Source organism: Gymnodraco acuticeps, unplaced genomic scaffold (genome assembly GCF_902827175.1).
Source record: "Gymnodraco acuticeps unplaced genomic scaffold, fGymAcu1.1, whole genome shotgun sequence".
Lineage (NCBI taxonomy): Eukaryota > Metazoa > Chordata > Actinopteri > Perciformes > Bathydraconidae > Gymnodraco > Gymnodraco acuticeps.
The window spans coordinates 190,794-262,882 of NW_022989927.1; the positions used below are offsets into that span (position 1 = coordinate 190,794).

General features: G+C 40.1%; 1 protein-coding gene across 1 annotated transcript; it reads left to right on the forward strand.

The window, feature by feature from the left end:
* The first annotated feature begins 13,728 nt into the window (after window positions 1–13,728).
* Window positions 13,729–20,367, forward strand: LOC117542315. The gene is made up of 5 exons (XM_034209908.1): window positions 13,729–13,834; window positions 17,316–18,342; window positions 18,439–18,594; window positions 19,307–19,396; window positions 20,059–20,367. The coding sequence occupies exons 2-5, from the start codon at window positions 17,890–17,892 to the stop codon at window positions 20,365–20,367; spliced, it is 1,008 nt and encodes a 335-aa protein (XP_034065799.1). The 5' UTR covers window positions 13,729–13,834; window positions 17,316–17,889.
* Window positions 20,368–72,089: the final 51,722 nt, after the last annotated feature.

The following is a 72,089-nucleotide window of genomic DNA, read 5'->3' on the forward strand; positions in this document are numbered from 1 at the left end:
TGTAACATATTAAAATGTCTCCGGGAGGGAGAGATGAAAGACTCGGGGGGAGAAAAATAGTTAAACACTTTAAAGTCATGAGCCCATCCCTCATCAAACATTTTTACACTCTCACTTATAAGTTTTGCTTTTTTTAAAGGAAAAGAACAGAAGGCTTCATGAGGATATATGAAATCCCACTCTTCACTAAATGTTATTCCTTGGCTGGAAATGCTCTACCAACATATGGAAGTGCAGTAGATGGGCCAGTGATTGTTGAGGAGTTATACTTTTTTATTGAAGTTAAGACTGTGACATGCTGGGAATTTCTTTAGAGAAATTATGGCGGGTTACACGGCATGTTTGTTACAGGAGATGTGAGGGACAGTTATCAGTTGGGATTGGTTCCTACTACTTTATTAAAGGGGACCTATCATGCAAAATGCACTTTTGTACGTCTTTTATATATGAATGTGTCCCCGGTGTGTCAGGGAACTCACCAAGTGTCAGAAAACCCTCTCTCTTTTCCTCCATACCCAAATCTCTAAAAACGGGGCTGCAACGGATCTGATACAGACTGATACAGATTTGAAAGTTCTCTGACGTCAGAAACGAGGAGCTCCGCCTATATGGGCAACTCTCCACCTATCAGGAGGAGACAGCCACGGCCATTGCCGTTCGAAAGCGCTGGAGACGCTGTAGTACATATGCCAGGCCTGTAGGTGGCGCAGTAGCCTGCCACAAAAGCAGCGAAGAAGACTTCTCAGATCCCTTGCAAAAACAGGGATAAAAAATAGCAAATAGAGCGAAATGAGGCATGGCTAAAATGCATGATCTGTTTGGTATTTTGAAAAAAAAAAACTTCGCAGACTTGTTTTATACAGGTATTGCCCTACAATATATTATTAAAATATAGCATGATAGGTCCACTTTAAGTCTAAAAAATAAACCTATGTAAAAGCTTGGCTGGTGTTTCTTTAGTTAATGTGATGTCATCATTTTTGCACACACATTAGTGTCAACTTATTGCAGTGGTAAGGATTGTTTCAGGTTGTTATGGTTAGACAGATCTCTGTGAATGTTTTCAGGCCATGAACAATCTTTTGTGGATACTGTTTGTGTCTATGTTTTTCATTATTTTACAAACAAATGCAATCATGTGTATTCTCTGACTTCCCTTGAACACATTTTACAGAACAACATATTGTTTATTTTGAATATGTTGGCATACATGATTACATTACAATTATATTAGAATGTATGAAGAAAATTACTGTACTTTTCTTCTTTTCTTTTTTTTACAAAGAAGGTGATTATATCTCTCATTAAATTAGGACATTAACTTCTCTATCACTGAGAGAATCTCAATATCAAGACATTTGAGAGAGATTGTTCTAACCTAGAAAAACGTATTGGTTGTTTTTTTACTTCTTACTTTTAATAGTCACTGTAAAATAAAGTATGATTACGTATACCTACCAAGAAACCTCTTGTGGCCGTGCAAATAAATAGCAATGACAAAGGTGGTGTGATGTAGTTATACTGCCACAAAAACCTCCAATGAAAGACTTTGCGGTGGATCTTTGACATACAAAACATGTAGCATGTGAATATGTGCACCATCCCTGCCCTGACCGTGTTCTTAGTCTTGTTTGAACAGAGCAGTTTAAGTATCTGGAATAAACCAGACCTTAACTACGGTGGAGGCTGATGAACAAATACTCATACATATATCCTTTTTGAAAAAATGAAATAATATATGGACATTTCATTTTTTGTTTCCTTCTTTTGTTTCCTGTTGCCAGGATGCTTTGCCCACCTACATGGCTCATAAATGCGGCTCTGTCAGTACCAGCCTTTAATGTGTGTTATCAGACTTCAGGGGAAAACGAGATGCCTTGAAAGCTGTAGCTTGAAAACCATGTACAAACAAACACTGTTGTCGCTTTCCTTATCTGGCCTGAGAGAACGCTCCAATCAAAGACAGATATTTGACTTGGTGGCAGCATGTGGCTTTAAAACTAGTTGTAGCCTGCTTTTATTTCTCTATGTCCTGTCTTGTGTCTTTCCTAAACATTGTGTCTCCCTTTTTCAGTTTTTCACACACACACACACACACACACACACACACACACACACACACACACACACACACACACACACACACACACACACACACACACACACAGAAACCTCCTCTCTCTTCTGAGAGGAACACTCTCAAAACAGACATGTCATACTACAGAACAGCCTTATCTTGATCTGTGTTTTGCTGTTTTGATTAATGTTCGGATGTTTTTCCTACAGCACCCAGTGAGGTAAGTAGACCACACACTCACACACATGCACCACAACACCCACACACACCCACACCGACAGCAGAGGGAGTATTGGACAGGTTTGCATTTCACATATAATATATAAACAAATCAAGGCAATGAGATGACACAGGGATGTCAGTGCGTCAAAGTATTTTGCGACAATAGCATTTAAGTCATTTTGGTAAAATTCATAATGAGTAATTAAGCTACCCCATGACTGCAGAGACTCAAGGAATTGTCCTGCATAAAACCCTGTGACAAACATAATGTATGGTGTCAATTATTGAGCTTTGAAGCACAAAGACTCAAGTACACATTTCATCATAGGACATATTGACTTAGCCTCATTGACATAACTGTCAGTAAAAATAGCTCAACTTTTTGTTTCACATGAGAGAAAGTCCTGTTTCTTTGACTCATCCACCAACACCCTCTCTCCCTCCCTTTAATGCTTGGCAGTATTCTCGCTCTTGCTTCTATGTCACCTTCTCTGAGTTTCTAATGCTGAAACATATGGTTTTACAGTGTAATAAGATGAAGTCAAGACACCCAATGCACATGTGTTGTTATTGGATGCCCTTGTAGTGAGTCCATGTGGCCACTCTGCAGTATATGAACCTAGGGCATGCTAAATGAGCTAAATACATAATTCTGTAGTTTGTCTATCTGTGATGTTGAACAGAAGGGCAGAAGGGACTCTAGAACCACTTTCTTGCTAAAGTAAATGTAGTTTCACCTAATTGATCTTATCTTGACTTAACCAGGCAGAGTGAAAGATTAAAGACTATCTACCTGTGTCTCTCTCACACACACACACCTGCTGCCCGGCCAACTGTGCGCTCCATCATCACATGTGTCTTTCTCTGCAGTGCTAGTAGACATTATGTCAGCCAGCCTGTTGGAGTGATGAATAGGCTGAGGACAGCTAAGAGCACCTTGTCAGGGAAATAGTGTGTACGTAGGTACATGTAGATGGTGGAAAGTTGCCTCAGAATAGAAAGGAAAAACCCATTACAACCTTTTCAAATCAACATTCTTCAGTGGTTATGTTCAAGGTAGAGAAGTGCATGGCTGAATGTTACGTCATAAAGGAACTCAGAAATGTCTGCTTAATATTCTTATTCGACCTTCAGTTCTGTCTGGTGCAAAAAATAAACAATTTAAGACAGGTTTCCAGGAAGCAGATGCATTTATGGTTGGTTGCTACCCCAGTTCAAAAGCTACCATGACATTTGTGTTGGTTTCCTTACTTTCCCAATCACAGAATGGACTAGGTTAAGGACAGGAGTTGGCCTTCAAAGTCTTTGCTTAGATGCCGTGAAATGTGAAAACAGTGCTGCATATAATGCCACAAATTGTAATTGTGACTTACTGTAACTTGTCCGATATATATTAATTGGATACACAACACGTTTTTTCTGTCAATGATTTCAAGTTGTGGCAGATGTTATCGATATCGCCAACGCATACTCTTAGTCCAAGCTACTGATTGAAGAAAAAACTCTTTAATGCAGGATAATTAAAAGAAAAAAACAACACTTGCTGCTTGGTTTAATGAGACACATTGGTGAAAACATGTTAACGATAAGGAAAAAAGTCCCACCTGCAGATCTACTGTATAAAATAGTTATTGGGCGTGTGTTGCTTTAATTAAAAAACACCAATATTAACTTGAATACAGTGTGTGTGTGTGTGTGTGTGTGTGTGTGTGTGTGTGTGTGTGTGTGTGTGTGTGTGTGTGTGTGTGTGTGTGTGTGTGTGTGTGTGTGTGTGTGTGTGTGTGTGTGTGTGTGTGTGTGTGTGTGTGTGTGTGGCCATGCATAACCTGTAACTGTCCGGATGAGTGTAAAATGCGGCTGTTAAATGGACAAAAAAAAGTTTTCAGTGCGCCTCGCTCTGGTTTTAGTTCTGTCCCAGAGCACAGAGTAATGAAGCATGACAGCTCCCTGGTTCCCTGACGACCTTTGACCCCAATCACAGTGGTGTGGGACCCTGGCCTACCTTACCCTTCTCACACAGACTCACACACACACCTCAGCACATTGTTTCAACAGATTATAGGAGATTGCCGGAAAATTCTGTCAGACGTGTGTGCACAGCAGAAAGAGTTAGAGACGACTGGGGAGAAAAGTTCCCACATCCTGTCTGTCTCTTATTTTCTCATTTCTCATGTTGAACTGTAATTGTAACGGAGCTGGTTCAGTTTTTTTGTTCTAAGTGATGATAAAATAAATGCAAGTTTATTTCGAAAAACTGGGTTTGAATGAGAACCAAAAGCCACCGTCGCTTCCAACCAACACGTATTCCTAGCCTTTATTTAATGTAAATCTAATACTTTTACAGTAAGTCACATCTGCTGCCAGTGCCTATTTGCAATTTATTTTTTCAATTTTGGTCCTGACATCAGATTTTTAAGCCTCAATATTGACTTGAAACAAATCCTAATATTCATTACCACTTTCAGCTGACAAACACTGTCATTCATATTTAATACATAACAAGAAGGGAGGGAAAGTAACCCTAACCCTTAACTACATTTATATTCAAATGTTTTAAGTCAATGACATTCACTTTAAATTAAATCTCACATCATCAATATACTTCTTTAATTCTGTTTCACCTTTCCTTGTTTTCTCTTGTGCAGGTTGAGTCTTAAATATGAGGCTGATCACATCCAAACCATGGCTACAACCAAATGGTTGTCATGGACCCAACAACAGTATATCTACTAATGGTGAGGTCAACATTTAAAAATACTATACGAACACATCAATTGCACATAGAAATCTAACTAGGGAGATAAACAAGGTGTGGAGCCTGGATGTGTGCAACTGCAGTACAAAGATTGTGTCTTTAAGAGGTACTTTAAATCTGATGTAATGATTGCAAAATGTATCGTAATGAGTCATTTTTCGATACTTACTGACACAGTTCAGTCAGACCTCAAAGACATTTTTATTTTTATGTATTTTATTATGTTATGAGGATTTTTACACTTACAGTAGCTGTGCGTTTGCATGCATGTGTCTGCAAGAGGTCATGGGCCGCGATTTCGGCGGCACCGGAGTAACACGACTCTCATCGTTAACATCAGCAACACACACAAACGGACACACACACACACTTACATCTGTCTATCCATCTCCTGTGGTTAGTGTCAGTGATTGTCAGTGTGTGTGGCTGTGAGACGCTTCAAATACTTGTGACAGGATCCCAACCAAGCAGAAAAGAGGCCACCACACTCGTATGTACACGCACTGGCACACTAACTTGTGTGTGTGTGTGATGCAGATGTCCAGTGACAGCTCGCTGCTGGGGGTCATCTGGAAGCAGCTGCCTAGGGGACAGGGGGCAACACACACACACACACACACACACACACACACACACACACACACACACACACACACACACACACACACACACACACACACACATACACAGAAATGCACTCATAAGTATGTCATATCATTTTATAAGTTGTCACTAAAATTGTTATAGACACATTTGCTGCAAACATGTTTTTTCACAATGACCGGGGAAAAATAGAGATCCTTTTAACACTTTCAATTGAGCTCAAAATGTACAATAACCAATAATCAAACGCGGATTTTAAAATGTAATCAAATAACTGTACAAGCACAGTGATTATTGACTGCACACCCTCTCCCAATACAATTATAGAAGTGCAAATATTCTACGTCATATAATGCATTACATTTAACAGTAACACAAATGTTGTAAATATAAAGAAATAACAGTAATGCAAGCAGAAATTAAATAGTATTATATAAACAAACACATTAAAAACTTGGTACGTTGCATATTACGATCTTACTTTTGGAAATAGTCATAATAGAATCATCTTTTTTTCACATTATACTCATAACATCGATTTAATGTTTTCTGAAGCTATAATATAATGAAACTACACCTATACAACAGTCATCCTATGCATCATCCTCATCTCTGTCACTTTTCTGTCACTGTGTCCCCCTCCCTGTGCACCCACCCACTTGTCCCTTGCTTACCCCCACCCACAGCGCCCCTCCTGCAGCTGTATCCAAAAGAGAGGAGGAGGTGAAAAGGGGGATGAGGTAAGTGGAGTGGGGTAGGGGGGCAGGAGAAACCTCCCACCCCTGTGGAGAGCACTGCTCCATTCCCACACCACAGGTGACTGCCCTCCATCCCTCCATCCCTCTCACCACTGCTCCTCGCTATCTTCTTAAAGGAACAGTTGAGTTCAAAATGTAAAAGTCACTTTCTTTTGCAAGTGTCTATCCATCGCCAAAGCAACAACAAAGTATATTAATCGAATTGTATGAAGAGACATTTCTAAAAATAAAATGACAGGGATATCGTAGAAACATAGTCAACTGAAACTTATGACAAATTATATCAGAATGAAAAAATAAAATTGAAAAACTGATTAAAAAAAGACTTGGCATTGGATACTAAATTATTGGGAATATTCAACATAAACAATTGCAGCCTTGACTATACAGTTCTCCATCTGTGTGTTCAGTTAATGTACCCACATTTTGCCTGGCCTTAACCAAAACAAAGTAAAACAACTGTAAAACTGAATGAAATAAAAACTATAAACCTTTTTGAAACTGAAACAGAAACTGAAACTAAACTAACAAAACCTCAAATGAAATCAGGAGGTCAAATCCACAAACATTCCCAACGAATATCCCTATTCAAAATGTTGCACTTGTTACATACAAGCACGGTTGAAGTAATAGTTTGAATTATTATATAGGAGAAAGATTGAGGTTAATTAAATCAAACAAAAAAAAGTTAAATCATTAGTGATTGCTCTATGATAAGGTACACACTTCTATACGTAGCTCTTCTCTTCATATTTAGCTACGACATACTATTATTACTTTACCAGTTACAGGACTGTTGGTCACTGAAGGAAGAAGTGAAGGAGGAGAAGTCTGTTTTTTCCAGTCCACCACTCTAATTAGAGCCCCCCCCCCCCTCTGCCACTGCCACCTCCGCGCCCACCTGTTTACAGCCTAAGGTCAGAGGGCAAGGGTTGGTGGGGAACGTGAGAGGCTTTGGGGGCTTACTGGGGTCACAGAGTGTCTGTGTGTGTGTGGTTGTAACCATTATGCAAGATAACGTGACTGGGCTTTTATTTGCGACGTATCACCAGATGCTTTCACCCCATAATGTTCGCTTTGTTTCATAAACTAGCTCTGTTTTTCACTACAGAGTTAGATAATGAAATGCAGGTAAATGATTCATTCCTCATCTCAGAACTCCAATAATAGTCAATAAAAGTGGAAAGAATTTCTGCTTGTTATGATGAATAATACACATTACATACTGTATGTGTGATAGTTGCTTTTCTTGTTGCCTGTTTAACTGCTCTGTGCAGCCATACAGGTGTTCCTGGCTCTTATGGCCCTTTCTTTGAATTATTTGAATCATCTAAAACTTAATCAGCAGATTAATAGCTATACAAAATTATGGTTAGTTGCAGTCTCTCAACCATTTATATATTTTTGTTATAACTTATTAACTGACAGAAAGTAATGAGCCTACCAAAAGTGTATAAACAACAGCAAGTCTAGATATGAGTTTACAGTAAGGTGTCTTAATTCCTTGCCTGCAGCTCTCTCTCTCTCCCCCCCCCCCTCTCTCTCTCATGAGATCACCTGGCAGTGAGACGTGAGGGTTTAAGTTCCACAATGGCCCTGCATCTCCTGTCATATTCTCTGTGTGTGTCTGTGTGTGTGCATTATCACACTCCATCTCTTGTTTGGGTTTCAGTAGGCTACACCCGGCTGCCGAGAGGGGGCCATGATTGCCATTCATAGTGCTACAATGAGCTCATCTGATTTCATACACACACACACACACACACACACACACACACACACACACACACACACACACACACACACACACACACACACACACACACACACACACACACACACACACACACGGATGTGCAGATAAATCTACATCCAAACATTTCCATGCACTTAATTATACGTAGACACAGGAAATGCATGTACACACACACTTATATAAACACAGATGCACAAACCACAAAGCTGCTGTAATAACACAAATACTGTGAGCCCAATCATACTTTTGTTGTTGTTTATGTACAAGGTTTTCCATGACCTCAGTTTAAGTTGATCTAATGACTGTTTTCAGTGCATGCTCTGTTGAACGTTCTGAAATAACAGTAACACTGGCTGAATATCCGGAAGTTATCTCAGGTTTCACTTAAATCTTAAGGGCTTCCTATTTTTTCGAGTGTTTATATGTTGATGTTACAATATGTTTAGCTTTTCCTAGAGTCCATTTCAGTTCAAACAAGCCATATTTGTGTTTACGACATGATTAGATGAAAACAGGTACTGCTTATGTTGACTTTTTTTCTCTCATTTCCAAATGATGATGATAAACACAAAAAGAAGATCTAATTCAAAAACGTATTGTCCTGTAACTACTCTGCTGTACTGTCAGTAATTGTAATGGCAGTGTGGTTTAACTGCTGCACTGAACCAATAAGGATTAGAGCATTAGCTTATTGCCTAAATGTAAAAATGTAAATTCACTGACAAAAAAATATGGTCAATAATTGCTGCTATAATTAACTTGCAAATCAATTTCATTTTAATTAATCTTAATATAACATTATTCAAATTTAATAACATCAATTTTCAGGTACATTTAACTGCATGTTTCAAACTCATTTGAATATTAAAGGGCACCTCCACAGATGTAGTCATGAGCAGTGGTTCCCTTCTGTGGCTCTGGAGTAATCTGAGAAAATATAAAGGGTTATTTTGGCTTGGGTGTGGAGACTGCATCTTTTTTTAAACAGAAAACCTGTGTTTCAAACTAGGAGAAAGTATCCTGATGTGGGTCAAACGAAATGTTCCATGGCAGTATTTTACGTCCAAAGCTTTCCTGACATGTGTGTGTGTTGGAAAAGGAATGGAGTGTTGCAAAATCGTAAGATTAGTTCATAGGTGTAATTTGAACCTAGTTGGCCTAAAGTCCTTCTGCACACTGTCTGTCAAAGTAAAGGTGAGGTCGACAGGAGGCGGGGCACCTTCAGCATGCTCTACATATTATGTTACCACGGCAACTACAGGATACTTACTGCATGTTTTCATCAGCCAACCACAAAACCTGTGTGACCTGATAATAACCACACATGAGAAACACAAAGGCGATAACCAGATAAACAGAAGTTAGGTTGGAAGGATGGCAGGTAGTTAAGGGAGTGGCACAGCTAGGGAAGACAGCTGACAGTAGAGCCGCGAAGATTATTGGATTAGATGTCAACTTTCTAATTAATTACCAAGGCAAGACAGATCAGAGAGCCAGGTACAGTGAGGGACAGATACAGGGACAGCACAGATAAAGAGAGGTAGCTTAGCCAGACATATACAAAGTCAACAGGTACAAAGACAGATACTGTAGGTTAAAAAAGATGGACGGGTGGGCTGGTCAGACAAGGGCCTCTGGATTGTTTCATTTACACCACTGGCACACAACAGGAGATTTTACATTTCAGAAGCGATCTTACTAAATGAAAAAAACTCGGTTTTAGGCAAGTCCGCAACCAAGTCTCATGCTGTACCTTGAATTTGTCTGTTGATTTCATTGATACATGCGGAAGTTTCCATTATGTCGTCCCTCAAGTTGGACATTTCTGTTCCATGATAAAAACGTCATCTGCATGCCCACTTTCTTGCTATTCATTATATATTCACACATGGGCTCATTTTGACATTACACAGACTTTGAACCATGGGAGCTGGTGGGGTAAAGTTTGTCTAACATCCAGTTTGAATGATTCAAATACTTGCTTTCTGGCGTTCAAGCTGTGGCGGCACTAGGGGGTGGCTACTTGGGCTCAAGCCCCGGATGTTTTCTGAAAAGCCCCGGATGTTTCACTTTTTTTTGGTTGAAAATGTCTCGGGAGTAATGTGCAGTACCGGAGTCCACCAGAGAGGCAGCCGCTGCGGGACATTAGCCTGCGTACTGCGTAGCCTTCCCTGCCCTGAAGAAGAAGTGATCCTTCCTAGTGCCTGACGAGTTTTAAGCTAATAGCCTCTAAAGTTATGGATTTTAGAAAGTTATTGTCATCGAAGCAGGCGCCACAAGCTGCAGCAGCAGTATCAGCAGCTGACAACAATGTCATCACCAGCAGTGAAGAAATGGATGATGTTTCAGGTTTGTGAATCTAATGGTGATATCTGCACTCTGGCTGACTGAGTAAGAAGTGAAAAAGAGTGATGTAACGTTAATGTTATAACTAGTAAACATGGAGTAACCACACTCATGCCCCTTTCACACCAACGCGTTTTCAGCTCCGGCTCGGAGCTGGAGCCTGAAAAGTGCCAGTTTTTCCTGTTCACACCGCATGGCGCCGCCTCTTAGCTCCGGAATCCGGTTCACTTCCAGCTCCAAAAAATTGTCGGTCCGTCTAGAGCAGGGGTGCCCAACCTTTTTTTAACCGAGAGCTACTTTTAAAGTTGCCAGTCTGCCGAGAACTACCAGTCCAATTAGAGAGGCGTAGCCATTACTGACAGCCTACTACCAGGTAAATACACACTTCTACTTGTATAAAACTGACCTTTGTACAATTAATACTTCATAAAATACTGCAGATCCTTTATCTTACCTCTTTCTAATCTACACACACATACAAGTATTTAACTGAAGTTACACAACAGTGTTGTTGATACAGAGTTGGAGTGTATTCACACGTCACATACTACAGTGGGTAATGTTTTCAAGAAACATTGAACAGTGCTGCCACATATGACACAGGAAAAAAATAAAAGACTCTGAACCCTTTCTTTGCCATTATATAAAAATAGTGTTGCTACAAAAGTATACATTAGGCTTACTAATAAGACAACTCAGATCTGAAGCTACACAGGAATCTGCTGCAACAGTGCAATACAATCTTTTTTTTTTAATAGAATCAAACCCTTTTTTTGTTGCATTTTAGTAGAGTATACAAATAAATGCCTTTAAAATAGGATGCAAGCAACACTAGTTTCTTAACCTGAATTGATAATAGACTATAATCAATTTAAGTTTGCATTCTTATACCATTTTGTACAATAATTATAATGAATAAGTTCAAACAAACTAAAACTTACAGCAGATTAATAACGGTATCTAACTTGAGTTTTTATTATATAAAAAACCTGTTGAAATGCTTCTGTTATTTTTATTACGCATCGGCAGCCTCCAGGAATGCTTCTTTCACAACTTGTGTTTCGCAAGAACGTGACTGACACGATAATATGCTATGATAGCAGCCTTGCTCTTGTTGTTGGGCCTGGTGAAAATGGACTGCTGTGCATTTAGCTGTCCTTTCAGGCCCCTCCCCTTTTGGGAGCGTAGGGCAGAATTAGGAGGGAATTCCGTCTCGTAGCGTTTGTGCACTGTTTTGAAATGCCGCTCCTAAATTACCCTTCTTCGATAAAGCCACGCTCGCATTGCAGATGAGACAGATGGACTTTGAATTGGAATAGATACAAAAATAATCATCCTCCCACTCGGAGTGAAAATTATATATGTTTTGCTTCTGCCATAATTGCGGTCTTGTGTGTGTGCGGACTGTCACTCCTGTTGACACGGACAACGTAAGCGAACTAGTGCACACTGCCCACTGCTCACCAGCCACGCCCCAACACATGGGGTCACGCCGGCCAATCACAAAGCTTTGATGCGTTCAATTGCATTATTCTGGCACAAGAAGATTATGTTACAGGACATTAACGATAAAACAGAATATTGTTGTTCTATTTTTAGACACATCTCGCGATCGACTGGGAATCTCCCCGCGATCGATCGCGATCGACTGGTTGGGCACCCTGGTCTAGAGGCAAGAGCTTCGGAGCTAAGAGGTGGCGTCGCTTACGTCTCTCCAACCCGGTATCACGGCAAGATGTGAACATGTGACGATTTACCATGCTGGGAGACGTGAAGATGTCACGATTTCGTCCCCTTCAAACGTGACAGCTACACGGTATTGTTAACCCATGTTAACCAGTGGAGAAATAACCGGAAATACCAAGCAAATGCTACCCCGACGTAATGATTTATTTTGTAATAGTCACACTCGATTACGGCGATTTTCTTGTTGCCCCAGCTGTCGACACCTCTTTTAGCAGAAACAAAGGCTACATTAATGTATTAAATCGATGTTAATCCGTGCGTGTGGATGTGGAATTAACGGACGTGACGTTGTGCGATTGAGTTGCCAAGCAACAGCTTCGGTTCATGTTAATTTACAAACTATTCAACTACAACCGTAGTTATATTTAAAAACATGTTAGAAGGCCTCACAAAATACTTGAATGCACATTAAAATGTAAATGTGAAGGAATGTGTGTATAGTCATTAAACGAAACCGGAAACAGACGTAGGCAAGATCCTCAGCTCGATGATTGGATGGTTATCCGCAATGCATGCTGGGATTTGGTGTTTATGTGATGTGAAATCTGAAAACGTTTTTAAAAAATACAATAATACTTTATTCCGAGTGTGCTTGCTTTTCTCTTTGAAAGTCATCACATACCGGCTCTCGTTTTAGTACACATAACAACGGAACCATAGCAACGGAACTGACAGGCAACGGAACTGACAGGCAACTTGTAAAAAATAGCACCCCCCCCCCCCAACAACTCCTGGGCTAAGCCCCGGATCTCCTACAATCTTAAATCCGCCACTGGCGTTCAGGTGCTTTGGGTAATGTCTAGAACATTTAAGGGAAGTAGTGCATTACGTACAGTGGTCAATCAGAGCAACGAAACGTTGGGTCTGCGTCATGCCTTACTGATTGAGATCAGTCGGAACTAGTGTTGCACGGTGTACCGATACTTGAAAGGTACCGTGATACCCTGCCGTTAAAAACGTTACGATTCCTCCGTTTCATTAGTATCGGTACTTTAAGAATGACGGGGGAAAGTACTCTGGTGAGAAAGCGCTGTTTTAATAAGAGCCGTGTGTGTTCAGCGCTCTGCTTCCACTCCCTGCACTGCAGCCGTGCCTGCAGTCCCTCCCCTCTCAAGCACGCTCTAAGTCCCTCCCCTCTCTCGTGCACGCGCTAGTTGCCAGAATATGTGAGAAAGCGAGAGGCATGGCTGCAAGTGGGAGTGCAACTGCCGCTGCGCCTCGGCTTGTTGACAAAAAAGACACCAGAAGCAAAAAACTAAAAAGTTGTTTATAGATTATGCTTAATTGTATTCAACACTGAAACAACTGAGAAGTTGGCCTCTTGGATATCATTTAACTGATTATATGTGCTCAACATAAACAATTCATGTTTGACCAAAAAACGTGATTATATTGTGTTGAGATAACATTAAGCTTAACATCATCCTCTGAAATAGATTCAATCACATTGCCCTGAAGCGTTTCAATTGCACCGGAAGATCAGAGGGGGCGCTATTAAGCGCGGATGGAAGTTCTCCTCTCCCTCTTCTACCAGTGTTACTTGTTGATGGAAGCATTCTCTCAGACACACGGTAAGAATATAAATCCTCAATCCATCCATCAAAACGTTATAAGGTTTAATTTCCATATCAGTAGGCCTAATGTGTTTGTCATCGTTCAAAAGACGAACTTGTTAGGGAATGTTAACAGCGTTGCTGTTTGCTTAGCTAAGCTAGTGCTAGCGCTGGTTAGCACTAGCTAGCGCTGCTAGCCTGGTCATATTATAAGTAAAAACCTTGATTCTGTCCATCACACAACGGTGTTGCTTCCCAACATGTCGCCAGGTGTGTAAAGTAAAGGTACATCAGTTGAAAGCAGAAGTTCAATAAACATCCCAATCCCCTATGCTGAAGTTGCAAAAACATCACGATCTTATGATCCAATTCTATCAGTTTCCCAGTTACACAGGGACGCGGGAAGTCAGTCAGAGTTGGGTGTGCGTGCAACGTCTCGCAGCGGAGTAACCGGCTGTTACTGTGTGTTAACTGTGGTGGGGGGGGGGGGGGGGGCTGCGAGTGGAGCCTCGCAGTTTTTCAGGTTGATATGTGAAGCTCATTAGCTAGCCAACATGTATCTAGCAAATGTTTAGCAAAATATTAGAAGTGAGGCTACTAGACTAACGTTAGGTCTACTGTAATAGCCTCACTTTTAATATTTTGCAAAACATTAGCTAGCACTAGTGTTTTGCAGTTGCTAGCAGCTTATTGGGATTTTATGCTAGATAGACAGGCATTGTTTTGATATAATGAATTAAGCATTATTGTTAGTTAAGGCTGCAGCCTGCAGCCCCACTTCTTCTCTCTCTCTAACTCATTGCAGATGGCTGCACTAAAGAAAAGGGCACAGAGAGGAAACCAGTTGTAAGATGTTTAAAAGTTCATTAAACATAATATATGCTTAAATGCATGTCAAAGAAGTTGTATTGGAGTTTGTGTTATTCTACATTTTGACATCAAGATTTTCTGATTTAAGAGCTTCACCGCATAACTAGCTCTCTGTATATTCCGATTACCGATAATGTTTTGGGTCAAGTTTTTCAGAAGCACAATCTCCAAGTTGACCGATCTATCATAAAGGAAATAGCCAGTACTTTGTGCACAGTTAACCCTATAACTAAAGCTATACAGAAAGGTGGCACTCTGTGTTCTGCATATCAACGTAAGCAATACTATAAGGCTAACTTCAAAGTTGTTGAGCCAATTGAATATTTTCTGGATATTAGAAAAAAGAAAACCTTTCAGTATGTTCCCATTCTGGAATCCCTGCAAGTGCTCTTGAATAGGAAATATGTTTTGGACCTTGTAGTTGGTAATCACAGACCACAAGCAGAGGCAGAAAATCAGAATCTGTATAGGTCTTTCAGGGATGGCCAACATTTTAAGAAAAATGATTTCTTCTCAGGTGACGAGTTAAGAATATCTATTGGATTGTATGCGGATGACTTTGAAGTCTGTAATCCTCTGGGCACCTCCCGTAAGAAACACAAATTTTGTGGTGTATACTGGGGGCTCAGTAACATACCCCCAGAATCCAATTCCTCTTTGGCCTCCATTTACTTAGCCATTTTATACAAAACAGATGATCTAAAGAAACATCGCTTGGAAGTTTTAGAGCCACTGCTAAAAGATCTCAGGGCTTTGGAAGAAGAAGGCATATTTGTTTCGGAGTTGGGAACAACTCTGAAAGGTACAGTTCAAACTGTTGCAGCAGACAATTTGGAAGCTCACTCACTTGCAGGCTTCATTGAATGTTTCACAGCTCATTATTGTTGCCGTTTTTGCATTGCAAGTAACGCAGACTTCCAATCACAAGAAGTGGGAGCAGGAAAATTCAGCCTCAGAAGTAAAGAGCAACATGAGGCTCATGTAAGGTCAGCTGAAGAGAGTGGCACTAGCAGTTTTGGAGTAAAACAAGCTTGTCCTTTGACTAAAGCTCTTTCTCATTTCCATGTCCTCACTGGGTACCCTCCTGACATTGCTCATGATATCTTTGAGGGCGTTGTACCTGTTGAACTTGCACTGTGTCTCAAATTATTGATATCCAAGAAGTATATTACTTTGGCCGACATAAATAATGCCATTCTGAACTTCCCCTATAAGTGGACTGATAAAACTAATAAGCCTCATATTGTGCCACAAAATCTTTCAAGCAGGAAATCCATAGGTGGTAATGCACATGAAAACTGGTGCCTGTTAAGATTGCTCCCGTTTCTAATAGGGACTAAGATTCCTGAGGGCGAGCCAGCATGGCTGGTTCTGATGGATTTAAAAGAGATTATGGAGCTTGTTGCTGCGCCAGTCCACAATGATGAGTCCATTGCTTACCTTGATTGCAAAATCTCAGAGCATAGACAAAGATATCAGGAGCTATTTCCTGAAAATAGACTGCTGCCTAAACACCACTACTTGGAACATTACCCCAAATTGATTAGGTTGTTTGGACCTCTTGTGGGACTTTGGACTTTAAGATTTGAGGCAAAGCACAGTTTTTTTAAGAAGGTTATTAAACATACCAGTTGCTTTAAAAATGTGCCGCTGTCACTGGCTGTGAAACATCAATTCATGATGGGGTACCACTTGTCATCTCCAAGTCTTGATAAACCAACGCTAGATGTGTCAAGTGTATCTACGGTCCCATTAGATATCTTGAAGGAGGAGATAGCTCAAGCTGTTAAGCAAAGATACCCTGACCTATCTGAAATCCATCTGGCTAAAAATGTTTGGAGCAAGGGTATAAACTACAGAGTAGGGATGGTAGTTCCACATGGGTCTGAAAGTGGCCTACCTGAATTTGGGGAAATTAGTCAAATATGCATTTTGGATCAGAGATTGTGTTTCATTTTGAAAGACCTGTGTGGATGGTATAATGAGCACTATAGAGCCTATGAGCTGACTCCAGCTCCTACACGAGGACTGAATCTTGTAGAAGTAAATGAACTTGCCGATGGTTACCCCCTGGCTGACTATCGGGTTGGAAATGTACGGATGGTGACCTTGAAAAGGTCAATATGTCTGTGATAAGGTAACAAATTAAATGTGTATTGTATGGGTCTTCCTGTCTCTCCAGCTCTTAATACACAACAATAAATGTCAGATTGCTGTACCAATTTAATCCAATCAGGAGGAAGGACTCGTATAGGATAAACGAGTGAAATTGGAAGTGATGACGTAAAGAAATAAGCAGACAAAATGGAACTGGAACACTATAAAACAAGCTGATAAATGGTTACTCTTTGCTGATGAGTTCAAATTAGCTACCAACCTGAAAATGTATTTTAGTTTATTAGAGCTGGAGAGACGCGTAGACCCCTATTAGTGAACAACACTATAGCTATGATTTCTATCACTAATTTCACATTTTTCAATATAGCCACAGTCCTGTGTGGTGAAAACATGCCTGTGAAGATACTGTTATTAATACTAGTGCTTTTTTCAGGTTAATTCAACTTTGAACAAAGTTGCCTCTTGAATTGACTACAACTTGTATCATGAGTGTGCTTTTCTTTCTCCTTAGACAAAGAAGGTGGACCATGGCAACCTCGGCAGTTCTCAGAGTCATCCTGGGGGAGAACAGCAGCCAGAGAGTGGTCCTTCCCTTGGGCCTGCCAGATACCGTGACTGAACTGGAGAATGAGATAAGGAGGCAGTGTCAACTTCAGGACCTGTTTCGACTGCAGTTCATGGATGAACTTTTTGGAAACATCTTCCAGGACTTGACTTCCATGGAAGAAATACAAGACAGAGCTACAGTCAAAGTGCTGTCCCTCAGACCTGTTGTTGCTGTGAGCTGTGACAATGGCCCATTAACTCCGACACACGTTCCTAATCACGCTGGTGAACCCTCATCCGTTTCACCTGCTGACACTACTGTGATGCTCTCATCTCAAGAGTCCGTTTCCCCTAGGTCTTCTTGGCCAGAGGTATTCCACATTCCCCGTTTTACTTATGATGCAGAGCTGAAGCTTGAGCAGGCCAACCAAGTCTACAGAGAAGAAGGGACGCGGCTGATCCCTGATCCAAAGCTGAGGTCTGACATACTTCAGGGTTTGAACTAGGAGATAGTCCAATACAAAGTCTATTTCGCAGACATGGATGCTGAGAAAATCGCACAGGCGCTCATCCAGAAACATCCTTGCTTAACAGAGGTAGCCTCTGAGACTGGATATTCTGGATGGGTAAGGAGTATTAAAAATAAGCTGTCCAATTATCGCACAATTCTCCGGAAGATGGGATGTCGGGAAGTGACTGTAAATGCCTTGAAGCACAAACCAGATGGCAGACGCAGTCCTGCCTTTGCTGTTAAGAAGCCAAAGAGAGGTGAAGTGGCTTGCTGCCCCTCCTTTCTGAGTGGAGAAGATGACGATTCACTGGAAAACATCAGAGTTGAACTTCTGTCTGATATCAAGAAGCGTAACAACAGAGAGACTGTTAAGATGAAAATGCAGAGAACATTCGCTTTAAGAAGACACGAAGCCATTGGTTGTGATCCCATGATCAGCGACTTCACAATGAGATGGCCAGCTCTCTTTGATGTGACTGAGGTTAGTATGAACTAGTGACCGTGTATGTGACTTATTGTGTAAACGCTGTGCCATATTAATGAAAATTGTCTCATAAAGCCATATGTGTGCTTTCAGATTAATGCTGAGTTCAAACGGATCACCACAATTCCTCTGCAGTCTAAGTTCCTATCACAGCTGGACCTGTACTCTGCAAACCTGCTGAAGATGTTTGAAAGCACAACTGGGCAGAAAGGGAAAAAACTGAAAGCGTTGACTAACAACATGGACACAGTAAGTTATCTGATACTTTAGTAGATGTTTAGGTGGGCAAGTGAAAGGATGTCGCTAGACATGAAGCAGGAAGTGAGGCTAAACACAGGTCAGAGTACAGTAATGTCAGCCTATGGAATCCTCTGGGTGGGACCCTGTGGGGACACCCCGGCTTTCTCCTCTCAGATACTTAAGTCTCGTTAGTCGCCAGACTCCTCATCCATCAACTTGATCTGGTTCACCATATCAAGTTTTATAACGTGTAGATAGCCATTATTGTTTTGGCGTCCTTGACATGAAAAAGTTTGAGCAACACTGAAATATAGCAACATAATTTTGTCAGGAAACGGTTTTAGAATCGGCCTCAGGTCTTACTGGGTTAAGCTAGGTGTCTAGCCCAAGTTTAACCTGTGGACCGTGGTTCTTATTTTTTAGAAAAGAGTCACTCTGGCTTGTCATTGTTCCACCCATTGCTTTCCTTTGAGAGTTCAGGGGGAGGTGTGGGGTGGGTGGCTATAAAGTATGGAACTTTGTTGTGGTCCTGGTCATAAATAGAATGTTCTAAAAGGGAAAGGTGGCCATTGGAGCAGGATTTGTGTTGATGATAGTGCATGCACAGCACCATTTATAAAAAAATAAAAATAAATAAATGTATTGCCAAACATGTGCTGCAAGGACCTTATGTATTTGAGTTTTAAGTGTGTATTCTGTTCTTCTGTCACTCATCTTTCAGGATGACATTGATGCGGGAAGGGACCTCCTAATTAAAGGACTCTGCCTCTACCTCAACGAGGATCCTGGAGACCTTGTGCAGGAGTTCATAGTAAGTGACTAATTGTAAACTGTATACATGTGTACATCTTAGATTAAGAACCAGAGAACATTCTCTGTCATTAGCTCTTATTTAGCTGAGCACTCAGACAGGCAGTGTTCTGTTAACTCTGCTCAAGTGTGATGCTACTCAAATTAACTGTACTGTAGTTGAATTACATAGTTGTGACTTAAACACATACTAAAATGCTAAATACTGCTAAAAGCACTGACTAATTATTCTATCACTCCTTTAGTGACTCTGCATGATTGCTGATTATTTAACTAACGACTAAACTGTTGGCTGAGAAACATGGGCTTCTAATGATTGCTTAATCTCCCATGATGGTCATACTTTACACATGACTTAGTTGCACACCAGTGTCTCACCGAAAATAGCTGATCTACAACCTCACAACACGTTGTGAGGTTGTAGATTTCGGTGCCAGACAACCAAGTGAAATCAGACTTGATCAAACCACTCTGTATAGTTATGAGAAATAAGCTAAAGTGACACAGCCTCAAAGCATATGCATCTCATTAACTACAGATAAATGGAATTCACAAGCTAATCAGAGCTATATTACAGTCTTGACTCATGGTTGAGATTCCTGTGTTGAATGCTGGTCTCATGAATGCTTTTTCTTAACTAATAATCCTTTTTGTGAACACTAGGATGTGGATGAGACGATCGTTGAAGGTGCGATTGAGAAGACCACCATGGGGATCTTCACCCTAAAAAACACCGCCAGTGAGGACGATGTCAGAATTGTCCTGGAGGGGGTCACAGTCATACAAGATCTGGAGACTGTGGCTTTTGCATCCGCCATGTTGTTGGGACTGATTTACTCTCTGAACCTGAGTTACCCAAAAAAGCTCAGCTGCACATTTGAGGTACTGCAGAAGATCATAATGGAGTTGGATGGTGGGGTCCTCTCCTACAAAGCACAAAGCTTGAAGACCAAGCTACACCAGTGTGAGTAATGCTCACTGGTGGGGGGTGAAGGGAGGGGGGGGGTACTCAGACATTCTACCAGTCTTTGAAGAAGACTGTGTCAAAGAATCTCACAGACTCTTGTTTGCCTCTTTAATATCTTAAAGTTGACCAAAACATGTCATGTTTTATACTAATAATGGCCAAAGTTTAACATAATAGTTAGTATAAATAGTGTTAGTTAAAGTGGTTCAAATCTAAAATGGCACTTTCCCAGTTTTAATGGGTTTGATGTTTTTATGTGCCTTATGTCCGTTCTCACTCACGGCCCAAATAAGTATAGAAATGTATAAATATATATACATATTCTAACCACTATTCACATTAGAAAATACCATGCATCTTGTTCCATATGTTTGAACTGAATTAGTCCTGGAATTTGAAGAAATGCATTTTAACAATTTTGCCTCTGTTTGAATACAAGAGAAAACCACTCTCAAACTGAATCTCTCTCAAACTGTGAATCTCTCTCTGAATGTGACTAATGGGGAAGACAAAAAAAACCTAATGTAAAAGAAGAATACATATATGTAAACTAACAGGCGGGTGTCTAAAATTAGCTAAAATGTATTAAAAAAAGAATGTTAACATGTTTATATTGTTGTTTATAAAGCAATTTTGCTCAAGTGTTTTACACAAAGGTATTCAAAATGTTTATTTGATGCAGTGTTTTACATAAAATATGTTTGATACATTGATACTTTACATAATGCACTTTACTGTATTCCCCTGCATTTGAAATAAAATGTATTTGCACTGTTTGAATTGTGTTGTACTAATATGATCATATCATGTATCTAGAATAATGAACATGACTGAATAAGGTTGCCAGAACATGATTATAACATTTAGAAATCAATGGAATGCTGTTAAAATAACATGACTGAATCATGTTGCCAGAACGTGATTTAAACATGTATGAATAACTTTGTTCAATTACATTAGGTTAAGTTAATATTTATGTGTTTAACCTACGCAACTGGATCGAGTGCTGCCAAAGCAAACGATTCATGTGCAACCAATGTCCACTATTCAATCACTTAGATCCAACGACTTATTTGTTTCAGTGAATACAAATTCTTGTCATATATTTTATTTATTGTTCTCATTGTTTAAAAGTGTGTGTTCTGGTTCTGGTGTGAAATAAAGCACAATAATTACATTTAAGACTGTTTCCCTTTTTTTAAGAAAAGTACCGAAAAATAATTGGAATCGCAATTCTTGACTTGGTTTCGGTATCGAAACCAAAATGTTGGTATCGTGACAACACTAGTCGGAACCGCCATTCAGTATCTCCATTGGATCTTCAACGTGTACTATCATACGTCACGTTCACAGTGATCCCTTTTTATTTACTACAAGACAAATGTGCTGTTTTATTTCATACAGTTCCATTTTGATTGAGACAGGGAAGTAATCTAAACCTCACGCATGGTGTTTCACTGTCAAGGGGGGCGATAAAGCGTGTATGTAATTACATTGCCAATACTGATTTGAGCCCCACCACTGTATGGGTTAGCCCTACCATAGATTACCCTACAAAAATACTCTGGCGCCGCCACTGATTATGTAAAAAAAGGCTGAAGGTTGGCAGAAAAGTAGTTTACAAAGACAGGTTCAAGGACAGGCAGACTTGTACATAGAGAGATATTTAGTGTGTCAGACAGGTACATAAAGACAGGTAGGTATGTAAACAGTCAGAAAATAGAGGCGGACAGGTACAAAAAGATGGACAGGTAGGCCAGACAGGCATGCACAGAGAGACAGATTGCAGAGACAGGTCAAACAGACAGGCACAAAGATAGAAAGCAGTTTGGTCAGACAGACAATGGTCCCTAGAGGTGCAGAAATAGACATGCAAGTAGTTAGAAAAGTTCGTCAGACAGTCAGGTCTTATGCTTATAATAGCTTTAATGATTGAATTAGTCTGAAAGTTCAATCCAAGTCCTTCTTACATTTCACATTGGAGCTAAGCTGCACCACGGAGCCGTAATCCATTACTTGCCAGCCATTGGATCAAGGTATGTGTGTGTGTGTGTGTGTGTGTGTGTGTGTGTGTGTGTGTGTGTGTGTGCGTGCGTGCGTGCGTGCGTGTGTGTGTGTGTGTGTGGGTGAGAGAGAATATGAGATATGAGAGAGAACTTGTGTGTGTTTGTTTTCATATATTAGAGCAAGTGCTTGTGTGTTCACTTTATTACCCTCCCCTCCACACCCCTTCTCCTCCCTTCCATCACACACACACACACGCACACACACACACACACCTGTGTGAGTGTTTTCAGGTGTATTTGGTTTGGTTAGGAGGGAGGGAGTGGAGTTTGCTGTATTATCGCCCTGAGAACCCTGTGATCTCTAAATGCACCCGCCAAAACCCTGCTGCTTGGAGGAGGGTTTGCAGTCGCAAACACACACACACACACACACACACACACACACAGATGCTAACAGGTGTGTTGTACTGATTTGCTCCTACAGAGTGTGAAATTGCAGAAGGCTTATGTGTGTATGTGTGTGTGTGTGTGTGTGTGTATGTGTGTTTGTGTGTGCATGTGTTGGGGTGCTTTGATGAGAAGTAGTGAAAAGATTCTTCTTGTTGAAGCCTCATAGGGTCTAATCCAGCCTGCTGACAGACCCTCATCCCTACTACTTCCTCAAGTACACACACATTAACACACACACACACACACACACATATAAACACACTGACAGCAGCTGGCCTAGGCCTGGCACAAAAGGTTCAATCCTTAATTGGCAGGTTGCACTTTTTCGAAGTTGGAAAATTCCTGCAACACTGACATGTTTTGCACTTTCTAAGTTAAATGCATAACAAACTTTAGAACTACTTAAAACTCAGGGAAAACGTGCTTGAGATGGCGAATGTATATGTTGTGTTTGCACTCTAGGTATGAAAAATACGAGAATGTGCATTTCAATATCGTTAAAGCAACTGTTTATGCCTGGACAGTATTGATGGATATCTCTAGATGACAAGAATAACATGCAAATAAGACAGCTTTGAATTTAGGCATATATCTCGCTTTTAATTCATGTAAATGCTCGGCGCAGACCATAACATAATTCAAACTTTTCAATGTAGAATATTTTTGAACCAATAGCCTATACAGTACAGTATATTTATTTTTGATGATAGAAAGGTCAATTTATTAATCAATTAAGTAAATGCTGCACTAACTGAATAACATTAAAACATTTGTATTTAGAAAATGTTAAAACAATGTAAATTGGTCATCATGATATTAGTCAATAGAAGTACTGAAAATGTAAAGAGCAAAATACACTTCATAAATTGGATGTAAAATAAAAAGAGAACATTAAATAATATAACAATTAAGACCTAATTAAAAATGGTGACTTAATCAACTAAGTTGTCTCTCTCTTGTGTTCGCTTAAGAAAACTGAAATGAACGACTCATTGGCTTGAGAATGCAATTTGCATGCAGAGAAAGTGCAAATTGGTTGCACAGTTTTAAAACAGTTAACTGTAACTAGAATATACATTCAAAAACGTTAAGGACACATTTAAAAAAGAAGAGCATGACAACATAGCTAGGTAATATATAGAGTTATGTGTGGTGTCCAGACATTATGTTGAGTTCATCTTTGTAGTCTTTGTCCTATGTCGAATCCCAAGTATTTGGAGTTCTTCTCTTTTTCTTTCCTAAAATGCCCTTATGTTCCTTTTATACTTTTGCTTTTAACCTCTGCCACTCGTCAAGCAGAGATACTGAAAGCAGCACACTGTGTGACCCATCCAGTCTGTTTATTATAATATGATATCAGTCTCAGCCATCATTGTCTGCAGTCATCTGGAAAATTCAGCAACTCTTACCTTACTCCGTCCGTCTATCAACACCTCAACCTAACATTATTGTGGAGACACACACACATACACCAAAACAGACAGGACAGGCACATCTGAGGACATGCATGCTTGCACACACATAGGCTGCAGTATCAGAAGAAGGCCACATCCGCCTTCATACAGTACATGAACACACACACACAGTTATTATGATCTTTTCCTCCTTCTATGAACGCAGACACTGTAGACCCATGTTGCTCCAACTTCAAACCAGTTATGTGACACACCATACTCAATAATATCTATACATGTAAATGTTGCTCTGCGCACACATATTGGTAGATGTTTTGGATTCCTTTGTTACCTTTCAGAAACAAGTGTCACTAGTGAAACAATCAGCTTCGAGTAACAATTTAAGTATTTCATCTTTCCAACAGACCTCTTTCTTTCTTTAGGCTTGAAGACGATCAAGCACAAAGGGAGCAACGTTAGCATTCATTGAGTGTTATAATGTTTCTGACCACATGATAAATATGAGTCAAAAACCTACTCACCTTTTCGGGATGTCACCAACTGATTGAGGCTCTACACCTCCTACAGTAAATGCTCTTCTGTATTCAAGTCTCCAATGTAATGATGATCAGGTAGCATACAGTGGGTTAATAATAAGACATGTATACATGTTTATGACTTTCGTGCAATGGAAATTCGAATAGGTCAACCCAACCACATTTACATAACAAGACATGTTCAATTCTCCTCAAGACTATTTTTCATGTTTGAGGAAAGGTGAAGGCTTAGCTGGCTCACCAGGGCACAGCAAGACATGAACACACACACACACACACACACACACACACACACACACACACACACACACACACACACACATATACACGTCACAGCCCGTATTGTGTGATAGCTTGAGTGTTGACTAAGTGGTTAGGAAATATTGGTGTGAGTGAGTGATCGACTGCATCTAAAGTTTCCATTGAGGGTGGATAAACAGTGTGATGTCAGAACAAAAGGTGTGCAACGAAGGTCATACTAACACGTCTTTATAAAATCCACTATCCCCTGAAACATTAGACATATCAATGTGATTATAAGATATGATATTCATTTATAGCAACGTATCATGTTTGGCTGGATAATATCATCATTTGACTTTGGTATAAGTTGTTTTTTATACCACACGTCTTAATTTCATGTGTACGCTTTACATTATTATTTTGGAAAATTCTCATTGAAGTTTACACGTAAATGCAATAAAGAGACACAATTATATGTATATAGTTTGGTTAAAATAATCAAACAAACATGTTACCAGTCACAGGTCACAGAGGTCAGACTCTGCTTCATTATTTTTGACACCCGTATTTGTACAAATCACTCCAAAGCAAAATCAGCGACACAAATAAACAAATCAGTTATGACTTTTTTCTTTTCCACAATATTTTTAATTTACAGTTTTTACCACACAAAACAAAAACAAACCAAAAAAATCAATTTGTAATTGGTCATTGTCTAGAAATAAAGGTAACATTGTAACTATTTACATGTGTAATCAAGAGAACAAAATAAGCTTTCTGAGCTGCTCTCTAAAGTACTGCCGCACGGTTTAAGGGCTTTTAGCTGCACTAACATAAGCTTCTCGAATGTACATTACACAGAAAAGGGCATGGAGGTCAAAAATTGTAAAGCTAGAGAGGCATCTTCACACATAAAAAACCCACACACACACACACACACATACCATGTATACATCACTTCAGGGGACATTACATTGACTTACATGCATTTCCTGGAGACTTATCTAAACCTTAACCATAACCAACACATGCCTAACCCTAACCCTCAACCTTACCCTAACCCTAACCCTAAACCTAACCAAGTCTTCACCCTAAAATTAATGATTCCCCTCATGGGGACCTCCAATTTGTCCCCATAAGGGAGGCGAGTCCCCACACGTGACTATGTAAACAGATGTAGGTCCCCACAAGTATAGTAATGCTAGGCCACACACACACACACACACACACAAACTATTTACAGGAAGGTTTCTGTAAATATCCCTTTAATCGGCCTAATGAAAACACAAGCAGAACACAACCAGGCTGTACCATAATAAGCCATTAAATATGGATTGTGGAGGAACTACCCTGAGGTTCTCTCTCTCTTTGGTGTTTAATATCAGGTTGTTCGCTCAGTGAGAGTGAGAGTTCACACACACAGCTGTAATTAGCAGCTTAGGCAGCCAGCCAGCTCTGTAAATGCACTGTGATGTGCGTGTGTGTATATGTGTGTGTGTGCGCACTGACGAAAACATACACATGCTTTCTTTCTGAGCGTGTCTCTGCGCAGGTGTGCATATTCTTCGTGCACACCTGTGTGAGTGTGTGTGTGTGTGTGGCGGTGAGTCACACAGTTGTGCGTGGGTGTTGTGTTTGTCTTATCTGTGTGCTGATGGAGAGCTGAGGTGCTTGGAGACGGGCTGTTACGTGTATATGTGTGTGTGTATGGGTAGAGTGATTGCTCCCTAACACCTGGTATTAGCACCAGTAATCCTCACACCACATCATACTCACGCACCAGTCCCATGCAGATCACATTGAGCTTTTCCCTGTCCCGCTTCAAGGTGTTTCTCAACTTGTCTTGGGGGGCGTTGATGTCGGAAATATATTCCAGCAGAGGATTCCAAGGTAAACAAACTGTCCCTTGGCAGCCACTTTAAACTTTGGTAAAAAAAGATAGCATATAAAGTAAAAGTTCAGATACAAAAATGTGAAAAATACAGAGTGGAACTGTAAGGTAAGCAAAATGGTTGTACACTGTTTGTGTTTTTATTTGTATATTTTGTAGCTGTCTGGAATACAAACAATCAAGTGGAAAAATAGAAGAGAAAACCGACACTGAACGTCCTTTAGAGTAACAATAGCTACAAGTACAAAAGCAAAGTACCCTCATAATTTGTATATCTTATAAAACTTGGATTTGTTATGCTTTCTTCCACACAATTCCTTAAACAAGTGTCAGCTGACCAATCACCTCATCACATGCATTCAGATAAACTTCGGTTCGCACAGGAAACCACTTTGTACATTGGTATTTTAATTTGAAGAAGCTAAGTAACTTCAGTTTATGTGCTCTACATTTGGATGCAAGCGACAGTGTGTTTCATGCCTCTTTGAGTCTCAGCCCATTTCCACATCAGTCCAGCTTTTCTTTCTGTCCCTCTGTCGGCCGTCAGTGCGGCCTGCCCTCCCATATTGGATTTGCTCTCTCAATAATTGATGCAGGAGGTATTTTGTAAAGCTAAAGGCCAGCAATCCTTGGTGTCAAATTCAAAATTAGTTCCTCCTGTATTATTAACATCCCTGAGGGCAACAGGTTAATAAGAGGAACTCTGTAACAATAGATGGACAGAAGGATAGAAAGGTCTTATATCTTTCCTATCTTACCTCAGAGTTGCCTCATATGTACACAACGTTAAACATTAACACTTCCCACAATGCATTTAGACTTACCTGTGAGGAATGCAGTCAGATGTCACTCAGAGTGTTTACAACACGTACACACACACACACACACACACACACACACACACACACACACACACACACACACACACACACACACACACACACACACACACACACACACACACACACACACACACACACACACACACACACACACACACACACACACAGCTTTAAATATTTTGTCTGAAAAACATCCTGTTTGTTCTTACACATGGCAGATTGTCAGCTTGTCAGACAGGGACGTGAAATTGATTACATCTAATGAGATTTTATTTCAGTAATCTGATTACATGGAAATGAAAGCCATGATAAATTATTTAAGTCTTGAATCCTCATGGGTTTATCATATTTTAGAATTAGTGAAAACTGTTTGGTTATCCCAGAAGGATTTTAAAAATGTTTTTAGACAATCTATAGAGATTGGGATGGAAACACCCGCATACAGATGATATCATGCCGCTTGCATGGCTACAAATATTCAAACTGCCGTGATATGTCATAACAAAAAGATATAAAGACACATTGCCAATATATTTGTTCACTCTGATATTAGCTATGGCTGTGTGTGTAACATAACATTTGCTCTCACTCTGACAGAAAGCTGGTGACAACACGGACAAAGGAGGCCATTACCTTGGATGGTAAGATAAAATAAGGTGGTATGTACCTTATTGTGTCTGTAGGAATGGTGCTGAATCCTCGTAAACAAAACACAAATGTTGACCTTTAGTTCCTGTAAGTCTGTTTCATATCAGACTGATAATATTAGGCAGAACAATTTATTGTAGAAAAATAATTAATTCAGAGAGCACTTTTTAGATTTAATATCTTGAATAGTTGTGTTGTTTTTGCATGAAACATAACACACAATTTTGCACTTTCAAGAATCGATGCTAACAGTGGTAACCTATTCTATATTCTCATTAATATCAATTAATATAATTGATATCCGTGAGATTGTTTAAAATTAGAACTAATTAACGGACAAACTGTCACGTGTTATTTTGTCCAGTTGATTATTTATTGGTATGAAATCACCTAATAAGGAAAATAAATCCTGACAGATTAACAGAATATCCTATTAACAGATTAATCAGGGTGCATGCACATGGACACGTTTGTGTTGTTATTCCATCGTCCTTCTGCCCAGCATTAACTGAGATATTGTTGAAACACGTTGGTCAATTCTGCAGCCAATTGAATTCAATGTTTGGGTAAAAAACACAAGGTTTCTGGGGAACACCGTTTTGTGTTGTCTACATGTAGGAGTTATGTTCTTTTGTTATAAGTTTACTTTCTTTGCTTTGTAATATTTTGCAGCACTAAAAATACCTCAGTTTAAATAGGTAGGCAGCTATAGGACCAGCATGCATCTGAGCAAATTCCTATGGTGCTTCAGTATCCTTTTGTTTAAAGTTTGTTCGTTGTTTTTATTTTGGAAAAACAGCTACTAAATGCTCTGTGTAAGGTTGATATTTCCCAGTTCAATGTTCAAGTGTTTTGCTTTATTAAATGTTGTTCCCCAGCTCAGAATATGAGACAGTCTAAAAGCAAGTGTCTCACTTTGAACTTCTATCCACATTTTCTGACAGCATACAACATAAAACTCAGATCTCTCTGACATTTCCTGAGGTGGGTATGCTATTTCAGTACCATAATAAATCACAGATGAACTGTCCTTTGTCTGTCTTGAGGCAACAAATGTCTCGCTGCCTTAGGTGACCTGATGATTAATTGAGTTCCATTGCGTGAGTTCTGGAGACAGATTTATATCAGTTTTGATTTTTTTTATACAATACCTAAAATCCATGTCGATGTCATTGTGTCTATTGCTGCCATAGAAAGAACTCAAGGACACATTTTAACTATGAAAGCTTTTCAAATACCCTTTAACCAATTTAGATTTCATCCTACAGTATGTGAGTGCACAGGGGAGCATTAAAGGAATGTATTGATTTGCAGACAACACAGGCAGCTTGTGCTGGAGACCTTCCTGGTTTCATATACTCAAGAACTTTATATCTTTAAATTAAATTCAGAGATGATTGAATGGTTTATATCTGTTGGAGTCAAGAGAAAACATCTTTGCACTTTTGAACTTTGTCTGAAACATTTCAAGTTCATATTTTACTAAGATGCTTCATACAGAATTTATTTTTTAATCTGCAATACTTTTCGGTTGTTTGTATTTCTTAAGTTAAATTGACGTACACCTGTTTCTATCTACTCTGTTTAAACGACACATTGCATTACAGAGATGTGTTTTCATTTATTTAGCAAAGGCTGATTTTGGGCTACTATTGCAAATGTTACTGGCAAAAGGTACTTTCTATATGCATATGACCAAATATGGAATTATATATTTAACATCAAAGGATATTTTGAAAAAATGTGTTTGGTGAATACTGTTCTTATAAACTTGTCATTTGTAAAAACCAATGCATTTATTAGGTAAGGATGTCTTTATTTCTTTCCTTTTTTTCTTACCATCATTAGGAAATGTGCCTTTGACTCTGGTTTAAAAGGATGCCCTCGTCTATCATGCCAGGTCAAATAGATATTACAAACAAACAATAAGAGACACAGTCAAAGGATAGTTAAATAAATCAGATGAGGGTCATTGGAGGAAGCTGAAGAGGATCTGGCTAATTTGGTCTGGCAGTGTAATGGAAAGAAGACTCGAGATGAAGGCCCAGCTGCCCTGTGCTAGAGAGCTGGCCATTGTAGTTCAAGTTGTGTAGACACGACGGTCTGAGTGACCGTTAGACAAGACAGGGATACCAGAGACCATGAAGACTCCCCCAGGGATAAAAGAGAGAGAGGGAGAGGGAGAGAAGAGGGGGCTGTTAGAACAAGGTAAAGGGACAAAAGAGTTCATAGCTGTCATTCGTTTTTCCTTTTTTGTAGTTCTGTCCATTCTTTTGTCTGAGGGGCAACTGTAAGAGCCAAGAGGCCCTGAGCAGCAGCTGGCAGGTAGGAAGAGAGGGAGGGAGGAAAGGAGGGAGGAAGGAGATAAGTGAGAGAGGTTGGACAAAGGGAGGAATGGATAGGTGAAGCGAGAGGGCTGGATGGTGGTGGAGACAGGAAGTTTGTCGCAATCGAATCACACATTTAGCTACATCTGTATTACTAAAGCAGATTGTATGAAAACATTTGGAGTTGTTTTTTTTTTGCATCAAAGCAGCAAAAAGATAAACAGGATACAGCTCAGTAAAAGTATATCTGCTATAATGATCTTATAAAATGTATAAATAAGACTTAAGTGAACAGAACGCATTAAACAGAGAGAGTTGTTATTTACAATGTGTCAGCGCAACAAATGAAATATATGATAAAAAACGATTTTTAGCATATTAAGTGTGATGCTAATCGTACAGCAGCAATGAAAGGAATACCGTTTTCTTTCTACTTTGCTAGAGTAAACTATAGATTATATGCTACTCTCTCACACACACACACACACACACACACACACACACACACACACACACACACACACACACACACACAAACACACACACACACACACACACACACACACACACACACACAGTGGGCCTCAGTTAACCAGAGTCAGTAAGCTGGAGACAGACAAGTGTGATTACAGCAGATACTGTTGCTCTCAATGTTCAGTGGGGTGTGTGTGTGTGTGTGTGTGTGTGTGTGTGTGTGTGTGTGTGTGTGTGTGTGTGTGTGTGTGAGAGAGAGAAAGAGAGAGATGAAAAGACAGAACAATCTAGTACTTTGTGTTCTTCTCTCTCAGTGTCTGTTAAGTGAGCTGTCAATCTACAGTAACATGTCAAACATCATTCTTATTGTTGAGTATCTCTGTTGAGAATTTGTGTGTCATTCAAAGAATAAACTGCATTTGAGAGTTGCTCACTTACAATATAAATAACGTATTGGGGTTGGACAGATCATTTAAACATACATGTATCCTGTTGTAATTTTTTGTGCCAAAAAAGAGGGTTATTATTTCATCCATACATGTTTAAGAAAATTGCATCTTAATACATCTTATGCCTGATTCCCCATGATACTAAATGTCAAACCTAATCAGAATCAATAATTCCAGTTTGTCACAGTTAATTCTTATTTTTCCTACATATTTGAATGTCTTGCAAAAGATGCATTAACCAGGCTCATGAGGAAGTTAATGAGTTGAATAGAGTGTATAAGACACACATACATGCGATGCAGTGGTTGAGAACATCTTAACATGAGTAAAAATAGAAACAAACATGGTGCTTACAGTAAATCCTCCATTACCAGTTTAACTAATTTGTAATGTTTAGTTTATTATTACTGAAACATTTACTTTAGGTATTATAAGTACAAATATGTATCATAGATTACTGTCGCCCTTTTTACGGTCCTAATGTCGTATCATTTAATCATAGAATATTGTATTATTATAGTGTTTTTGTGTAAGAATGTCGCAGTTTCGACAATGTTGAGCCAATTTAAGGTACGTAAACATTCCGGACAGAAATGTTTTATCAGGACTGTTTCATGTGACCTAAAATTGAGTGAAATACAATACAAACACAACAAAATATATACTTTATAATAGTAATATACAATATAGTAAACTACACAAAAGGCAGCTAGCCACTCACAAGGATTCGTCGAGGTGGTGAGCCAATTACAGCACAGTAAGGCGGGACTTGAGAGGAAACGTCATGTGCTGCTGGACATATGGTGGGCACACGTGCTGCGCACAGGCTATGTAAACAATAACAAAGTAATATGATTATTTACGTTTTGGGTTAAGGTTAACATTACTGTACCTTGGCATAGGTAAAATAAATGTTCTCAATAAATGCGTCTAACTTAAGTAACCACTGGTTTAACGCTGGCTGAAGTCACCCTAATCAAACACACCTGTTGCATGACGCAGACCATGCTAGGCCTGGATAGCATGCTAAATGCTTATCTCCCTGCGTGAGTTTTTCGTTCGCTGAGACACTTTTATATTCATTGACATGTGCGTGGACTTCCTGCTGTTTGTGACAATATTTCAAAAAGAGAGAATGAAAACGTTGAGGAGCACGGTGGGACAGAGAGGCCAAGTGGACTGGTTAAAGGCCTTAACGCCGCATGGGACCTACAGAAGACCGTTAGGTGAGTACAAAAACAACAACACTCACATCATTTCTGACTGTTGTTAGTGATGGCGAGATGAAGCCTTGTTATGAAGCTTTGAAGCTTTCCAGTAGGGATGCTCCGATCGCCAATTTTGGGGCCGGAATCAGTATCGGCCGATACCGATCGCCGATCCGATCATGGGGATCTTCCATTTAAAGTGATGTTTAAAACTCAGTTAATAGGGATCATTCACTGGCGCTTCCACAAACAACAACCAACATAATTATTACATTCAAATGAAGTACATTATTCAAGTTTACATTAACTTTGGATAATAACACGGGAGAAATGAGCGGAAGCGCTATCTTTTCCTCTCGGCCCGTCCACACAGCGGCGTGAGTTGAAGCTTACAACGCTTCTGCGGTGACGTCACTTTTAGCCGAACTGGGGAGAAGGGTCTAGCTGCGGCCGCGGACAGTACACGACACGCCCACCTGACACGACACTACGGTGGCTGAGAAGGGTCTAGCTGCGGCCGCGAAAGTTGTACTTCCAAATATGGTCAGAAGAGAGCACGCCCAACACGTGAGACGCTGATGCAAGGATATTTAAGGAGACATGGGCCCCTTCTCATTTCTCTAACTCCCCTCCTCGACTCCTATCCTCGAGACTTAGTCCCGCCCACAGGAGATGCGAGCGGAGGAGCCGAGGAGGGGAACCGAGGAGAGAGGAGGGAAGCAGCAGGCGGTTAGAGAAATGAGAACTCCTCTCCTCTGAGCCATCATTTTAAAGAGACGTCCATTAATGATGACAGGAAGCACAGCAGCCCTCTGTCTGATGGACAGATGTGTTCATGACGACTTATATATTTACTTTTAATTCATTCACAGTGCGGTATAATGAGACAATAACAGGCTACAGATGCGGGGACACACACACACACACATATATATTTGTATATATTTATATAAATATATACAATTTCAGAATCAAACAGAGCACTCTCATAATAACGTAACACTATCAGAGACTGGAGATATCCCCCCCCCCTCTCTGGTCGCTACAATGAGGAAAAATAAATTACGGGCCAAAAGTTTTATTTACAAGTATTAAAAGAGGACACCAAACCAACTGAGACCTGTCTGTCCGCTGCATCTACGCACACACTGTACAACACACACACACCTACACCACACACACAGACCTACAGTTCCTAAAACAGGCTACAGCCGTTGTGTATTTTATTATGTGAAGCACTAAATGGTTTTAGAAAAATATCGACTCTTTGTTTGTAGATATCTACTAAACTAAAGCAAATAAAGAGAGTAGGCCTGTTATACTGAGTGATATATATTTTACACACTGCTCTGCTTTCTGCACGGACCTCACAGCTGTTCTCACTGTAAACATTGCGTCGCGATGAAAGCAGTTAATACAATAATATCCCCTGCCGTGCGTCACGACTCTTTGAAACATCTCTGTTCCCGGAAATGCATCCACGAAGGAGCCGTGGAGGACCGTGGAGGACCCATCAGTGTATCCTCGGTTATAGCTACTCCAGAGAGCCTCCTTGACGCTCGATCCTCGGTCCTCGAAGTGCATTTAGAGAAATTAGATTTCCTTCAACATGGCACGCTGAAATTCATTTCCGGGTCACTACCGGAGGACCGAGGAGTCGAGGAGTCGGATTTGATGAAATGAGAAAGGGCCATGTAGGTTTACAGACAACAAACAATATGGCGCACCGAGTACAGGTAATTAACGTATTGTGGTTTTAGATATAATTACATACTATTTAGGTTCTCGTTTGTTTGTCGATGTGGCTGTTTAGCGCAGTGTAATTGTGTTTATTTTTGCTATATATATATATATATATATATATATATATATATATATATATATATATATATATAGGCGCTATATATATCTTATTATTAATACATCATTGGAACGGTACCTCCAGTATGCCTACATGACAAGCATTTTTATAATATACAGTAAACATATCTTTGACTTATTGCAAAATTATAAAATGAAATTCATCCCTGCTGTCATTCTGGCTTTCACTGTTCAAATGAGATGTCAACCATCAAAATGGGATAAGGGGTTCCAAGGGGTTCTCAAACGGATAGGTTATTAATTTATTTGCCTAATAGTTGCTTAAAATGCTACAATAACATGCCATGTACGGTCTCTCAGCCACCGTAGGCGGCGTAGTAGGAGGCGTGTCGTGTAGTGTCGTCAATTCGCTTTTCATCTGCCATGCCTCTGCCAAGCCTCTCAGCCACCGTAGTGTCGTGTCAGGTGGGCGTGTCGTGTACTGTCCGCGGCCGCAGCTAGACCATATTGGAACTGGGAGAGACTATGCAGGTCATTTCCTCATATTCCAAAAAATGGAGGGAAAATTCATTATAGCGGTAGTGAATCACCCGGTGCTGTATGATCAGTCTCTGTTCATCTACCGGGATACAAACCGGAGGAGCGAGGCATGGAGGGAGGTGGCAGAGACAGTGGATGAAACTGGTAGGTTTTCGCCTGTTTGGGGATTTTATATCCACTTTACTTCGTTTTAACATTGCTATTGCTTTGTATGTCGGGGGCGGGAGATTCATGTGATTGGTTGTTGGTCGCGGTTCCCCAAATCCCCAAGCTTCAGATACGCCCACCTCCAAGCGTCAACGCACGCCGCTGTGTGGACGGGCCGTCATTGTCACTGTCACTACTCGATCCGTCCCCCTGCCCGATCTGTACTGCGCATGTGCGAGATGGTCCGCCATATTGGAGAACTCCGGACGGACACTTGACACTGTGGCTTTTGGCAGAGAACCCAATAAAAAGAGTTGTTGAATAATGGTGAAGTCACGTTGTAATAACAATAACTCATCACTCTCAAGTTTTATTTTTCAGCTTTGTCAAAAGCCACTGTGTCAAGTGTCCTTCTTGGGTTGCCGTCCGGAGTTCTCCAATATGGCGGACCATCTCGCACATGCGCAGTACAGATCGGGCAGGGGGGCGGATCGGGTAGCGACAGTCACTACCAAGCCCCCAGGAAGTGCGCCGGACTCTGATGAGAATATTCGTTGTGACCAAATGGCGGTACTACACTTCTGTTAGGTTGCTGGGCCCGGAAACACTTTTTCCCATTGACTTACATTGGGAAAGAGTGGTCTGTAAATCGTTGGATAATTTCCCCCCGAAATCGTATCTGGTGTTTCCATAGCAACTACAACTTCCTGTCAACAGCGTAAACTCTAGTGCTAGACTTCAAAATCTCGTCGACGACAAATTTCCTCGTTGACGCATCGCCACACACACACGTGGGTCACCCAAAGCAACAAGCAGTTCGCAATCACAATTCAAACACAATGGAGACTGAAACGGCTACCACCTCCTCCTCACAGGATTGCGCACGAAGCCCTGCAAAAAGCCCCTAAACAAAAACATCTCGCCCTAGGTCTTCAAAAGCATGGGAATACTTTAAATTTAGTCCAAAACGCAAAGGCATTGTTATTTGCAGTCTTTGCCAAATGGAGTTGGCATACCACACTAGCACAACAGCTATGTTGGAGCATTTAAAGCGAAGGCACCCCCTTGTCTCTCGTGAAGGGAACAATGATAAGTAAGTACTAACTTTGGCTAAATTAATTCCACGTTTGTGTAGTGTGTTGTGCAGCTTGAGTTCTGTGCACTTCGGTAGTGCTAACTATCTTATAGCTCTCCGTGCGGTTTGTTCGTGCTTGGTTGGTTAGTAGTTAATGTTAGCTACCTAGCTAGCGGCGCCAGCTGTGTGTTAGTTAACGTTTGTCAGCATTTAATGTTGGCTGGAATGGTAGCTAGTTTACGTCTGCAGTACACCGCTATCTAGCCACTACTAACCCGGAACGAACTAACTGCACAGAGAGCTAACTCATGTTGTGGTCCTTTACGAGTCAAACATAATATTAGACTAACGTTAGTCAGCTTATGGCGCGTTTCCACTGCAGCGGGTAGCTCGCTTTAAGCGTGCCGAGCCGTGCGGGGCCCGTTTTTGGTTGCGCTTCCACTTGGCCTAGTTTTGGCCCGGGGCTACTTTTTCACCTTTTTTCTGGCCCGACTAAATCGTGGTTCTAGGGCCAGGAACAACCAGGCTTAGTCGGGCTGATTATGCTAAACTAGAGAGAGAATCGCTGGCAAGGCGGCTACAACTACAACAAGATGAACCAACCCAGTCTCACAAAAAAACGTGTAATAACTACGTTGGTCCACAACGTAGGACGTAGTATTTCTACAAAAACGCCTCTGAAATTGTAAGAACCCTATGTTTTTTTTCACCATTCATTCCAATGGCTGGCGTCTACAGTATGTCACGTGATCTTCAAATTTCTCCCTGCAGAAAAAAGAAACATGGCCGAACTTCGTTTTATTCTCGGTGTAAAATGCCTATTTTAAAGTTAGTTTGGCAATTAAAATGCGTTTTGATGTCATTTGATGCGAGAAATATGAGTTTTTATTTCAGATTATGTGTGCAGTGGATGCACATGATCTTTAGTTTGCTAGTTATTACGAAGATTACTTCAGGACATTGTGTCTATACAACGTTTTCATTGTCACCAAGGTAGTTGCTAGGGATGCTGCTATCGATATTATTTCTGTTATACGTTATTTTCCCCTGTGCAATTCTCCATTTACTCAACAATAACACATAATTATCCTTGTGTTTATTTATTTAACTGTCCTGAGAGTGGAGGTCTGCAGGCACAGGCAGGCTCCCATGGTCAGGACCGAGGGTCGGAGCAGCTAATTTGCTTTACAGAATATTACACCCGGAAATAAGTATTCTCTCCGCTTCGCATGACAAACCCCGTGATAGTCCTCAAGCTCTGTGATTGGAGAGTGTGCCGAGCGTCGAACAGCACTTGAAATGGGATGGAACCACGGCAGACTGTCCAAAACTGGATTTGAACGGGTCCACCCCGTCCCCCCCCTCCCCCACCCCGTCCCCAGAACTACACATGCTGGCTATTGTGTTTCGCAACCTTCGCAACATGCTCTATGGCACTCCTCTACTGGGAGTTGTAGTTTTAAAAGACGTTTTCGTATTTCCCATAATAAGAAGTGGCCAGTATTAAACTGTGTCCATCCCTGGAGGTTTAGGGGATAGGAAACACTCAAATGTAAAACATATAATTAATAAATGGGTGAAAATTGCTTGTGTCCATAATGGGCAGCATTACCCACATGCCAGCTAAGGTCAGAAGAGCTTTATTTAACAGCTGGTCTTATGTCTGTGACCCCTCCTGTTGTTTATTGATGAGCCTGAAACATGCACTTGTCAAGGTTCAGAGGCACATTTTGCAAATATGGCAGTAGCCATCGATCATCTTAAGATAAGATATACTTTATTGATCCCAAGTTGGAAACATTTGCGTTACATCAGCATGTGTAACAGTTGTAAATATGCAGTGGTGTTTATTTGTAAATCATTTAGTATAATCACACAAATTCTGTGTTTTATATTTAATAATTCTGTGTTCTATATTTATTGATTGTTCAATACCTGACAAGGCCGGAGATGAACAACTTTGGTCGCAGATTCCTCAACAGTGCATTACAAGACATCTGATCACTATGTGTGTATACCTCCACCATTAAACTGTCGTATTCTGCACATTTCTTATACTATCTACATACATCTTATATAAGAGTATAATACATATGTATAATATCAGTTAAAATAAGTGCTTCAACATAGTTAACATTGCTGGAGGTATACACAAAGTTTTTCATTCATTGCATAACTACACCGTTTGTGTATATGATATGTCAATAAAACTTAGAAAATATTGAAAGGGATGTGCAAAATAGTCATTACAGTGTTTAATTAACTATTAGTAGAGAATAACGAGTAATGAATATACTTTATAGGGATCCTATTAATATCTAATAATAAAAATAATGAAATTCAATAACATGCTTTAACCACTAGGTGTCCCTTTATATCAGCTGTGCACCTTTATGGTGTAAATACAGCCTATCTACCAATTGGATCAAATATAAAAGTCAGCCGAATTAGTGTTGATACTGCAAGGAGACGTATTGTGTGAAAAGAAATGTAAGATGTTGTTTAATGGCTGATATATTTATGATCCACGTCACGTTTTCAGTGTGGGCGGCAGTTCCTCATGTTTGTCTAGAAGTCTTCTCATCAAGGCTCTATAAATAGAGAACTACGGCAGATATGCAATATGTAATGCAGCCGAACCGTGCATTACAATGCCGTTATGTGATGACCTCCAAAGAGAAAAGCAAGCGGAATAAAGTGTTTTCGGTCTGTTTCCGGTATTTGTTTATGACGATGTGCTGTGAGACTGGAATTGCACAGGGGAAAATAACGTATCTATGCCACAATTTTAGATGCGGATTTTGTTAAACTAATACGTTTGCGCTGTGGACCAACACTATACATTGACGGGGAAGGGGGTAGCAATAATTATTACACCATTAAACTGTTACACAACATAACATCATAATAATATCGATAGCAGCATCCCTAGCAACCACCTTGGTGACAATGAAAACGTTGTATAGACACAATTTCCTGAAGTAATCTTCATAATAACTAGCAAACTAAAGATCATGTACATCCACTGCACACATAATCTGAAATAAAAACTCATATTTCTCGCATCAAATGACACCAAAATGCATTTTAATGGCCAAACTAACTTTAAAATAGGCATTTTACACCGAGAATAAAACGAAGTTCGGCCATGTTTTTTTTTTCTGCAGGGAGAAATGTGAAGATCACGTGACATAGACGCCAGCCATTGGAATGAATGGTGAAAAAAAACGTAGGGATCTTACAATTTCAGTGGCGTTTTTGTATAAATACTACGTCCTACGTTGTGGACCAACGTAGGAATTACACGTTTTTTTATGAGACTGGGTTGGATGAACATATTTGACCGTGATTTAATTGTAATACACGTTTCAAAATGATGCCGAAGTAACAACATACTGATACCGGTTAGTAAAAACCATGAATTAATGCTTTGACAAGTCTGCAGACAAACGGCAGGCGAAAAACCCTTTTTAAAATGCGTGTTTTCTAAATGTAGCTTGGCTAAGCTAACGTTATATATGCTCCGACCGTCCACACTCACAACAACGGCCTATACAGACATAAACAAACCAGCGACTGTATTCGCCATGACACAGGCAGTCTGTGGTTTGTACTTGTTTAACTTTTGTCTAGTTTCTGAACAGATATGAAGAGCTGTGAGCTCTGAGTGCTAAGAGCTAACGGCTGTGTTGTTTTTTGGGGCGTTCATTGAAAAAAAAAAACTATTATTAAGAATTTTTTGGTATTTATTTGAGATACATTACGTTTTTTATTAATCGAACAACAGAAACATAATCGTTAGATTAGTCGACTAATCGATAAAATAATCGCCCGATTAATCGTTTTCAAAATAACCGTTTCCCCCCAGCACTAGTAAACTCCCACAGACAGTACACACGTTCATCCTCTGAACGTGTGTACTGTCTGTTCAAAAAACTGCAGGAACCCAGAACACAGACAAAAAAACATAACCCCCTTCACATCTCAACTATTGTAAATGTTACGGGTCCCCGATGTGACCACAGTAGCAGTGATGTTGACAGGAAGTTGTTGTTGCTATGGAAACAACATGACGGTATCTGATATCATAAAGACGGAGAAAGTAAATAATAAAGTTTATGTTTAAATGTTAGCACCCCCCGAAGAGGCACAAGCTCTTACATTGAGTCTGGAGTTTCAATAAATTCTAAATCATCAATAAAGTCTACGACCATATTTCGGAGGGATATGATACATATTAACTAGTGGTGCACGATAATTATCGGCCCGATAATTATCGGTCCGATATTAGGAATTATGACGTCATCCCGATAAACCCGATAAAAGTATTAATAGCCCCGATAATATACAATATATTTTTTGGCTAAAAAAAAAGAAAAAAATACTGCGGTGTGGTTGGATTGGGATGAGGGGCGCTTGTTTTTCACTCGGCTCCTCCCGTTTAGCCAGTACTGTGGTATTAGTGGTTTAGGAAGAGGGGAGTTTTTCACAAATCCAGCGCTCCCTAACTCATGCCTGGCTGTGACGTAAATGGTGTGCGGCCGTGAAGCCAGGACAGTAAACAAACATGTCATCGGTAGTATGGGACTATTTCAAAGTTTCAGAGTTAGATAGTTCGCTTGCTATTTGTATTAACAAATGCAATGCAGAAGTTCCACGAGGAGGGAAAAAGGCAACGAGCTATAATACTTCCAACCTGATTAGTCACCTGAAACATCGCCATCGCTACGATGGTGTGTTAAAAGCGTACGAAGACGCCTGCGCTGCTAAACTAGCGGCAAATCCAAAGCCAGCTGCAAAGGCACTGGGGCTTTTACCTATCGACGAGGCTTTTGAAAAAGGCACTTTATTTGGGAAAATAAATATGGTCACTTTGAAGAGTCAAAACTGTTCTTGGCTTTGTTTTGTTCATAGTAGTAATGCTCATGTCATTTGCTCACTACTAGTCTTTTTTTTACCACCAGGTGTGCAAAAACTACAGGTACATTTAATATATATAATATTATTATCGGTTATCGGTATCGGTCTTGAGAAGCAGGAAGTTATCGGTACCGGTATCGGTTTCAAAAAACCAATATCCTGCATCCCTAATATTAATTTTCAATTTTATGCATTTCAGTTCTTCAATAACATTACTTAATTATCACTTCACTTTCCTGACACAGTTCCACTAACATACATTCACTGTCGATTGTTATTTTTTAATATTATTTGCGGAATTTGGCCGTGTAAAATGTCCTCTTGGGTTGTGCTACAGCCAATGCGTGACGTCATTAGTAAGCGTAACGGACCCCGTGCTAATAGGTAGGCCGTGCAGATATGTATATATATATATATGTATATATATATATGTATGTATACATGTATGTATATTAGGGCTGAACGATTAATTGATTTTAAATCGAAATCGCGATTTTAAATGATGCGATTATCAAATCGCAAAGCCTGCGATTTTTTTAAACATTTTTTAAAAACATTTTTTTTGTTTTTTTACAATTTGTTTTTCTTTTTTTCTTGTGTGTCAGTCATCCACACCAATCAGAAGTGCTGTGCTCCACATGTACCATCCGTTGTTAATCAATCAGAAGTGGCCCATGATAGAAGGTGATAGACAGATTGATCCAATCACCTGCCAAGTGCTTCTGAAAGTGCCTGCCCTTTCCAAATGGCTTCCAATGGAGCTTTCCTAGATGGTTTGGTGAAACAAACCATCTGAGTCAGGTTAGTAATGCTCCATCACATGTTTCTATTACAGGGTGAATCTTAAACTGAAGCTTGACTTTAAAGCAACCCAACGGAAGTTTCATGTAAGTTTAGTTCTTTCATTCGTAGCTCGGGCTGCGGGGGTGCTAGAGACGGGAGTACGTTAATACGACCTTCCTAGCCGGAGTTATGGCCACATTTTACAATAAACTTACGTTGGGTCGCATAAAAACAAATATCGCAAATCGCAATCGCAATATTTGTCAGAAAAATCGCAATTAGATTTTTTCCCAAAATCGTGCAGCCCTAATGTATATATATACATATACATATATATATATCAGTGTGCGAAAAAGTAGGCTTCATCATGGGCTTCATCTGAACACAAACCCCCCTGTTAGTCAAAGTGTGTAAAATAGGCAGATTTTACATCTCAATAGTGTGCTGTATCTCATACCGAGTTCCCAATGAGTAAAGCCTTAGAATAACTCTAAACAACAAACATAAAATCATATTTTCATGTTAACAATATTGTATTTATTCCACTCTAATTATTGTGATTGAAAAGTCTAAGGAGGCTGGCAAACATTGCAAAGAGGGATTTGTATTCCTTAATAATATTCATAAACTTAACCATGTTGTAGCCTGAGAAAAGCTAAACCATATCAAAGAATACATTTATTAACTACATTATCACATTTAGCTGTAGCTTTTTATAAACACAAAAAAAGATGCATTGACCAGTCTTTGAAACAGGGACCCTTTGAGCTACAGCACACACACTGTATCTATTACAAAAAACTGGATACTATTTATTCCTGTATTTATTTATTCATTTATGTTTTTATTCCTACATTTATTTATGCTTTTATTTATTTATACTTATGACATCAGTGTTTCCCCAAGGATGGAGTCATAGCAGCGGTGCTAAGGCACATGGGCCCAGCATAATGTGAGCGCGGAGCGCGTGGAATTTTTTAGTGTGTGCACGTGCAAAGTGTGCCCCGCCAATTTGTTTCTATGTGTCTGCCAGCACAAGAAAGGCTCTTGAGGCCTAGTACCAGGGCCGGTTCTAGCCAATTTGCTGCCCTAGGCAAGATTTTAGATATAAAGAATAAATGAAAAATCTCTACAAAAGACAAATACACTACAAAAACAGAAACGTATTGACATACGTCAAAATTAGAGATGTCCCGATCCGATCACGTGATCGGAGCCGATCACGTGATTTTTAAAAGATCGGAATCGGGAGAAAAAGATCGGGGATCGGGAATCCTTTTTTTTTTTTTTTATAATTTAAAAAAAAATTATTTTATTTAATATTACAAAACAAAAATGACCATGTCTTAAAGTCGTCCTGAGGCCTTAGTTTTGGTTTAAAATTACACAACATCATGTATGTGTTGCTTCTCTTCGGCTTGTTTTCATAGAACTGGTTGCTTATTTCTCTCAAATCTGGCAACAGAGTGGGCAGGGCGGAGTGTCTAATAGTAGCAGTAAGCTAACGAGAGGCTACGTTCAGCTGGTGACTCGGGACAGAGAAAATGTCAGGAGTTTGGAAGTATTATAAAATTGAAAGCGAAGGCAGTGTAACAGCCAGATGCAATGTTTGCAAGGAGGTTCCGCGTGGTGGAAAGAACAGAGCTACGTTCAACACGACCAATCTAACACACCACCTGAGAAACAAACACCACCAACAACAACACGGCGAGTACACTAGGGCTGTACCCGAATATCCGAATATTCGTTCGTTGGCGTACTATTCGGGTTTCAATTTCGTTATTCGGAAATTCGTTTTGTTTGTTTTTTCATTTTTTTCCCCGTTTTTTTTTCAAATTGAATTTATTGAAATCTCCAATATCAACGTAAGAGCTTGTGTCTCTTCAGGGGGTGCTAACACTTAACCTTACTTTCTCCGTCTTGATATGTAGATCTTACTTTTCTCCGTTAATCTCCGTCACGTTGTTTCCAAAGCAACAACAACTTCCTGTCAACAGCGCTACCTCTCCTTCAAAATAAAAGCATGTCCACAAATAGGAAGCCAAGCCAAATTACACTTAAAGGCCCTGACACACCAAGCAGTCACCAGAGGACTCGCCGACGCCGACGTCGGCTGTTGCGTCGCGGTGTTCTCCTGCGTCTTGGCCATGTGTCGCACGGGAACACACCGCAAAGACTTCAGTGCGTGAGTGGCAATAACTCTCCTTACCAGCAGGCGGCGGTAGTGTGTATTCGTCATTAAAAATAGGCAACAACCGGAAGACAGAGAAGAAGAACAGACTGCGTGATATAAACAACAACAAATAGCGTGTGCAAACTGCAGCCTGGTTATGATCCACTGCTGTCTGCCCGTCTTTGGTGCTCCACCACAACTACCCGAAGGGGCAAGTCTCCTGTACCGGGTGTACTGGGTTCGCAGAGAATCCCACTTCTTCCTCAGCTCTTTCTCTGAAGCACACAAATAAACGATGTAAGCATTGTTGCTAGTTAGCATGTCCAATTCATATCTATATTGAAATAACAAATTACATTTCACGTTAACGTCACTGTACGCTGGCAAACAATAAAAAGCCAACAACATCTGCTAAAGAGCTCAATTGATGAAAAAGATAATCTTACCCGAGAAACCAAGTTGCGTTTCAATCTCTCGCCAAAGTCCGGTTTTCACTAGTCGGTTCGAGTACCTTTTCTCTGTGATGTCGTACAGAGCTGGCCTCTCCTGGATCAATGTGATGAGCAGGTCTTCGTTTGCGTCATTCCAGGTCGCCATGATGAGATGAAAATGAATATCAGTCTGTGTGTGCCTTCTTAAATCGTTTGTTTACGTCCCTCACTTCCGTTTCGCTTCTCATGCACTGATTCGCTAGCTGAACAGCCAATCAGAGTGATTGTTTGGTCCGACTGCCAGACCCGATGCATGGCCGATTCAACATGTTGAATCGGCCATGCATCGGGACAGGCAGTCCAAATAAGGCGTGTCACGGTCGACGGTGCGGGACACACCAAATTGAGTTTGGGCGACAGGACACGCTTCGTCTCCCGACTTACGAAAACAGCCGAAATCGGCCTGGTGTGTCAGGGCCTTAAGATATATACAACTGCAACGAAAGTAACAAACACAATGCGATATCCTTTTCAATTTCAAAGAACACAAATTGGGTTACATTAACAAATAACTATAAAACAACAATACGGTAGAATAACAAAATGAATGCCGTGAATACACCGAAACACACGTGTTGAAGTGGTTTGCTGCTACAGGAAGGGTAATATCTTTCTTTTTATACATCCATGGGTATTATGAGCGTTGTGGTTCAACTGATCTAAAGCACTTTCTGAAGCAGTCACGTGGTATTGAGGGGCAGCGAGGCTTCATTTGTCATCGGTGACATCACTGGCCCAAAACGATACAAGCCGCAATACAAGCTTCACAAAAAGCTTCTGGGATTACTCGACACACACTCCGAAGCCTCGGCGCAATACGTAACATCACTAACTGTTGTCACTCCTACACGTTGCTGATCAACATATTGTTGAAGACGTGTGTGCAGTACACTTTGTGGAACAACTGTGCAGCTTCTTGTTGCATTAATATGTGTGTTTTTGGCTGCAACTGCTGTGTTGTTTACAATATTTTCTGTCTGCTTTGCTATTGTTGATTCCAAAAGAAGTGGCAAGTTATTTAGATGTTTTAGGCTGATATTGCTTGTTCCAGTGGTGTCCTTGTTGTTTTGGACATTAGGCCTCTATGGTGTGATGTCTAAAGGAGGACAATGTTGGTACACTTTATGTTGTAAAATGCTACATTCTTCACTTTAAAACGTCGATCATGAAATCATTATAGTGAGCTCTCTCCACTTCATCCTCTTTTACTTTTTACTGAGTGCCCTTTGACACAAATATTGTCACTTGTACTTGAGTAAAATGTCTTCCAACTAACAGTACTTGTTAAAGTTTAGTTATGCAATGTTCACATACAGTGGGAAAAGCAACATACACTAGCAAGAATAACACACACACACACACACACACACACACACACACACACACACACACACACACACACTGATCTGTAAACAAACATGGTGCCCAGTCTCTCTCGAAGCAGGTCAACTATATCCTAATGTCTTGCGCATACAGCTGACCATGTTTGTCTATGTGTGTGTACGTGTGTGCTACTGGCAGTGCCAGTGGTCCATTCAGTTGCACCAGGCAGCCTAAAACACTCAATCACCCGTTTATCTCGGCCTGTCTTCACCCAGACACACACACACCACCCTAACCAGGCAGATGGTTGTGCCACCCCTGCCAAAGCAGTGTGACAACACACACACACACTTGCACACACACACACAAATAAAGGGGAGGGGACCGTCTGTTTCAGCTGCCTCTCCTTGTCAGAGAGCCGTTGGCATCAGCCATGTCCATCATCAATCCATCATACTACTGTCTCCCTGTGGGGACCCCCTTTTATGCCCACCTGTTACAGTTAAACAAGAATGAATATCACATTATGTATACCCGAACCCAAAAGACCACAAGTAGCCTATATATAAAAAAGCTGAGTTTTAGTTGACATTATGAGTTTTAGGTCCATAGTGTCTTTTTTCAATTGTTTCTTACGAGGAGAGCTCAATGCGTCACATCAAGAAAAAGCTCTGCATTATGCGTCATTTTTCCTCTCTTACACTCAGCTAAAAGATTATTTATTAAAATGTTGAAATATTACTTTAATACATAGTTTAAGCCTAAACATCCAGTTTCTGTTGGATACCTCGACATTCAGGACCTTGGACAGAGATTGTGACAATAACTTTTTTCAAGAGAGTATGACACATTTTTCATATAAGGAAAGATGTGTAAGTGATGTCACGGAAACCAACGGTTTTCAAACAGAGCAACAGATTTCAGGGGCCTCCGTCCACTCGTCATCACTCTTACATGTGAAGAGAAATAAAGAGGCAGATAGAGAAAAGAAGGAAGGATGGATCGTTTGGAGGCCTCTTGCAGCTGTCGTGCTGCTTTACCCTTAGGCTACAAACACGCACGCACACGCACACACACACACACACACACACACACACACACACACACACACACACACACACACACACACACACACACACACACACACACACACACACAGAGATACAAACACACTGTGGGCAATTAGACCTTACGACTAACACATAAATCACGATCTTAACAAAGACAGTGACAACTAATCTTAACGGACAAGGCTGATCACTGTGTGGATAAATGGCAGTGTATAGTGAGCATCTGTGTGGCTTTTAATATGCGTGTGTGTGTATGTGTGTGTTTTTGCTGACTATCAGTCGGAAACACAACTCGACGCAGAAGAGATATATCACTTCCCAATGTCAAACTCTTACTTATGTAACTGTGGCATTCACACACGCACACACACACACACACACACACACACACACACACACACACACACACACACACACACACACACACACACACACACACACACACACACTCACACTCACACAGACTCATGCTTATCCCTGTTTCCACCTTACAAATCAACACCTTCCTAACAGATTAGCACACACACCTTAATCTCCTCCTTAATTCCTCAATGTCTCTGGCAAAGGTACAAGCCAGCAGAACCCAGATTAGATTTAGGCTGCACTGCAACAACGTGGATACAAAATATACCAACAGGCGCTAAAAAAATAAAGCAAAACTACTGAGTCAACCATTTGCATCAGATTTGCTACTAAATCCAATATGATTACACAGTGTAAGGAATGTAATGTGATATTTTCTGCATGCAATGAGAAATAGCAGACTGCACAAATATACTGTAAGTTGGATTTAACTACAAATCTAGTTTAGGGGTCTGATGTTCACCACTAATATTTCACTACAGTCTGGATGCATACAGTATGTTAATGTAGACATTCTTTGCAAATACATGCACTTAAATGCAATATTTATCATTCGGATATTTGCAGATCTAAAGGATGTTTATATTCTATGGAATGGATAACGGCTTTACTTGTTGTTCACATATTAGCAAGTAACCACTAGTCGTTCTCTCTCCATAGCTATAGTATATACTTTCAAAATAATATACAATGAAGGCAAAACTAAGTTTAAAATGAAAAAATATATTTGTATTGCGTAGGTTACAAATAAAAACCATTGATTGTCTGGAATTTACGAAATCAATCTGAAACTAAAACTGTATCATTTTTGGGGAAAATAAAGTTATGTCAAACATAAAGGACTATAGTTACTGGGGTGAAAGTCAACATTTCAATCATAGAAAATGCCAATTCGATTATATTTAAAGGTCAATACAGCCATGGTTACTCAATAACCAATGTTATGCTCTGGAAGAAAATAAAACATTAGGTTGAATATGAAAGAAACTGAAATGAATGAGTGATTAAAAACAGCCTTTAAATAAAAGTTGATCAGCGATAATGTTTCTGCAACGCCTCATCTTGATGTTTTAAACTCATTTGATCAAATTGATGATTTTTACCTTCTTTGATCTATTGATATACATTTACAATGCTTTGTGTTGGCAAAGTCCACTAGTTCATGGAAATAAACCTGATGTACTGTTTCTGAAATATATTTGTATTTTAATATGCTGCATGTATCCACTACATTTATGTATATACACATGTTCATTAATCTGGTCACGTACATTTTATGAACCATGAGGCACATTAATTATAAATTCATATGTATGGTAACTTTTAAATTAAAATCACTATAAATGATGAATAACATCATTTGTCACCGAGTATATCTTCTTTAAATTAAAATGTTATGTTTTTTTCCACTGTATACTTGTATCATATTGTCATTCATTATCAGTTTGTACCTCATCCTCCAGTCATCACAGGAGAAGTTTAAACTATTGAGATATTCATTCATAATACATTTTATCTTTAAACAAATTGATTATACTGTGTTGTAAAATGTGATCAATTAAAATCATGAATGTTGAGTAGGGGGAATTGAAATGTTGCCATTTTGGTTATGTTGGTCTCAATGAATTGATTGACCTAGTTTTATCACACATTTTTTAATATTTTCTGACCTATTTGATCAATATTCATTTGAAAAAAGAAACCATGAACACGTCTAACTTTTCTTGAAGCGGCAGTATTTGCATACAGGTTATTTTAATGATCATGCAGTTTGTGTGTGTGTGTGTGTGTGTGTGTGTGTGTGTGTGTGTGTGTGTGTGTGTGTGTGTGTGTGTGTGTGTGTGTGTGTGTGTGTGTGTGTGTGTGTGTGTGTGTGTGTGTGTGTGTGTGTGTGTGTGTGTGTGTGTGTGTGTGTGTGTGTGTGTGTGTGTGTGTGTGTGTACCACTAAGCCAGGCAACAAAGGGGTCCAGTGCTTGTGGTCTCCTGTCTGTCTATCTCAGGTAGAGTACGTTACTGCTAATGCCCTCTAAGATCCCTGCGACGCTATCCCAGAAGCCCCCTCTCTCTCCCACAATCCTCTTTGCTCCCGGGGTCCCTAAGCACCTTGGCGTAGGGAAGGTGGATCGCTGCGGATTGTCTTAATCTTTCCTTTTCCTTCAGAAAAGGGCTAAGCCAACCCGAATGTCACTTTCCCTATCACTCCAAAAAACCAATTGGTTACAAGGATATATATTTTTTCCTCTTCTCTCTGCCTTCGTATCTGTTTCTCCATACCTCTCCGAGTCTCCTCCCTCTCTCCCCCTCTTTTTTCTCACCAATCTCCAATATCGCCAATAACAGAAACTACATTCAAGAAACTGAATACCAGTTACTCTTCATATATTCTCATTTCTACACGTTCAAAATGTAAATAAATGTAAAAATGTTGTCAGATTTCCATTATTTTTTGTTGATGATTAACTTCCGCGGTTTAGCTAAGGTCGTTCCAAGGTTGCTTGACTCAATGTGTAACTAACAGAATGAACTCTAAAAACAACAACAACAAACTTGTGTTTTTCTCTTTTGGACCAGTAAGTCCTTTGCCTATGTTTTTGTCTCCTGTGTTTTGGGTTTTTTGGGATGTTTTTAGCACAGCTGCTATTAGCCTCCATGTTAATCCCCTTGGAGAATAAACTCATTAGAACATTAATCACTGGATTCTAATTACCTCCTCCTCTCCCTCCCTCTCTTGATTCGCTCTCTCGCTTTCCGTCTCTTCTCTATGTCTCTCTCTAATTCCGTTACTTGGAGAAACCACCCGTCACTGAATTCCCGGCAGGAAAAGTTACAGTAAAATACCTCAGTTGTGACCTGGTAGCTACTGTATGTGCACTGTGTTTATAGCATCACAGTTTGAATTCTTAACAAGGAGGTGATGGGATTTTAAGATATATGGATGTATTCTATGGTATACAAGTATATCACTTTTTAAGACAAAATCTCCAACCCGGTATCACGGCAAGACGTGAACATGTGACGATTTACCATGCTGGGAGACGTGAAGATGTCACAATTTCGTCCCTTCAAACGTGACAGTTACACGGTATTGTTAACATGGCCCAACCAGTGGAGAAATACCCGGAAATGCCAAGCAAATGCTCTACCCCGACTGTCGGTTGTTATTGTCAATATTAATATAATGATTTATTTTTTAATAGTCCCACTCGATTTCGCCGATTTTCTTGTTGCCCCAGCTGGTCGACACCTCTTTTAGCAGAAACAAAGGCTACATTAATGTATTAAATCGATGTTAATCCATGTGTGTGGATGTGGAATTCACGGACGTGACGTTGTGCGATTGCGTTGCCAGGCAACAGCTTCGGTTCATGTTAATTTACAAACTCTTCAACTACAACCGTAGTTATATTTAAAAATATTTTAACGGTTTAACGGATACAGATTGTAACTATATTATTTTCCTTTGGTAACTTAATTCATATTTATCAAATATATACAACTTTATGTTGGTTAAAAGCTTTGAGCCCTGAAAGTAGAAAATAGATTACACAAAACATATTCATGACTGGAAAGCTGCTCCGATGCTTGAGAGTATTTGGATAACCGTATGACTCAACATCCCTTAAACCCTTCAAACTGGACCTTGAACAACTGTTTAAACAAGGTTTTGTTGCTACAAAATATTTCTGCGACTGCCTTCTTTATGCCTCAAATCCATTCATAAACTGATTTTGGTCTCTAGTTTACTGTACATTTGAAAACATTTTCAGTTCAATTTTTCCCTGTTGGACATCTGTCGGACCTTCTGAGCCTTGCCACACAACAGTTGTTGATTTAGAAAAATGTAAGCAGGCAGTGTCAGGTTGCTAAACGGATAAAAGCACCACCTTCTGAAACTCGCCTTTACATTTGGTCTATTACTCATTTAGGCTCTTTTCCAATAATTAATTCAGTCACATCTTTAAATCTGAAGTTTGAGTGAAATGTTTCCATTTTGTGGTCTCATCAGTAGGGGGGGGACATTTTAAAGCTGGGAGGACACTTCCTGCTAACAGGCTAGAGCAGGCTCTGAGAGCTGGGGGGGGGAGAGGGAGGCAGGCGGAGGGAGGATGGCGGTGAGGCGTGGAGGTGCAGCTCCCTCACAGTCACACGGGACCACACAACAAGTCAACAAACCCTCTCTCTCTCTTCTTTTTTCTCTCTTAACTCTGCCTCTCTCCATCTTTTCCTCTCAGCTGCTGTAAAGTGGAAACAGAAACTTAAAGGCAGCGACAGGTTTTCATATTCTGAGTGCATTGCTGCTAATGGTACTTGATACCCAAAGCATTTACTTGGCTTAACTGTCTAAAAAGCGTCACTTTAAGTGTGTGTGTGTATCTGTGTGTGTGTTCTGGGTGGGACTGTTTAGCTGTCACCTGCACAGCACCCATGATGCAGGGTCTTAGCGCTAGCTTCTCATGGCTGATTGCACAGGACACACACACACACACACTCACACAGCTACACACACCAGGCCTGGCAGCGTTGACAGGTGGAGGTAAACGGAGCAGAACTCTGCTAATCCACCTCCGCCTGGGAGAGGGAGAGCAAGAGGTGAAGCTAGAACAGAGTGATGGGAGGCGCAGCAGTGTTTTCTTAAACACTAAAGTGTCACTAAATGACACATCATTACAAATGAATTTTGTGCAGTCAACCAATGCTTGCACCTGCAGGAATTTACTATGAGATACTAAATACTACATTTTTGAGATAACAAGTTATAAATGATGCACACGATAATTGTAGAGAATATACATTTCAATTGACTTTGATTCGATAGATATCCGATGCCCAATAAAGGGACTAAATGAAACTGAAGTGTATTGCAAAACCTCAAGAAACTCAACTTATTAAGCTGCTGACTAAATGAAATATGAAAACCAGATGCTAAAAACAAGCATATTAACGTGCATGTACGTGTCATGAATGAAGTATATAAAGATTTGTTAGTTCATTTTTCTTTACTTTAAAAATATCTCTTAAGACTAAATCTAAGAAAAAACATATATTTTTAAAAGGTTATACATAGTGCAGGATTTGACAAAACAATCAATCTGAGTGCAGAACTCTGAACACACACACACACACACACACGTCACACACACACACACACACACACACACACACACACACACAGCTGGTGGGGCAGTCTTGGTAGATGTTATCGTGCCAATCTGATGTTGTTTCTCCAGGTGCTTTTACAGCAAGTTCGACCATGCAGCTTGTCTGCCCTACACACACACACACACACACACACACACACACACACACACACACACACACACACACACACACACACACACACACACACACACACAGTCTTTCTCTGTCTTTGATGTTTGTACATTTAGCTTGGGTATCTTGGGGGCGATTAATGTAATACTTTTTCATCTTTGCTCCCTTTTTTCCTTTTCTTCTATATTTTTCTGTTTTTCTTCTTCCCCTTTCTTCAGCGTTCTCTTTGCACCCCTCATCTCCCCCTTTCCTCCCTATTTTCTACCTTCAATCATGACTCCCTCCCACCTTTTCCTCTCGTTGTTTTAAGTGAGTGTCATCAAGCTCATAGATGTTTAGCACCATATTACCACTAAACCCTGTTCCCTACATGTTTTTCTCTCTCTCTCCTTCACACACAGACACACACACACACACACACACACACACACACACACACACACACACACACACACACACACACACACACACACACACACACACACACACACACACACACACACATACACACTCACAAAGAAAGGGTTGCTGTAGTAATCATGTCATGTAAATTACCCAGCATACCAAGAGGCCTCTTCACCTGCAATCAGACTCACGGTGCTTCAGTCCAACCTGCTTTCAGCAAGAAACTTCTCTCTGTAAATGGAGGTGGGGGCACTTTTTCTGAAACATCCAAGAATGTAGCTTCAGAAAAGACATGTATGTTGGTCGTCTACCTTTGCATTGATTTATTAACTGCCGTGTATTTTTTAAATGCACACCATTTTTGTTGAGTAACTTAGAAACAAGCAAACTTGCGGTTGAGTTAAGAGAAGCCTCATATCCAAATCCTTGTGTCCCAGGAAGATGCTCCATATTAACAATATATTCTAGGGTATACTGTACCATCTAATATTTGAAGTGCTTTCAGTGTCTTCTGCATTGGTTATGATTACGCATTGTCTATCAAAGCAATTGCTCAAGGATACAGCAAAGCACAACAGGGCATACAAAAAAAGATGTACAGTTATATCATGAGTAATAAAGTGGAGTTCTATGTGTATTTGCACAAGGGATGGGAACGATTAATCGAATATTCGAAATTATTCAGGGTTTCGAATATGAGTTTTTTAATATTTATTTTTTTTGTATTTTTTTCTGGGAGGGGTGCCTAAGTTGATTACATATGATCAAATGGAATAATTCAATGTATATGACAGTGCCATAGCTAAGTGTGTTAGGTCTAAAGGTGTGTTTTGCTCCGCTCACCGGTCCCTCATAGGAGTTGTTTTAATGTTTGTTGATTGTTTTGTGTGTACCCCCCCAGAACTGCAGATGGAAATGAGCTTTTAGTAATAATCAGGCATATCTCTTCTCTTTTTGACATTAATGTATTTGTATGCATGTCCCGTCTACAATAAAGACAAAAAGCTGCTTAAAATATATGTGAAAAAAACCATATCAATACAGCTCTTACGTCGGTTTAAATGTGCCACCAGTGTCAAGCATACTCTAAGCTTTGCATCTTATGAATGGGCGTCTGGGTGCCATGTGTAACTTCCTGTTTTGAGTCTGAGAGCGATAACCTGAAGTGGTTTAACAACTTGGAGGAACCAACCTCGTATTTTGATGTCATTGTTGAACCTGAGGGAACTGTCACATTCAGGGCGGGTCAGGATTGGGCGTACCGAACCATGATTAAAGTCTAAAATTAGGCTGAGGGCAGGGAAAGTATCAAGTAAGCCGCAACGTTTCTAAAAAACAATTAACGCTTCCTGTCTGGGTTCGGTGTAATATCATTTTGGATGAGTTGACCTGAATGGAATGCACAGTTAGCACAACGTTTTAAAGCCAGATTTAAATGGAATGCACTGTTAACTGAACGGATTAATAAAATATTTGACATGAATGGTCGGATGACTTAAAAGAGAGGAAGAGAGTGAGTCGTCTGGGAGATTCCTCAACAGAGTGATCACACACAAAATGTGCACGCATGTTAGTGCACACACCCAAGTCCCCATCTCTCTCTCTCTCTCTCTCTCTCTATCATTCTCTCTCTCTCTCTCTCTATCCTCTCTCTCTCTCTCTATCTCTCTCTCTCTCTCTCTCTCTCTCTCTCTCTCTTCTCTCTCTCTCTCTCTCTCTCTCTCTCTCTCTCTCTCTCTCTCTCTCTCTCTCTCTCTCACACACACACACACACCCCTGACTTCCTCCTGTTGTTGTGTGTGTTTTGTCAGTCTAATCTCTGGTCTAATCCGCACACTGCTGCCAGACAGACAGGCCCACCCAGGTGATTGAGCCTGAACTTAAGTTTAAGTGTGTGTGCGTGAGTGTTTAAGAGAGAGACACAGCTGGTGGATGTTTTCGGTCATGTGACCTAGATGACATTTGGATGGAGATGTGTTTAACATTGGAAACGTACAGACACAAATGAACGCAACACAGCAATCAAGGCCAGTCCACTTGATAATGAAATGACAGAGTGAAGACACAACAGTGTGAAAGTGGCAACATCAATTCTGTAGATTCAATTCATTCCAATGAAATGGTCACAATAGGGGATTCACCAACAGGGCATCAAGTAAATACATGTAGTCAGGCTCAACCTAGGTGAACATTAGGGCTTTAACCAAATCATATTTCAAATTGAATTTTGCTTTTCAAAGAAAGATTTTGCCAGTCTTTCCTTTTCTTTAGCACAACTGGGTTGGTCAGAGAGGGTTGCTGGCCCGAGCTTCCCTTCGCCTGGCAGGGTTTGAAGCTCTGTCTAGATATTGTTTCCCAAGAAAGGTAGGCAATGTTGTACCAGCAACTTGTTAGAGGCCGTCAACAAGTGGCAGTAAAGACCAAAAGGTTCCTTTACTTTACAAAAGGGGTAGCTGTGTTTTCACAAAACGAGTAAAAAACAGGTTAAGATCACAAAAAGGCTGAAAACACCTGACCAGTATGTTGCATGTTTGATCCCCTGCAGCAGAGAGACACTGGGCCTGTATCTGCTCTAATTGAATGAAGTCTTGATGTGAAACTGTCTACCTTACATGTTCTACCCTGTATGCAGCATATCAAATACATTTTAATTATTATATGTCATATGGTTATCGGTTGCCTCAGCACCCCAACTCCAAAAGAATTCCATCAAAACTGAGAAGTGTAACTTTGAAGATTTAAAAAAAAAAAACACTAATCCATGTTGTAGCCATTTCCAGCTGACATTAAAGGCTGCATTGCATTTTACATTCAACTGAGACATGCTGCAACTATTCTATATACCACATATGACAAACAGCTAATCCCTATTTATGCCTTGCCAAGCCCGTCACATATTAAGCTGCAGTTGCATTATGGCCAGTGGCAGGTAAAATACAGTAAGCCTGACTGGATTTGGCAGCACTCTGAGACACAGACGGTAGAGTTTCCCTCCAAAGATATTCCCCGTTTGAAACTGGCACCATGGCAGTTGGCATGAAAGTAAAAATTGTTATAGAGTGGCAGGAAGTCATAACTTATCCTGAGACCTTTCTTTTATCAGCGATGATGATGGTGCTGATGTGATAATGTGTTGTAAAATGAGCAAGTTAAGGCATGTCAGGTTGATTCATATTGTTCCATGAGAGGACATTTGGCGTGAAACCAGGGTTTTAAACACCATCGGAACAAATGGGGTTTTAAATGACATCGGAAGTCATTTATAAGAGACAAAATAGGGCAATACATGAACTGTTCAGTAGTTTGCTCAGCCTATTGATAACCACATAACCAGGGGTGCACATAACTTTTTTGCCCTGGTTCTCAAAGGAGCACCTGGAGATGTTGCTTGGTGCGCATCCTTAAAATGAATAAACCGGACCTGTTGAGGGGTACTTGACTTTATGAACGGGGGCGAGGTGCGCTAGTGAGCACGCTCATTAACTGTTCGCCGGAGACTCGCAGCAGGGTTACTGTGCGGAGCGCATAAAGCAGACCCTTCACGCGATAGCGAGGGGTAGAGCGAGGGCTCCTTTTTTGGCGGGGGGTGCGCATACGCACCTGCGCACCAGTTATGTGCAGCCCTGCACATAACACCAAACAGCATGTTAAAGCAGCCTGAAGGCAAGACCTTTGTGAGTGAGGGTCAGAAAGGCAGCCCAGGTCTTCCTAAGCACCTGCTTACTGTAAATATTCCTGAACAAAGCATAGCTCTTACCGACTATATCTGCTTGTCACATTGCCAAAACTGTCAATCCATTTCCAAGATTTCCACAAAAGACAAAAAGGCAGTCCGTCACAGCAATGCAAACATTTTGAAGTCTTGCATTTCCTTAAAAGTCTTACAGTTTTCTGATTTTGTTGTGGTTTTCAAAATGTAACCAGGGCAAACATATTTCCTTCACATTCATAGAAGTCATCTAAAGGCTGAAACACAACTTCCTAAAATCATTATTTGAGTTATTTTAGCTACATTTATCTTGTGAATGGACTCACTTTGTAACACAGAGGTGTTAGGTGTATTTCTAAATGTTTGCATATTGCAGAGGGTGATGATACATGTGTTGCTAGTAATGCTCACAAAAAATGAATAGAAAACAACTTTTACAAGTTATGATTGCTGAGAAACATAAACATATGAAGTCATCTATTGCAAAGCTGCACACACTGCCCAATCACACACCAACTTCACTTCCTGTGTAAACAAAGATAAGCCAACCCTGCATCTAGCAGACTTGTTAGTAGTATTTAAATTATATTATTTGGTGCAAAGTAGGGATGGGAATTTGAAAGCAAATGTATCCCCAAAAAAACGGTTAACCGATTAACCGAAATGTACATATCCTATACAAAACTAAAAAAAATGTGGGAAAAAAAATTACAACAAAAAACATTTTAATTTTGAAAAATAAATAAATACATGTTCAAATAAGTATAGAAACCAAGTCGAATTTGTCAAATGTATTGAACTGGTGATCACAGTTTGAACAGTTGACAGCTACAGGCCTACAGCTTTCATGCTTAAAACATAACTTGGTTTTTAAATGAAAGAGGGATCATACACAAACAACATAACCAGTTAGGGTAACGTAACCCTATTACAACAGAGATCAACAACCTATAACAGGGCCTATGCACAGAATGCAGCTATTCAATACTCATTCTTGTTTAAGAATATGAGCATGTCTACTCAGGGGAGAGGCGGGTGCAGAGACGATTCACAATCAGGCCAGCTGTAGAGAAGACCCTCTCAGCTGGAATTTGGGCATAAGATGAGGTTTGAGTCTGCGTGATCTGCGAGTAGGGAGGGGCAGCAGCCATATCATTGGCTAGAACTAGCTAGATCTGATGGATTTGGACATAAACGCGAGTGAAGTATAACTGGACGCGAGAGAGAGAGATCAGCACCTGCAGCTCTGCCCGCTGGTGCCTATGACACTAACAACTAAAACAGATCAAAATACTGATGTATAAAATATAGATACTAGTATATTTGTCAATATAACTATAACACAATTTGCCAATTTGACACTGAATGTTTTATGAATGAAATACTCTACTAGATTTGTCAATCTTCAGGGTTGTGGTTCACACAATGGCAGTTTGAAACCACAATAAATAACTTCCGCAGATTTTGCTCACAAAGAAAACACGTCCGCCACAGAATCCACCACCAAGACCTGAACTGCTGGTTCGGAGAGGACACGGACAGACATAGTGTCGTCAGGGTGTGTAATATTACCACGATAAAACACTTGTGTAAAGCGTGACACTGCAGGCTTGAGTGTCCCCCTGTTAGTTACAGTGATACCCTAATCATGACATGTAAATTACCCAGCATGCCAAGAGGCCTGTTCACCTGTAATCACTCCCATTGTACTTCTGTTCACCTGCTTCAAACTGGAAACTTGTACCTCTAAGTGAAGGTGGTATTTGAACAGAAATTAAAGATGACATATGTTATTTAATCATTTTATCTTTCAATGATAATACTTACCACTATGGGGTATAGTTGCACAACTGTGGAGTTAATCTTGAAAATAATTAAAGTGGGAAGACATTTTAGGCATTGCTTGTTGTACCTGATGAATCCTACCAGTTGAATATTCCAACCATCCATCTTCTCCCGCTTGAATGTTGAATGTTATCAGTCCATTAAACGCATTTTGGAGCATAGATTTGAGATGGCCAACTTTAGGAGCAAATGTGGAAAAATGATGCTGTTTGGGAGACACTTTTTTTGTTGTAAATTCTGATGCATCAAGCACGCGCACGTATAACGCTTCTTTAAATAGAGTACCTTGGCTACACTGAAGCTTTTTTCCTTTGTTTGTCATTCTATTTCTAAGTCTAAAGGCTAGGAACCATCCTAAGAGTATGTAACATTATTATTGAAATGAGCACAATCATAGGAGCCAAACTACCAGGGTTGATTAAAAAGCTCTGTAAAATTAGATAAATCACAAAGAATATGGTTATTGTGTTTATCACTCCCACCGATGAACGATGTGGTTCCCATGGTACTGATATAATACGCTTCCCTTTTAAGTTTTTACTTTGTTTTAAAATACAGGTTTGTCACTCCCTGTTTAATTTTTTTAAACAGAATCCCATTGTGTGCTTTTACACCTTGTTTTGTCATCTGTTCTGAGATCCTTTGTCCTAACTCAATTTGGTCCAGACAATTTAAAAACAGTTTATGTGGAAACAGCCAGCTAAAATGGGAGCAGGTAGTGTGACCAGAGGACATCTTGAGTTTTATGATGAATTCACCTGGAGAGACTAACAGGTTTGATACATGGGTTTAGAGGTCAGTCGAGATGGATGTCGACACAGAGCCTCGTCTGTCACCGGACTCACTGTCAACACACTGCAGTGGACTGGGCTCATTCCTAACGGTCTGGTTTGTAAGTGTGTCTGTGTAATGTGTACCTTGGTCATTAAGTTGATTTCTAAAGGCAAGTAAACACATTCCAGGCAGTTTTTTCATCATGTGTGGTAGAAAGTGAAAATAATAAAATACAATGTTCTAACTTGAAGGTACTGAACTTTTCTTAACGTACTCGCTCAGAGGGGACTATTTACTTTTATCTGACGGATTTAGTTATCTATCCTTAGCCATCACGGCAAAGGCATCTCAAAATATCCAATTGTGAGCAGTTAAGTCATGTCGGATTATCAGGTGTAATGACTTCATTATCTTAATTATTTCAAACGTACAACAAATCAATTTAGTGTGTGTGTGTGTGTGTGTGTGTGTGTGTGTGTGTTGTGTGTGTGTGTGTGTGTGTGTGTGTGTGTGTGTGTGTGTGTGTGTGTGTGTGTGTGTGTGTGTGTGTGTGTGTGTGTGTGTGTGTGTGTGTGTGTTGTGTGTGTGTGTGTGTGTGTGTGTGGTGTGTGTGTGTGGTGTGTGTGTGTGTGTGTGTGTGTGGTGTGTGTGTGTGTGTGTGTGTGTGTGTGTGTGTGTGTGTGTGTGTGTGTGTGTGTGTGTGTGTGTGTGTGTGTGTGTGTGTGTGTGTGTGTGTGTGTGTGTGTGTGTGTGGCGCGCCTTTTCAAGCCCTTTGTATTGTCTGGGCCAGTGATAGAAGTGGTTTTGGGGAGGGGTGGAAGTTTTCCGGAAAGTATTCGTCCATAGTGAGGGCGTCTCTGCCCTAAGACTAAACACAGAGCGAGGCTTAGCAAAGCTCAGGAAAACAAAAGTTTCTGAAAGTAAACTTCCCTAACTTCTCTGAAAAATGTAACTATTTTAAACCTTTTTGTGAATTTATTTATTTTTTTATTCATATTTTCTACTGCAGTTAAAAAAAGTCTGGATTACAGATTACACTTTTAATGTTTCGCCTGCTGTTCACGGCTGAAGTTAAAGCCTGGGAACAATGCTTAAAAAGTTCAAAACAATTTGATTCATCTTTTGGCTGAAAGGTCGCGGAACATTCTTCATTGCTTTTATTGCTGCTTTCCTGTACTTCTCTTCACCCCATTCTACTCACTAATACCCAATATTTTAATAACACAGGTGTATTTATCACTGAGCAGAGCTTCAGAAAGAAAACGTTTTTTTTTACGTTGAGCCAGAAAGAGGAGGACCTTGACTTTCTTGACATTTTCCAGTAGTTATTTTATTGCTTTGTCTCTCAAAAAACACACCAAATGAAAAAATGAAAACCTTTTTAGGACCGTCTGCAATGTTTTGCGCTGAAATGTAAGAATAAAACGTTCTCTTTAACCTACTAATTTTAAATCCTTTCCTTTCATTTCCCTTCTTCTGGGGTGGTCTGCACTGATCTCTTAACTCTGACATACCAGTCAAAACACCCCAGTGTGTGCGAGTGTGTGCATGCATGTGTGCCGAAGTGAGGGTATGATTCAGAACTCATAACAGTTAAACAAGGTTTTAACATACCACTATTTAGGGTTTCAACCAGCCTTAAGAGCGGGGCGGGCGTTTCAGGATAGAGCCAACTTTGTGGGAAAAAAAGAGATCCGCGTTTAATTTCAGTTTAGGATTTCAACTGTCAGTCTGTGGTCAAACACCGTCAACACAATTATAGTTGTAATGTTAACATAAAACAGTGGTGGGATTTAAAGTAGTGTCTCCGAAACTGGTCAGTTCCCAACCAAATCATTAGTGTTGTCATCCAAAATATACACCAGCTGTATGTTTGAAATGATAGAATACAACCTACCTTTTCTATTGCCAATACAAGCAAGTTATAAATAAGTTATATATTGTTTTTAATTACATTTGAATATCAGATGTAATGCAATACAAAGAGTTATACATAGAAATATTATTCTTTAAAATAATTGTAAAATAAAACTTTATTTTCATGGTATTTTGGATTGTTTTCTTATTTAAATCATATTATAATATATGCTGGTTCTGGAAAGTTAGTCAAACAAGACATTTTGATACATTAACTTGCATTTACTTTATTTGAACTTTTAATAAAAAAAGGTTTTATGTTTAATTAAGTAAACAATTATTTAAATAATAAAGAAAATAATCATCAGATTAATTTAAAATGCAGGTAAAATCATTAGTTTGAGCCTTATTTTGACATTACAATCTAACTGTGATGGTTGTGTAGATGTAACACAGAATCACAGATTGTAACACTTTTGTTTTGAAAGGTTTTCAGGAAACCCTGTGCCTAGGGCATCGATACTCAGCACTTGAATGACTGTGCAAACTAAACTTTGATTTCAAGTGGAAGAAAAATGACTTCAAAGCAAACTATTATAACTACAATATATATAATAGGAAATGGGATTTGAGGTTTTAATCTCTGCCTTGGCTCGCACCCAGCACACCTGGCCGGGCTCAAACAAACACACAAACAGGATCCTCAGAGACTTACAGATACAAATTGGCAACAGCGATCACCAAACAGTTGTGTAAAGCTGGGCTCAGTCATTTCCTTCTAATACAACCTCTCTGTGGTTAGCTTTCTCTGCCTGCTCAAAAGAATACAAGAGAAGGGAGGATCGCAGTCGGCATGAACACAAGAGGAAGAGAGAGCTCAGGGAGGAACTGCAAGTTCTGAACATAGACAAAAGCATGTTGAAAGTGAAAGATGTTTATGAAAGACAAAAACAGTGAGAGGGAGAGAATAGAGGGATGGGGAAGAAAGAGAAGAAGGGGGAAGGAGGAGGAGGAGGAGAAGAAATATATTTGTTGACATGGTGTCAGCCGCAGCTATCAGGGTTAGAAAAACACATCAGAGATTTGTTTGCTCTGTGAGAGTAAACTAGCGGGAGCAACGCCCTAACCCTGCATCTCTGTCTCTCACACACACACGCACACACACACACGCACACACACGTGCAAACACACACACACGCGCAAACACACACACATGCGCAAACACACACACACACGCAAACACTGAGAAAAACAAAGTGTGAGGGGCAGGTTGGCTCTTGCATGCAGGGAAGCGGTCTGCAGTGCAAGAGAGTGATAGGCATTAGGAGGTTGATCCAAGGCGTGGCTCACACTCACTTACCTGGTCAGGGTGCAGACAGTTTTAAAGTAATAACACACAAACAATGGCTCTACTTAACTTAAACATTTGCTTTAAAAAGACAGACATCTAACAGGTGTTTTCCTCCACAATAATGTATTCTGCTACAAAGGGACACATTGTTAAGAAGGCTGGTTGAATCTGTGCCATGGTTATGTCATGGAAGATAATGATGACAGGAATTCCCATGGTTACCATGTGTAAACATTGATGATGATCACTCTTTTTGTTAAAAAACAAGGGTAAGACACATGCTAGATGAAACGTGTCCTCGCCTTAAGGTACATATACATATATATATATATATATATATATATATATATATATATATATATATATATATATATATTGTGAGTGAATTATAGTAGAAAGTGCTTCAACTTGTTCTAATGTCTGACTATGGCAACAAGGAAAAAGGTAGAGGAAAATGATGCAGGAAACCATTGGGGGGGGGGGGAAATGCTCATTGAGAGCATGCATAATTATTCAACATCACATGAAAGCAGCTCACTACAGGACAAACGCAGTAAAACCAATCAATGACGGGATATTGGATTTAAATGTAATGTTGCACCTTGAAAATGTTGATTATTTATCAACAACTCAAAAGTTGGTGCCTTTTGGTATTATCTTGCACTAAGTAAGTATGTGTTCAGTGTTCAAAATAATATGAGAATGTGACCATGATAACTGCGGTTATCTTGACTGTCATCACACATAATGGTCAGAATAGAACATTCAAATCAGGATACATAACATCAAAATACATTGGATGCACTATTAGCATTAGAAGGACGACAAAGGTAATAAGACGCATACAGAAAATGTACCAACATCAGAAGAAAGTCCAGCAAAATAAATGAAAGATTAAATGATGTAGACTGTATTACGACAAAAGACAGACACTGTGTAATATAAGAAAGTAGTTCATTTATATGCTTACTTAAAGTGGTCTAAGAGAAACAGAGCAACATCTTCTGGAAATACAAGTCTTTATAATGAGTCGAAGGAGAGCTGATGTACAGTACTCGCAGTACAAGGAGGTGACAGTGAATTCTGTTTCATATTTCTGTAATTAGATTAGCTTCACATTCACATTCATACGACACATCTCTGTGTCTGAGTGACTGGCTAACATCTGCTAACCCCCTAATAAGCTTTAGTCATGTCATTAAAACACACTGATCTGTTCGTCCCTCTGTGTGTGTGTGTGTGTGTGTGTGTGTGTGTGTGTGTGTGTGTGTGTGTGTGTGTGTGTGTGTGTGTGTGTGTGTGTGTGTGTGTGTGTGTGTGTGTGTGTGTGTGTGTGTGTGTGTGTGTGTGTGTGTGTGTGTGTGACCTGTCATTGGTTGTGTTTAGTACATGCCTGCCTGTGTCAGGCTGTGAACATAAACATTAAACCCTCATTAAAATACGGTTAATCCCTTCCCATGACATCCAACCTGCCTTCAAACACACACACGCATACACACAATCATAGAAAAAAACATATGGGTGTTATTAGGAAGGGGATTTTTCATTCTCGGCTGTGAAAAGCAGCACCATAAACTTTAGGTCGAAGGTACCAAATCTAGAAATGTACAAGTTTATGATCCTTTTTAAAAATAATTTTATATACATTTTTGTTCATAAAGGAGATGTTTAAGTCAATGCAGAAGAAAGTGTGAGTACTTTTAACATGGGTACACACTTTTACCCTCGAATATCATCAGAATTAAGTGATTGTTGTCCTCAAATAGTTGTTTTTGTGGACTCGCTGTCAAAAAGGATTCAATCTTAAAATTCACACAATTACAACATCTTCTGTGAACTTTTTTAATCAAAGCTGGAGACAGCTCTTGTCCTTGAACATCGGTCCTACCTGAAAGTGGCTCTTGTTTCACATAACACATGACTCGATGGGCAGGTGTAGTTTAGTGAAACAAATTATTTTGTGAAGGCACAGAAAACAGAGGGGAGGAACACCATTTAACTGAATTCTCTTATTACAGATACACTGCGACTGTCAGCTGACTTTTAAACTACATAATATGCAATTATACAAATATCCAACTCAATGTCTGCACACACCTATCATTTCTGCATTGATTTAAGTGATAAGTGTGTTCACGGATTGAGTTTTTACATGAAAATTGGATCATCCCGAGAATGTATGCCCTTGACCACAAAGGCAACTGGATATGTTATCTTAAAGTTGAGCATGTTGTTTTGCAATAAACCAGCAGATATATAAGTGTTTCCCCTGCCCGGAGTAGTATAACATGTCTAGCTTTCACACCTTTTATAGTGAAAGAAGCAAAAAGAAGCAAGACTATGCAGCAATTATACCAAGTCACCAAGGTAGGAAGAAACATTATTTGTAATCATGATGGTGCCAGGAATCTAAATGCCTACATTTCTATCAGTCTGTGTGGTATACACTAAATGCCAAGAAACATCCCATTTCAACAAAAATAAATAGCCCCAATCAAATGTTAAAGTAAATAAGCAATTTCTATCATGTTTAAGATTATTTAAAGAATTAAAGACATGCAGAAAAAAATACTTTTGCCATGTGTAAGTTCTAGTGAATATCTGCAAAAATGCCAAGCTGAAAAAAAGGAAAAGCAATACGAAGAGAGAAGAGGAGGAAGTGAGAGAGAATGTCTGAGCTTCACCATCCACAGTCTCTCTTTACCTTGGAAATAAATGGATGGAAAGTGAAAGAGAGAAAGTGAGAGGAGAGATGAGAGAGGGGGAGTGCCCACACTGCTGTCTGCCATGCAGAGAGGCATATTTACCGGTGGTGTTTTTCAGAAAGACATTTCTCTCTGGGAGCAGCCATTTGGCTCCCGCCAGGCAGCTGTGACAGGGAAATACATTAGGCCTGATTTGGTTCGTTTTGGTTGTTTTGGAGATGCTGCAATTATGAGAGACAGGGGGCTGGTGATGGAGCCGGGTTAGTTTGATTATGTTTCTTGTTCAGACTGACATCCTGTCCTGGGTGTCTTTTTTGCTCTTTTTCCACCTGTTTCACTGTCTCTTGCATTCCCAAAATGTAACAATGAAGAGTCATTCAAAAATACTACACCTTCAGAAAAATGTGCGGCTTAAAATGTATAAAATATTGACATCAAAGAAGTATGTATTTTCTTAAAACAAATATTGTCATGAATCTCTTACTTAAATATTAAGTCACAACTAAATATTGGACAATATTAAAACTTTAATTTGGTGCAGACAAAATAATAGGTGCTCATATTGTTATCCTGATAATCATCATAATATACTAAAACTGGAATATCTTTACCTCAAAGAAATAAGTAGTCGTATTGCATCACTACGGAGCCCCTAAAGGTTCATGAAAAAAAAAAGTATCTTGTGCGCACGATATACTTTCGCGTGCGAGAAATTATATTGTGCGCACGAGATAGTTACCGGTGCGCCAAGTAGGAAGTGGAGCGCACAGGAGACAACCGTTTCATTGCAGACTGTTATGTGTATGTGGGGAAATGGCAGTGCATACATTATTTGAGATATATTTCAAACTCAGACTTCATTTTAGGGACATTTCGGCCAGGGGTGTAGAGCTATTTGTTTAAGCACCGGATTGACAAAACAGGAGAGTCTGTAAACCAGTCTGCCTTGATCTATGAATTCATGTCCGTGACTCACACAGTATCTGCCATCTGCGCGCAGAGAGCTGTGTCTTTTACGCACCGCCTTTACTGTGTTTACCTTCATTAGAACAGCTGAATAGAGATCGAGGCTGCTACGTTTTAAACACACACACACACATACATATACACACACCTGTACACACATGGAACTGCCCTGGCGACCGGACATCTTCTTCATAAAACTAATAATCGGGCAGTTCGATGTGTCTAACCATAAGAAAGTATATCTTGCGCACGAGATTAGGGGCTCCGTACATCACACATAGAACACACATCTTCTGTTAACTAACATATTTGTGCGCAAAACAAACATTCAAACAATCCTGAATAAGGCAATCATAAATTACTCCCTGCATAAATACATGACCAATACGAACATTTTAAATAGTATAGGAGGCCTATAATTTAAACCAGGCTAAGTTTTCCACTTCTATACCAAGACAGCAACCATAAAAGCTTTTTGAAGTCTCTCAGGTATATTCACTATTCCTATACAAAATAATATGGCATTGTTTTTAATTTCAATTTGCAGTTAAATCATATAAATAAACAGGTGGATTAGGACAACCAAATATTACTTACACTTTAATTTCGATCTGCAGTTAAATCCTATATTTCCTGAACCAGAGGCCTTTACTACGAAGCAGGATTTTCGCTTAGCCGGCTAACTTCAGGGACAACTCTGGGTTTACGGTCCTACGACGCTGGTTCTCTTTTTAGCGTGCTAGTTCTCCATGGTAACTTATGCTGAGCGGCTAACCTCCTCGGGAGGAGGTTAGGTTGCAGGCTAAGAGATCAACTCAGTGAAAGCACTGCCTGCTGACCAATCAGAGCTCAGTGTGCGGAGTTTAAAGCGATCAAGTCATATTACAGGAGAAAGGAAATACAGAAAAACTGCCGTTGCAGGAAAGACGGCCGACAAAAATCACAGACTGTGTGAACGTGAACATTAATAGAATATCACCTCCCATCTTCAGAGCAATCTGACTATTATAACATTAGCGTTAAGAAAGCTTACTTAAATATCTGCCACAACATAAGTAACCGGATCAAAGTAACAGTATATCACATCATAATGTATCATATCTCCTTATCTGAGTCAGCTGAGCCGTATCTGGCCGTGCAACACTCACAGTGTCACATACTGTGCAGAAGTATTATTTTAAGCAACACATTAAGTTGACGAAACACTCGAGTCAAATGTAATTAAAGTCAGATCGTGTTTTAGACGGGGCAGTGATATCATAAACCTGTTAATGTACGCATTCAAACACTTTTTCTTTTGCCAGCTGTATTCACCTTGCAGGTGCAGCTATGTGGCTTTTATCCTGGATAAAGTGTTTAAGTCATGGATGTTTAAAGTTTAACTTCTTCATATGTCTAATATTAAAGTTCACTTTTCATTCAGGAAGTATGACGCTGCGCTGTCAGTACGCTTGTCCATGTTTGTGATTGGTCGAATGCTCCAAATACCACCACTTTCATGTGAACGCGCACCTAACTAGATAGGACACGGCTGGCTTGAGCGATCTACTTGATAACCCGAGTCGTAGTACCGTTTAGCGAGAGCGCGTATGTTTTGGATTAGGCCAACCGGCTAACTCAAACATATCCAGGTTAGGTTGAACCAGCTTCGTAGTACAGGCCTCTGACACACTCACAACATCTGACATAACAGTCAATATTATTATTTACAGATTTTCTTATCGAAACAATTAGCTCATTTTGAACTTGTATTGCTTATGTATCCCTGTGGTGATTGCACACAGGATTGAAGAATGTACAGAGACAAGCATTCCTCTGCTCACTCTCTGTCTCTCGCATCTTTTCTCCCCCTTTCATGACTCTCACCCTTAACACTGTTACCAGTTTCTTTCTCTTCTCTCGTGTCTGCCGTCTCAAGGTTACTTCGTGTTCCTGTTCCTTCCATTTCATCTCCCTCGTAGGTATTTTCTCATTTATTCATATTAATTCCGTTGAACACATAGACATGTGCTTGATTTAGCTTTTTTCAAAGAAAGAACTAAAAGCTTGTTTTAGGATCATACTTTCCACTATTTATTGACATAAATATATTTTGTTTGTTTTAAGGAATCTGATTAAATGTTGCTGCAAAAAGCAGTCAGTTTGCAAACTATGCTACGTTTATCTAAAATCCTGCTAGACATAATTTTCTAAATATACCAAATATGTCACACCGATGCCTTTACTAATTAATGTAAGAAAAGTGAAAAGGGGGTTTGTGGACTTTGACCGTGCTTTTATTCGGTATTGTGTGCATTATGTCAGCATTAAACACTCATTGTTATCGGTGGTGAACTACTGAAACTTTCCAGGTATTACTTTCACTTCATAGATACATTTACAAACACGTGAGTAGTTGACATTAAAACACTGTTTTGACAGATTGAGAGACATGGCGTACCAATTAGAACCCGCTTACCAAACCAAAACTCCTGTGTCAACCACACAGCCTTCCGTCACTATTCATGGGTTAAAGAAAAGTGTCATACTCCACACATAAACCAACTGCACTCCACTTTTCCTCTTCTCACTCTCCCTGTCCGTCTCTCTGGAGGGCAGCCAGATGGTTATATGGCCAATAAAGAGTGCTACAGGAGTATGTAAGTGTGTGTGTGTCGGAGAGCAAGTTCATGTGTGTCCATTTCAAAGGCTCTTCTCAAACAGACCTCTCCTTTTAATTCTGCCGGCCAGCAGGACACACACTCTCTCTCTCTCTGTCTCTCTCTGTCTCTCTCTCTTTCACACACAAACGAGGGGGCTAATAGGGTGAAGTGAGTGTGTCTCCATCTGAACAGTGGGCTCTCTTCAAGGCAGGCGCCGCACCGGGGGCTCGGGGTCCCGTAACTGACATGTTGGGATTTGGCCTTTAATCAGCGACATCAGTGTGTTTCATAATCTGGGTCAGGACCCTGATTTGGGTCACAAGTAGATTAAATGTGGTCTCCAAATTCTTCAGGAAACACAAACAGCTTTAGCAGCAGCTGAACAAGTGGCCTGTCACTACACTGGTGTGCATCTGTAGACCACACATAGATAGATGTATAGATACTGAATATCTGAATATAGGTTCATATAGTGTTACCACAACTCAATAAATATCTCCCCGCTACAAACAACTGTTGACTGTGGAGCTGCCCGATCATATTTAATATTATATATATCCTAAAACTCCAAAAAGCATATGGTTAAACACCAATTAAAATAATTGTTTTCATCCAAGTGAGAAAACGTTCTGATAATATATTGTCATCACCCTTTATTAAGAACACATGCAAATGCAACACTGAATGTGACGTTACATGACATAAAGTAGCAGTTAGGTTTATCCAAAAATATAATGGTTTGGGCTAAAACAAGGTTATGGTCACATAACGTAATGATCACGTAACATGACATCTTCAGTAAAATAACTTGGTATTTGGTTTCAAACCAGACATGAAACGGGGGGTTGAAATGTGACAATGATCTTTGTGATCCCAGGGTCACCTGACGAGCTCTACCCATAATCCCTAAACCAAAGACCAACCAGGAAGGTGAAGTCAACGTTTTTCATCTATACAAAAGATCTTGCAGACCTTCCATGTTTACTCCCTGCCAAACACACACACACACACACACACACACACACACACACACACACACACACACACACACACACACACACACACACACACACACACACACACACACACACACACAGGGATACATGTAGACACAGGCAAACATATGCACAGAGCAGCTGTTTAAACTCTCTGCACATGGCGCTGAAATCCGGTGTCGCAGCCAACGTGAATGGAAAGAAGTAAACAAAAAAGCCTCAGTAAACAAAACAACCTTTTGGTAAACAGTTTACCAGCAGTTACATTTACAAAATAAACTATTGACAATATTTTATTTTGTAGTCGAATTGTGGGTGCCAAATTATATTTAAGTTGTAACTATAAAGTATGAAGGACACAGCACATAGTGGCTGATTCATTTGCGTAGATTTGAATAAGTATTGCCACTGAGATTAATTGATTATCAACTACAAAAATGACAATCACCTACAATCAAGTGACTTATTTAGTCTTCATTTGTATCAATGCAACAATGAACATACAAGCACTGTCTAATTCCTCTTACATTGATATGTATTACACATCAGACAGGAAAAATATTTTAGGTTTAAAGGAAGATATAAACAATGTACTTTCCACGCACCACTAAATGTTTAATGAACATAAAGTGGACCTATCATGCTATATTTGAAACATATATCATAGGGCCATACCTCTATAAAACATGTCTGTGAAGTTTTTTTTTCAAAATACCAAACAGTTCACCCAATGTAGCCATGCCTTATATTGCTCAAACCCCTCTTTTGAAGCCCTGTTAAGGCCCTGACACACCAGGCCGATTTCGGCTGTTTTCGTAAGTCGGGAGACGAAGCGTGTCCTGTCGCCCAAACTCAATTTGGTGTGTCCCGCACCGTCGACCGTGACACGCCTTATTTGGACTGCCTGTCCCGATGCATGGACGATTCAACATGTTGAATCGGCCATGCATCGGGTCTGGCAGTCGGACCAAACAATCACTCTGATTGGCTGTTCAGCTAGCGAATCAGTGCATGAGAAGCGAAACGGAAGTGAGGGACGTAAACAAACGATTTAAGAAGGCACACACAGACTGATATTCATTTTCATCTCATCATGGCGATCTGGAATGACGCAAACGAAGACCTGCTCATCACATTGATCCAGGAGAGGCCAGCTCTGTACGACATCACAGAGAAAAGGTACTCGAACCGAGTAGTGAAAACCGGACTCTGGCGAGAGATTGAAACGCAACTTGGTTTCTCGGGTAAGATTATCTTTTTCATCAATGGAGCTCTTTAGCAAATATTGTTGGCTTTTTATTGTTTGCCAGCGTACAGTGACGTTAACGTGAAATGTAATTTGTTATTTCAACCTTGTGTTTCGTTGTTATCTTGTTGCTAGCTGTGCAGTTTGGCACTGCATATAGATATGAATTGGACATGCTAACTAGCCACAATGCTTACATCGTTTATGTGTGTGCTTCAGAGAAAGAGCTGAGGAAGAAGTGGGATTCTCTGCGAACCCAGTACACCCGGTACAGGAGACTTGCCCATTCGGGTAGTTGTGGAGCACCAAAGACGGGCAGACAGCAGTGGATCATAACCAGGCTGCAGTTTGCACACGCTATTTGTTGTTGTTTATATCACGCAGTCTGTTCTTCTTCTCTGTCTTCCGGTTGTTGCCTATTTTTAATGACGAATACACACTACCGCCGCCTGCTGGTAAGGAGAGTTATTGCCACTCACGCACTGAAGTCTTTGCGGTGTGTTCCCGTGCGACACATGGCCAAGACGCAGGAGAACACCGCGACGCAACAGCCGACGTCGGTGTCGGCGAGTCCTCTGGTGACTGCTTGGTGTGTCAGGGCCTTTAGAGAAACGCGGATCTTGGGTAAAAAAAAGAAGAGGAGGCGGAGCTAATGCCTGATCAGAATTCTACCGGGGATAAAGTTAAATTCTGCTGTGATAAAACGCCATCCTGTTTAAACCACGTCAAGGATTATCTCTGAAACAGAATGGAGCTCAAATGCTT

What these genes read in the sequence shown, in the direction of transcription:
- LOC117542315 (XM_034209908.1), top strand. Translation starts at nt 17,890, where the DNA reads ATGGATGCTGAGAAAATCGCACAGGCGCTCATCCAGAAACATCCTTGC. An exon ending in CTCTCTTTGATGTGACTGAG is followed by an intron (nt 18,343 to 18,438) that starts GTTAGTATGAAC and finishes GTGTGCTTTCAG; the next exon opens with ATTAATGCTGAGTTCAAACG. An exon ending in TGACTAACAACATGGACACA is followed by an intron (nt 18,595 to 19,306) that starts GTAAGTTATCTG and finishes CTCATCTTTCAG; the next exon opens with GATGACATTGATGCGGGAAG.